We start from the raw sequence: 72,089 nt of genomic DNA, 5'->3' as shown, positions 1-72,089 counted from the left end.
GAGATGGAGGCTCCATCTGCCTGGGCCCCTGAGTACCTATGAAGAACAAGTGCTTTGCCCCCAAACCTTGTTGGACGTGAAGTGTGAGTGAGAAGTAAATCTTTGTTGTGTTACACTGCTGAGATTTGGGGATTATTTGTCACCACAATACATCTTGCTCTCTCCTGATATTATACCATGGGTGATCTTGGGCAATTTATTAACTTCCCTGTGCCTTAGTTTCTTCCTATAAATGAGGATAATAATACCTACCTCTCTGGGTTATGAAGAAAATAAGTGAGCTACACATTGTATTACTTTGCTAGAGCTGCCATAACAAAGTACCACAGTCTGAGTAAACTTACACAACACAAATTTCTTTTCTCACACTTCTGAAGGCTGGAAGTCCAAGATCAAGGTGTGGGCAGGATTAGTTCCTTCCAAGGCCTGTCTCCTTGGCTTGTGATGGCTGTCTGCTCCCTCTGTCTTCACAAGGTCTTCCCTCTATGCATGTCTATGTCCTAATCTCTTCTTCTTACAAGGACATCAGTCATATTGGATTAGAGCCAACCCTAATGACCTCATTTTAACTTAATTATCCCTTAAGGAACCTATCTCCAAATACAGTAACATTCTGAGGTCTTAGGACTTCAAGAAGTGAATTTGGGGGGAACACAATTCAGCCCATAATACAGATGGAAACATTTACAGTGGAGCAATACATAGCACATAGTTAATATTCAATAAACAGCTATTATTGTTACTACTATCATTACCTTTTATATACACTGATAATAAAATATATTGAAGGCACAGTGTTACCTGAAGAAAGTTGCTAAATGATATACAATATGTTATTATCCTTATTTATTTAATTAATTAATAAGTAAGCAAGCAAATAATATTGTGTACTTAGGGAGAACAATCTAAAAAAATATGTCAATTTGAAAAGGCTACATACTGTATGATTACAGCTATCTGACATTCTGAAAAGAAGACAGTAAAAAGATTAGTAGTTGCCATGGGTTAGGGGGGAAGGAGGGATGAATAGGTGGAGAACAGAGGATTTTTAGAGCAGTGAAACTATTCAGTATGATGATGTCATTATACATTTGTGTGAATACATAAAATTTACACCATCAAGAGTGAACCTAATGTAAACTATGGACTTTGGGTGATAATGATGTGTCAATGTAGGTTCACTGATTCATAGACTACATTTTGTGCACTGCATTTATAGTGTAACAAATAAAACACTCTAATGGGGGATCTTGACAGTAGTGGAGGTTGTGCCTGGTAGGGGGTGGGAGTATATGGGAAATCTCTGTACCTTCTGCTCAATTTTGCTGTCAATCTAAAATTGCTATAAAAAATTGTCTACTGAGATGGCAGACAGCAGAATCAAGAAGAACTACAATCCTGCAGCCTGTGAAACAAAAACCACATTCACAGAAATATAGACAAGATGAAAAGGCAGAGGGCTATGTACCAGATGAAGTAACAAGATAAAACCCCAGAAAAACAATTAAATGAAGGTGAGATAGGCAACCTTCCAGAAAAAGAATTCAGAATAATGATAGTGAAGATGATCCAGGACCTCGGAAAAAGAATGGAGGCAAAGATCGAGAAGATGCAAGAAATGTTTAACAAAACCTAGAAGAATTAAAGAACAAACACCCAGAAGAATTAAAGAACAAACAAACGGAGGTGAACAATACAATAACTGAAATGAAAAATACACTAGAAGGAATCAATAGCAGAATAACTGAGGCAGAAGAAAGGATAAGTGACCTGGAAGACAGAATGGTGGAATTCAATGCCATGGAAAAGAATAAAGAAAAAGAAATGAAAAGAAATGAAGACAGCCTAAGAGACTTCTGGGACAACATTAAATGCAACAAAATTCGCATTATAGGGGTCCCAGAAGGAGAAGAGAGAGAGAAAGGACCTGAGAAAATATTTGAAGAGATTATAGTCAAAAACTTCCCTAACATGGGAAAGGAAATAGCCACCCAAGTCCAGGAATCACAGAGAGTCCCAGGCAGGATAAACCCAAGGAGAAACATGCTGAGACACATAGTAATCAAATTGACAAAAATTAAAGACAAAGAAAAATTATTGAAAGCAACAAGGGAAAAACGCCAAATAACATATAAGGGGGACTTCCGGGTAAGATGGCGGAAGAGTAAGACGCGGAGATCACCTTCCTCCCCACAGATACACCAGAAATACAGCTACACGTGGAACAACTCCTACAGAACACCTACTGAACGCTGGCAGAAGACCCCAGACCTCCCAAAAGGCAAGAAACTCCCCACATACCTGGGTAGGGCAAAGCGGAGAGATTCCCGCACAGAGGAGCGGTGCCGAGCGGCACTCACCAGCCCGAGAGGCTTGTCTGCTCCCCCGCCGGGGAGGGCGGCGCTGGAGCTGAGGCTCGGGCTTCGGTCAGAGCACAGTGAGAGGACTGGGGCTGGCGGCGAGAACTCAGCCTGAAGGGGGCTAATGTGCCACAGCTAGCCGGGAGGGAGTCCGGGAAAACTCTGGAGCTGCCGAAGAGGCAGGAGACTTTTTCTTCCCTCTTGGTTTCCTGGTGCGCGAGGAGAGGGGATTAAGAGCGCCGCGTAAAGGAGCTCCAGAGACGGGCGCGAGTCGCGGCTGAAAGCGCGGAGCCCAGAGACGGGCGTGGGACGCTGGGGCTGCTGCTGCCGCCGCCAAGAAGCCTGTGTGCAAGCGCAGGTCACTGTCCACACCGCCCTTCCGGGAGCCTGTGCAGCCTGCCACTGCCGGGGTCCCGGGATCCAGGGGCAGCTTCCCTGAGAGAACGCACGGCGCGCCTCGGGCTGGTGCAACGTCACGCCGACCTCTGCCGCTGCAGGCTCGCCCCGCACTCCGTGCCCCTCCCTCCCGCCCGGCCTGAGTGAGCCAGAGTCCCCGAAGAGGCTGCTCCTTTAACCCTGTCCTGTCTGAGCGAAGAACAGACGCCCTCCGGCGACCTACACGCAGAGGCGGGGCCAAATCCAAAGCTGAGACCCAGGAGCTGTGAGAACAAAGAAGAGAAAGGGAAACCTCTCCCAGCAGCCTCAGAAGAAGCGGATTAAAGCTCCACAATCAACTTCATGTACCCTGCATCTGTGGAATACATGAATAGACAACAAATCATCCCAAATTGAGGAGCCAGGAGTCAGTGCTGTGCCTCTGAGGTGGGAGAGCGAACTTCAGGACACTGGTCCACAAGAGACCTCCCAGCTCCACATAATATCAAACGGTGAAAATCTTCCAGAGATCTCCATCTCAACACCAGCACCCAGCTTCACTCAACGACCAGCAAGCTACAGTGCTGGACACCCTATGCCAAACAACTAGCAAGACAGGAACACAACGCCACCCATTAGCAGAGAGGTGGCCTAAAATCATAAAAAGTCCGCAGACACCCCAAAACACACCACCAGACGTGGACCTGCCCACCAGAAAGACAAGATCCAGCCTCATCCACCAGAACACAGGCAGTAGTCCCCTCCACCAAGAAGCCTACACAACCCACTAAACCAACCGTAGCCACTGGGGACAGACACCAAAAACAACGGGAACTACGAACCTGCAGCCTGCAAAAAGGAGACCCCAAACACAGTAACATAAGCAAAATGAGAAGACAGAAAAACACACAGCAGGAGAAGGAGCAAGATAAAAACCCACCAGACCTAACAAATGAAGAGGTAATAGGCAGTCTACCTGAAAAAGAATTCAGAATAATGATGGTAAAGATGATCCAAAATCTTGGAAATAGAATAGACAAAGTGCAAGAAACAGTTAACAAGGACCTAGAAGAACTAAAGATAAATCAAGCATCGATTAAAAACACAATAAATGAAATTAAAAATACTCTAGATGGGATCAATAGCAGAATAACTGAGGCAGAAGAACGGATAAGCGAGGTGGAAGATAAAATAGTGGAAATAACTGCTGCACAGCAAAATAAAGAAAAAAGAATGAAAAGAACAGAGGACAGTCTCAGAGACCTCTGGGACAACATTAAACGCACCAACATTCGAATTATAGGGGTTCCAGAAGAAGAAGAGAAAAAGAAAGGGACTGAGAAAATATTTGAAGAGATTATAGTTGAAAACTTCCCTAATATGGGAAAGGAAATAGTTAATCAAGTCCAGGAGGCACAGAGAGTCCCATACAGAATAAATCCAAGGAGAAATACACCAAGACACATATTAATCAAACTGTCAAAAATTAAACACAAAGAAATCATATTAAAAGCAGCAAGGCAAAAACAACAAATAACACACAAGGGAATCCCCATCAGGATAACAGCTGATCTCTCAGCAGAAACTCTACAAGCCAGAAGGGAGTGGCAGGACATAATTAAAGTGATGAAGGAGAAAAACCTGCAACCAAGATTACTCTACCCAGCAAGGATCTCATTCAGATTTGATGGAGAAATTAAAACCTTTACAGACAAGCAAAAGCTGAGAGAGTTCAGCACCACCAAACCAGCTTTACAACAAACGCTAAAGGAAATTCTCTAGGCAAGAAACACAACAGAAGGAAAAGAACTACAATAACGAACCCAAAACAATTAAGAAAATGGGAATAGGAACATACATATCAATAATTACCTTAAATGTAAATGGACTAAATGCTCCCACCAAAAGACACAGACTGGCTGAATGGATCCAAAAACAAGACCCATATATATGCTGTCTACAAGAGACCCACTTCAGACCTAGAGACACATACAGACTGAAAGTAAGGGGATGGAAAAAGATATTCCATGCAAATGGAAACCAAAAGAAAGCTGGAGTAGCAATTCTCATATCAGACAAAATAGACTTTAAAATAAAGACTACTAGAAGAGACAAAGAAGGACACTACATAATGATCAAGGGATCAATCCAAGAAGAAGATATAACAATTGTAAATATTTATGCACCAAACATAGGAGCACCCCAATACATAAGGGAAATATTAACAGCCATAAAAGGAGAAATCGACAGTAACACAATCATAGTAGGGGACTTTAACACCCCACTTTCACCAATGGACAGATCATCCAAAATGAAAATAAATAAGGAAACACAAGCTTTAAATGATACATTAAACAAGATGGACTTAATTGATATTTATAGGACATTCCATCCAAAAACAACAGAATACACATTTTTCTCAAGTGCTCATGGAACATTCTCCAGGATAGATCATATCTTGGGTCACAAATCAAGCCTTGGTAAATTTAAGAAAATTGAAATTGTATCAAGTATCTTTTCCGACCACAATGCTATGAGACTAGATATCAATTACAGGAAAAGAGCTGTAAAACATACAAACACATGGAGGCTAAACAATACACTACTCAATAACGAAGTGATCACTGAAGAAATCAAAGAGGAAATTAAAAAATACCTAGAAACAAATGACAATGGAGACACGACGACCCAAAACCTATGGGATGCAGCAAAAGCAGTTCTAAGAGGGAAGTTTATGGCAATACAATCCCACCTTAAGAAACAGGAAATATCTCGAATAAACAACCTAACCTTGCACCTAAAGCAATTAGAGAAAGAAGAACAAAAACATCCCAAAGTTAGCAGAAGGAAAGAAATCATAAAAATCAGATCAGAAATAAATGAAAAAGAAATGAAGGAAACGATAGCAAAGATCAATAAAACTAAAAGTTGGTTCTTTGAGAAGATAAACAAAATTGATAAACCATTAACCAGACTCATCAAGAAAAAAAGGGAGAAGACTCAAATCAATAGAATTAGAAATGAAAAAGGAGAAGTAACAACTGACACTGCAGAAATACAAAAGATCATGAGAGATTACTATAAGCAACTCTATGCCAATAAAATGGACAACCTGGAAGAAATGGACAAATTCTTAGAAATGCACAACCTGCCAAGACTGACTCAGGAAGAAATAGAAAATATGAATAGACCAATCACAAGCACTGAAATTGAAACTGTGATTAAAAATCTTCCAACAAACAAAAGCCCAGGACCAGATGGCTTCACAGGCAAATTCTATCAAGCATTTAGAGAAGAGCTAACACCTATCCTTCTGAAACTCTTCCAAAATATAGCAGAGGGAGGAACACTCCCAAACTCATTCTATGAGGCCACCATCACCTTGATACCAAAACCAGACAAGGATGTCACAAAGAAAGAAAACTACAGGCCAATATCACTGATGAACATAGATGCAAAAATCCTCAACAAAATACTAGCAAACAGAATCCAACAGCACATTAAAAGGATCATACACCATGATCAAGTGGGGTTTATTCCAGGAATGCAAGGATTCTTCAATATATGCAAATCAATCAACGTGATACACCATATTAACAAACTGAAGGAGAAAAACCATATGATCATCTCAATAGATGCAGAGAAAGCTTTTGACAAAATTCTACACCCATTTATGATAAAAACCATGCAGAAAGTAGGCATAGAGGGAACTTTCCTCAACATAATAAAGGCCATATATGACAAACCCACAGCCAGCATCGTCCTCAATGGTGAAAAACTGAAAGCATTTCCACTAAGATCAGGAACAAGACAAGGTTGCCCACTCTCACCACTCTTATTCAACATAGTTTTGGAAGTTTTAGCCACAGCAATCAGAGAAGAAAAGGAAATAAAAGGAATCCAAATGGGAAAAGAAGAAGTAAAGCTGTCACTGTTTGCAGATGACATGATACTATACATAGAGAATCCTAAAGATGCTACCAGAAAACTACTAGAGCTAATCAATGAATTTGGTAAAGTTGCAGGATACAAAATTAATGCACAGAAATCTCTGGCATTCCTATATACTAATGATGAAAAATCTGAAAGTGAAATCAAGGAAGCACTCCCATTTACCATTGCAACAAAAAGAATAAAATATCTAGGAATAAACCTACCTAAGGAGACAAAAGACCTGTATGCAGAAAATTATAAGACACTGCTGAAAGAAATTAAAGATGATACAAATAGATGGAGAGATGTACCATGTTCTTGGATTGGAAGAATCAACATTGTGAAAATGACTCTACTACCCAAAGCAATCTACAGATTCAATGCAATCCCTATCAAACTACCAATGGCATTTTTCACAGAACTAGAACAAAAAATTTCACAATTTGTATGGAAACACAAAAGACCCCGAATAGCCAAAGCAATCTTGAGAACGAAAAATGGAGCTGGAGGAATCAGGCTCCCTGACTTCAGACTATACTACAAAGCTACAGTAATCAAGACAGTATGGTACTGGCACAAAAACAGAAATATAGATCAATGGAACAGGATAGAAAGCCCAGAGATAAACCCACGGACATATGGTCACCTTATCTTTGATAAAGGAGGCAGGAATGTACAGTGGAGAAAGGACAGTCTCTTCAATAAGTGGTGCTGGGAAAACTGGACAGGGACATGTAAAAGTATGAGATTAGATCACTCCCTAACACCATACACAAAAATAAGCTCAAAATGGATTAAAGACCTAAATGTAAGGCCAGACACTATCAAACTCCTAGAGGAAAACATAGGCAGAACACTCTATGACATAAATCACAGCAAGATCTTTTTTGACCCACCTCCTAGAGAAATGGAAATAAAGACAAAAATAAACACATGGGACCTAATGAAACTTCAAAGCTTTTGCCCAGCAAAGGAAACCATAAACAAGACGAAAAGACAACCCTCAGAATGGGAGAAAATATTTGCAAATGAAGCAACTGACAAAGGATTAATCTCCAAAATTTATAAACAGCTCATGCAGCTCAATAGCAAAAAAACAAACAACCCAATCCAAAAATGGGCAGAAGTCCTAAATAGACATTTCTCCACAGAAGATATACAGACTGCCAACAAACACATGAAAGGATGCTCAACATCTTTACTCATTAGAGAAATGCAAATCAAAACTACAATGAGATATCATCTCACACCAGTCAGAATGGCCATCATCAAAAAATCTAGAAACAATAAATGCTGGAGAGGGTGTGGAAAAAAGGGAACACTCTTGCACTGCTGGTGGGAATGTGAATTGGTACAGCCACTATGGAGAACGGTATGGAGGTTCCTTAAAAAACTAAAAATAGAACTACCATATGACCCAGCAATCCCACTACTGGGCATATACCCTGAGAAAACCATAATTCAAAAAGAGACATGTACCAAAATGTTCATAGCAGCCCTATTTACAATAGCCCGGAGATGGAAACAACCTAAGTGTCCATCATCGGATGAATGGATAAAGAAGATGTGGCACATATATACGATGGAATATTACTCAGCCATAAAAAGAAATGAAATTGAGCTATTTGTAATGAGGTGGATGGACCTAGAGTCTGTCATACAGAGTGAAGTAAGTCAGAAAGAGAAAGACAAATACTGTATGCTGACACATATATATGGAATTTAAGAAAAAAATGTCATCAAGAACATAGGGGTAAGACAGGAATAAAGACACAGACCTACTAGAGCATGGACTTGAGGATATGGGGAGGGGGAAGGGTAAGCTGTGACAAAGTGAAAGAGCGGCATGGACATATATACACTACCAAACGTAAGGTAGATAGCTAGTGGGAAGCAGCCGCATAGCACAGGGAGATCAGCTCGGTTCTTTGTGACCGCCTGGAGGGGTGGGATAGGGAGGGTGGGAGGGAGACGCAAAAGGGAGGGGATATGGGAACATATGTATATGTATAACTGATTAAATTTGTAAAATAAAATTAAAAAAAAAAACATATAAGGGAACTCCCATAGCCTAACAGCTGATTTCTCAGCAGAAACTCTACGAGCCAGAAGGGAGTGGCAGAATATATTTAAAGTGATGAAAGGGAAGAACCTACAGCCAAGATTACTTTACCCAGCAAGGATCTCATTCAGATTCGACAGAGAAATCAAAAGCTTTACAGACAAACCAGCTCTACAACAAATGCTAAAGGAACTTCTGTAAGTCGGAAACACAAGAGAAGAAAAGGACCTACAAAAACAAACCTATAACAATTAAGAAAATGTTAACAGGAACATACATATCGATAATTACCTTAAACGTGAATGAATTAAATGCTCCAACCAAAAGACACAGGCTCGCTGAATGGATACAAAAACAAGACCCATATATATGCTGTGTACAAGAGACCCACTTCAGACCTAGGGACACATACAGACTGAAAGTGAGGGGATGGAAAAAGATATTCCATGCAAATGGAAATCAAAAGGAAGCGGGAGTAGCAATACTCAGATAAAATAGACTTTAAAATAAAGAATGTTACAAGAGACAAGGAAGGACACTACATAATGATCAAGGGATCAATCCAAGAAGAAGATATAAGAATTATAAATATATATGCACCCAACGTAGGAGCACCTCAATACATAAGGCAACTGCTAACAGCTCTAAAAGAGGAAATCGACAGTAACACAATAATAGTGGGGGACTTTAACACCTCACTTACACCAATGGACAGATCATCCAAACAGAAAATTAATAAGGAAACACAAGATTTAAATGACACAATAGACCAGATAGATTTAATTGATATTTATAGGACATTCCATCCAAACAGAAGATTACACTTTCTACTCAAGTACACACAGAACATTCTCCAGGATAAATCACATATTGGGTCACAAATCAAGCCTCAGTAAATTTAAGAAAATTGAAATCATATCAAACATCTCTTCTGACCACAACGCTATGAGATTAGAAATCAATTACAGGGGAAAAAAAGGAAAAAACACAAACACATGGAGGTTCAACAATACGTTACTAAATAACCAAGAGATCCCTGAAGAAATCAAAGAGGAAATCAAAAAATACCTAGAGAGGCTTCCCTGCTGGCGCAGTGGTTAAGGATCCGCCTGCCAATGCAGGGAACATGGGTTCGAGCCCTGGTCCAGAAAGATCCCACATGCTGCAGAGCAACTAAGCCGGTGCGCCACAACTACTGAGCCTGCGCTCTAGAGCCTGTGAGCCACAACTACTGAAGCCTGCATGCCTGGAGCCCATGCTCCGCAACAAGAGGAGCCACAGCAATGAGAAGTCTGCACACTACAACAAAGAGTAGCCCCCACTCACTGCAACTAGAGAAAGCAGCAACAAAGATCCAACTCAACCAAAAAAAAAAAAAAAAAACCTTGAGACAAATTACAATGAAAACACGACATTCCAAAACCTATGGGATGCAACAAAAGCAGTTCTAAGAGGGAAGTTTATAGCAAAACAAGCCTACCTCAAGAAATAAGAAAAATCTCAAATAAACAATCTAATCTTACATCTAAAGGAACTAGAGAAAGAAGAACATACAAAACCCAAAGTTAGTAGAAGGAAAGAAATCATAAAGATCAGAGCAGAAATAAATATAATAGAAACAAAGAAAACAATAGCAAAGATCAATAAAACTAAAAGGTGGTTCTTTGAGAAGATAAACAAAATTGATAAACCATTAGCCAGACTCATCAAGGAAAAGCATGAGAGGACTCAAATCAATAAAATTAGAAATGAAAAAGGAGAAGTTACAACAGACACCGCAGAAATACAAAGCATCCTAAGAGACTACTACAAGCAACTCTATGCCAATAAAATGGACAACCTGGAAGAAATGGACAAATTCTTAGAAAGGTATAACCTTCCAACACTGAACCAGGAAGAAATAGAAAATATGAACATACCAATCACAAGTAATGAAATTGAAACTGTGATGAAAAATCTTCCAACAAACAAAAGTCCAGGACCAGATGGCTTCACAGGTGAATTCTATCAAACATTTAGAGAAGAGCTAACACCTATCCTTCTCAAACTCTTCCAAAATATATCAGAGGGAGGAACACACCCAAACTCATTCTATGAGGCCACCATCACCCTGATACCAAAACCAAACAAAGATACAACAAAAAAAGAAAATTACAGACCAATACCACTCATGAATACAGATGCAAAAATCCTCAACAAAATACTAGCAAACGGAATCCAACAGCACATTAAAAGGATCATACACCATGATCAAGTGGAATTTATCCCAGGGATGCAAGGATTCTTTAATATATGCAAATCAATTGATGTGATACACCATATTAACAAATTGAAGAATAAAAACCATATGAAAAAAACTGTCTACTAAAATTTTTTAAAGTACCAAAAAATGCTGAACTGTTAATAGTGATTTTTTCCACTCATTTTATTTCACTTGTTAAACCATTTTTTGAGGTACGATTGACATAGAAAAAGTTGTACAGATTTAATATAAAAATGTGATGAGTTCAGAGAGAAGTATACACCCATGACTCCATCACCACATTTATGCCATTAACATACCCATCACCTCCAAAAGTTTCTTCCTGCACTCTTTATTTATTACCATTAAAAAAAATTTATTTTTTTTGGCTGTGCTGCATGGCTCATGGGATCTCAGTTCCCCAGCCAGGCACTAAACCTGGGCCATGACAGTGAAACCCCAGAATCCTAACCATTAGACCAGGGAACTCCCTTTTCATGTTTTTGTTTTTGTTTTTAAATTTTTTCCAGTTTTATTGAGATATAATTGACATACAGCACTGTATAAGTTTAAGGTGTTCAGCACAATAATTTGACTTACATACATCTAATAACTAATTTTTTTGGAAAAGGGTGGGAGGTTGATGAACAAATTATGAGAATTTTTGTCACATATTTTGGTGATGTTTGAGTTTTATAAATTTTCTGTGTCCATCAATTTATAATCAGAAAAAAGTATGTATGAAAAACAAAAATAAAGGATGGCCAAAACCTTTGGGATGAATAATCAAAGACAAAGGTGGCAGAATCCACACCCTGCACTTCTGACTCATGGCAGGCCTGACACACAGCTGATGCTCAGTAAAAGCTGGTCAAATCTTCACTGCTTGTTAATAGTCTCAGGCAGCATAAAGTCTCTGGGAAATACTCTACAAGGGAAGTGCCCATCCTCTCAGAAGGAACCACTGCCCCTTTGCCAGTAACCTCTGGCTAGGACTGAGAACTCCAAAAGAGAGGACGGTGACTTTGAGAAGCAAAGACCTCTGTGGGTGTATAGAAAGGTGTTCAGATATCCACAGGAAGAGTCCCTGCAGGAGAGCCAGCCACCAGGGCCAGAACAGGCAGGGCAGGGACTTCTGTTAGAGTCTTGGGAAACCATGGGGTAGGGTGAGCCTTTTTGAGCCAATATAGAAGACAGCAAACCTACTGGGCTTTTTCCCTTTGGGGTAATTATATTTTTTCTAAAATATGAAAGCAGCTTGGACTTGCACTTGAGGGCTGGTTTCAAATTCCAGCTTTACGACTTGTTACCTCTGTGACATCAGACAGACCTTTTAGTTTTTTCACTATAATTTCCTCATGGTTAAAATAGGGATAATAACACCTATCTTTCAAGATCCTTCTAAGGATTCCCAGTCGTAATATGATTGCTCAGCTGATTAATGTATTGAAGTATGTCTACAAGAAGTGAACACCAATAGGGTGAATTTTAGGGATTTCTAAGTAGGAACTGGGGGGTACAGGGGGTGGGGGAAATTAGGACAAGCCTTCCATGTAGTAGACTGGGTCCTAGAGGGCTTTTAGTTCTATTTATAAACATCTATAAATGTGGAGTCTAATACAACAAATTTAAAAATATTCCCAAGGAGAATAAGCTAATCTCCTAAGAGGGAAAAATGGACTCCTCAGGTGCCAAGTAAAGAAGGAGCTGAGGGCTTCCCTGGTGGCGCAGTGGTTGAGAGTCCGCCTGCCGATGCAGGGGACATGGGTTCGTGCCCCGGTCCGGGAGGATCCCACATGCCGCGGAGCGGCTGGGCCCGTGAGCCATGGCCGCTGGGCCTGCACGTCCGGAGCCTGTGCTCCGCAACGGGAGAGGCCACAACAGTGAGAGGCCCGTGTACCGCAAAAAAAAAAAAAAAAAAGAAGGAGCTGAGGGCTTCCCTGGTGGTACAGTGGTTAAGAATCCGCCTGCCAAAGCAGGGGACACGGGTTCGAGCCCTGGACCAGGAAGATCCTATGTGCAGCGGAGCAACTAAGCCCAAGTGCCACAACTACTGAGCCTGCGCTCTAGAGCCCGGGAGTCACAACTACTGAGCCCACGTGCCACAACTGCTGAAGCACACACGACTAGAGTCCGTGCTCCACAGCAAGAGAAGCCACCGCAGTGAGAAGCCTGCTCACTGCAACAAAGAGTAACACCCGCTCGCCGCAACTAAAGAAAGCCTGCATGCAGCAACGAAGACCCAACACAGCCAAAAATAAATAAATAAATAAATAAACAAACAAAAAATCACTTCTTCAAAAAAAAATTAAAGAAAAAGAAGGAGCTGAAAGAGCTCTGGTGGTCCTAGGGGTGGCAGGACAGAGGTCTGTTACACTGGGAGAGGCCTGAATGGCTCAGAGCTTGGGCTTGGATGACAATTTACAGATGGGAGATGAGGCTTCGGTGTATGAAGCCTTCTTAAATAGTTCTCTGTGGTAGCTATAGTGATTCTTAGAAAAGTAGCTGTGCCAACTCTAGAGGAAGCCCCTCATCACCTCTGAGTGATCCAGGCAGCAGCTGATTTCCACAGCATTTCTATAAGCCAACTGTAGCTTTGATTGACTAATCCATGAACGGGATGTAAAGCTCATGTCCTCAGTTTAAAACTCTCTTCTAATAATTACTTGAGTGTGAGAATATGTGTATCTAGAGTCTTACATGCCAGCATTATTGAAAATGGTGAAGCATGGGAAACACCAAAATACCCATTAATAGAAAACTGGTTGGTTCAGTACACTGTAGTATGCTAGTTATTGATTTATTATCTCACATCTGCAAATTCATCCTTCATTGCCTGCTCCACAAAAATGGATCTAGGTCCTTTAAATCATTTTCCTTTGCCAGTGGAAGGTGTCAGACTCTGGTAGTAGCAGGTGCTGAAAGGACACTGGAAGAGAAAGAGCTTTTCTTTTCCTTGTTCTGGGGTACATTGTTACCAGGCTCCTACAGAGCATGCTTTTTTCTCCACTAACTCCAAGTGTTTTTTTCCTGTACTGTTTGCAGGGCTTCTGCTCTTTCCAGCTGTCAACATGGACAGTTAGCCAGGAGCCTCAGAATGCATGGGCCTGTGTCTCAGCCCAGGTGACTGCTCCTGGCACCCTCTTCTCTGCCTCCTGTGTGTACACACTAGAGCCCCATAAGGCTAGCCATCTAATGGGCCAGTCAATCAAACTTTGTTCCATGCAGTGTCCAGAGTCTCCTCAGCCCAAGCGATACACAGGAGTGTGCTGGGTTCCTACAGAGTGTGATTGCCCCAGCTTCTGGTTCCAGCAGTGTCAACAGTGGCACTTGACTCCCTTTATGCACCCCCCTACCCCATAAGCCTTTAGTCACCTAGGCCCTGGGGTGCTGCTCCTGCTTTCCCAGTGATTGTGGACCATCTATGACCCAGAAAACTTCTCAACCATCCAATGGGCTATAACCAACACCTTCCTCAGTGACGTCTGAACTCCCTTCCAACTTTGTCCTTCCTTGGATACCCTTCCTCAGTCCTAGGGTACCTTTTAGAATTCTTTTTCTAACCTTATAGTTACTCTCTTATCATAAGTTAATAATTCTTTATGTTAAGCTTCCCTGTTTAAATTACTGCGTGTTTCTGTCTTTTGATTGGACCCAGATCACATACAGTGTAATATCTTATGGCCATTAAAATGATGACATTGATGTATTTATTGACACAGAACTATGTCTATGACATTGTTGAGTGAAAAAAGCAGATATGTAAAATTATATGTATGTTTACATGAAGAAGACTAGAAGGATGCTTAGAAAATGTGAGCAGTGATAATTTGTGGGTGGTGGTATTTCAGATGAGTTTTACTTTCTTTGTGCTTTTCATAGTTTTAATTTCTTTCAGTGAGCATGTATAATTTCATGCAGGCAATAAAGTTTATTTCTCCCAACCCTCAGAAAACTCTGGTGATACACCCTAAATTTAAAAGATGAAGTCCAAACTCCTTACCACGGCACATAAAGTAATTCAAGGTATGGCCCCTTCTTGTTGGTATAGCCCCATATTTTACCATTCTACACAGAAATTCTAGTTAATCCAAAGCTCCCAATTTTATACCTATGGGTCTTTGCACATGTAATTCTCCCTGGAATGGCTTAATCATTCATCAAAGCCCTCCTTTCTAGAGACTTTCCCAATTCATTCCCCTTAACCTTGTGTTAAGGCATTAAGTTTATCAAAGGACATGTAGCTAGAGGACTTTGCAGTGGAAGAGGTGGTCCAAGCCTCTGCTGGTGCAGGATCTCTGTCCTTCCTTGGTGGTCAGACTCTTTTTCATTGTGTGCCTGGGTCCCAGGCTGAGCACCTCAAACTCACCAGCTGCCAGATAAGACTAAACTAGTCAACAACAAATGATGACAAGGCTTCCATCAGGTGGTACTAACAGATCCCATTGCTGACTTTGTATTTTTACTTTAGCTTAGTGCTTCCCAAATTCTACTGTGCACAGACATTTCTTAGGGATACTGTAAAATGCAGATTCAGATTCAGTAGCTCTGTGGTGGGCCTGAGATTGTGCATTTCTAAAAAGCTCCTGGGTGATTTGCAGTTTCTGGCCCACAGATCATCCTTAGAGAGTTAGATGTGAGCTTATTTTTAATACATTTCTGAAATATAATCTAAGCAGAAGAGCAGCCCTATTTCAACAGCATGAACACACTATAGCTTTCATTCCGCAAATTATATTTTTAGGGATCTAAGTATACCACTTCCCCCACTAGGGTCTCAGTGAGCACTCCCTAACATAATTCTATTGGTGATATAATTACAGACCCTTAGGTCTCTTCTGAGAACTGTGCCTTATGTGCACAATGTCTGCCCCCACCTTGCATAGCTCTTTAAGGAGAGAAGCCATGTCCTGCTCACACCAAAGCTGTTAGCTCAATACTTAGCAGGAAAGCATTATGGTTAGGAGTGTAGACTCAAGTTCATGATCCCAGCTCTACCACTTACTGAGGCACTCATCTCATGGTACTGTAACACGGGGACAGTAGAAGCATCTACCTCTTCAGGTTGTTGTAAGGACTAAACAAACAGAAAATGCTTAGAATGATGGCTAGCAGCTAGTAAGCCCTATATAAAATTCAGCTATGATTATTAGCAAATGTGTAGAATAATGAATCTTTCAGAAAAAAGAAACAGTATCACATCCATTTAATCATGTAAATGTATTAATTAACTTACACACATTAATTCGTTTGTTGCATTTTTTTTTTTCCTGCAGTACGCGGGCCCCTCACTGCTTCGGCCCCTCCCGCCACGGAGCACAGGCTCCGGACGCGCAGGCTCAGTGGCCATGGCTCACGGACCCAGCCGCTCCGCAGCACGTGGGATCCTCCCGGACCGGGGCAAGAACCCGCGCCCCCTGCATCGGCAGGCGGACTCTCAACCACTGCGCCACCAGGGAATCCCCGTTTGTTGCATTTTTACTTTGTAATGCATGCAAAATTGTCAGGAGCACATGCATACAAAGAAGAAACTCATTTATTCACACAACAGATACCTCCTGGATGAAAAGCACTTTTGCAGGCAGTGAAGATGAAGCCCAAAAGAAGGGAAGGAGGGGACAGAAAAACGAATTAGATATGATTTCTGGTCTTAGGGAGGAGAAGTAAGGAGAAAGAATTATAATGCAGGGCACAGCAATCCAATACTACAAGAGGGGTGCCAATAACATGTTCATGCTAATCATCACCTGTGGGGAATTCTGTTTGTTACCTACCCGGCCATCCATTCCTATCTGCTGGTATTGGAAACCTTATTTTCCTTGGGGACTTACTCCCTCCACTCAGCCCCGGTTGAAGGGGCTGACTCCAGCTTGACCTGGTGAACTAGGCCGGCTGATCAGAGAATCAAATGCCCTTCGCTATAGCAACTGGTTCAAAGGTGTACTCATGACCCAAGAAAGGCCAGTGATTCAATTCTGTGATTCCTATGCTAACGTTGCCAGAAAGGTCCTTTCTTTTCCTGCTGGGCTTACAACTATAAGGGCTTAAATATGGTACTACTGGGACCATCTACAAAGTGAAACTCATAAAAGGGAAGCCAATACAGAAGAAAATATAGCAAAGAGATGGCAAGGGGCAGAGAGAGAGATGAGGTCCTGGTATGGTTTATCCCTGACCCAGCTATGCCTGATTCAATCATGGACTTTTTTCTTGAGCCAACAAATCCTTTGTTTTAATTATAGGTTTTCTGTTGCTCACAACTGGAAGGATCCAGAATAAATGTAGAATTTAAAAGTTCTAAAATAAATTATTTTATTCAGGCGTGATTAAAGTTACAACCAAGACCAACATTTTAATAGTAGGAATTTTGAGAGAATAAAAAACTCTTCTATTGGCATGAGTGCCTTGAGGATATAAAGCATTGTGGTAGCCAGTAACATCTTGACATAAGAAAGCTGGAAAGAGGACTTCCCTGGTGGCGCAGTGGATAAGAATCCTCCTGCCAATGCAGGGGACATGGGTTCGATCCCTGGTCTGGGAAGATCCCACATGCTGCGGAGCAACTAAGCCTGCGCGCCACAACTGCTGAAGCCCGTGTGCCCTAGAGCCCATGCTCCAGAACAGGAGAAGCCACTGCAAGGAGAAGCCACCACAAGGAGAAGCCTGTGCACTGCAACAAAGAGTAGTCCCCGCTGGCTACAACTAGAGAAAGCCCGCGCGCAGAAACAAAGACTCAACGCAGCCAAAAATAAATAAATTAAAAAAAAAAAAAAAAGCTGAAAAGAACCTCAGTGACAACAAGAATACAAATATTAGTAGGCTGGGCACAGGTCCTTTCCTGGTTTAAATATTCTGTTTCTGGTCGTCATAAATGGAATTTGGCTTGCTGGAAGTTCTCCTGCAGCATCCTGATTGTTAATGATTTATGGTTCTATAACCCCTAACTTTGAGACTGTGTACTTGCTTTATTCATTTGCTGTGGGAAACTGAATTTAAATTCACTTCCACCTGGTAACAACTAAACCAGGACCTATAATTTCACTGATCTTATCACAATTGACTCAACTGGCACAAAAGACAGACGAGATCCTCTTAGAGTTAGGAAAAATATTTTTGTTCTTGCATATATTATTCAAGTAAAAACAACTGTAAAATAATGTAAAATTTTTTAACCTTTTGAAATTTACTTCTTTCGTTTTATCTTCCCATCAACAATATGTGGAACACAGGACCAATTTTAATCATCCTAGCTTTATAGAGGAGAAAGGTAAGCAAAGAGGGAGTAATAATCCAGTGGCAAAACAGAGTATATAGAATGATGATTCACAAAAACTCACACCCTTTATAGCCTGACTGGTCCCTCTGCCTTAGCCCTCACCCAGGTGTTGCTCTTTGCATGTAATCAAAGGTGACAAAGCTACATGCTTGTAAATTCTCTAACTTTCTGTGAATTTTAAGTCAATCTGGAAGATTTTAGTATATTTTATTTTATTATTCCTAGTGGAATTTGCCTATTAATTAACTCAAGGCAATTTACATTTTGTATGTAGTTAAACTTCACTGCATTTCCACTGGTGCCAATAAGTAACTGCTATGGAAGGGCTGGTGGTATCGTTCAACATCCACACTTCACTGCTTTTTTGGTATGCTTTATTTTCTGGGTTGTATGGTTGTGTGCATGTATTGTTTTTTTTCTCTTTGGTATCATAATTACTATCAGATAACTTTTACTGAGGATCTACTCTGTGCCAGGTATGGTGATGAACACTTCATATGCATTATTGGACCCAGTTCTTACAATAACCCTCTGAAGTAGGTACCATTATTTTCTCTGTTTTACAGATGAGAAAACTGAGGCACAAGAATAAGGAATATGTACAAGGTTACAAAGTCAGTTAGTGGCATAGCCAGGATTCAAATCATGGTCTAACTCCAAAATATAAGCTTTAAAAAAATTGTGGCAAAATACACATAAAATTTACTATTTTAGCCATTTTACAATTCAGTGGTATTTAACCATCACCACTATTTAGTTCCAGAAAAATTTCATCACTCTAAAAGGCAACCTCATGCCCTTTAAGCAGTCAATCCCCATTCTTTTTCCCCTGAGCCCTTGGCAACCACTAATCTGCTTTCTATCTCTATGGATTTGCCAATTCTGGACATTTCATATAAATGAAATCATACAATTTGTAACCTTTTGTGTCTGGTTTCTTCCACTTTGCATAATGTTTTCAAGGTTCATCCATGTTGTAGCAGGTATTAGTACTTCTTTTCCTTTTCTGACCAAATATTAATCCATTGCACCATATTTTGTTTATCCATTCATCAGCTGATGTGCATTTGGTGGTTTCTACCTTTTGGCTATTGCGAGTAGTGCTGCTATGAACACTCAGGTACAAGTTTTTGTCTGAACACCTGCTCTCAATTCTTTTGGATAAAAAGTATAGGCTTTTGATCATAAGCCTCTGTTGACTCCAAGAAGGAGAAGACCAGATATCTTAAAATCTTCATTCAACAAATACTTACTGAGAACCTATGGTACAGCTACCTAAAATGCTAAGCACTGGTAATATGTTGTAATAATGAATAAGATAGACATTATCCCTGTTCTCTTCCTCAGGAATGACAGAAAGTTGAATAAGTGAGTAAAACACAGACCTGGCAGCAGTTAAGATTAAGGGTTCCTTTTCCATTTGCTATTAAAGGAAAGTAAAAGCTGGTACTGATGTATCTGAGCAAGATGCTGTAACAGAATGCTTTTGATGCAAGAAACAAGTACAACTAAGACTAGTTTAAACAATAATGACATTTATTGTCTTACATAATAATAAGTCTGAGGCAGGAAGTTTCCCGATTGTGGCAAGTCAGCAGCTCCACATCATCAAGGAATTAGGTTTTCTCCATCCTTCTTCTCTGCCGCCCTCATAGTCACAATAAGGGCCAGCACTCTAGGCATCATGTCCTCCTCACATAACAAGGACCAAAGTACAGAAGTGGAAAGTTAGCAGATCCTGTTGCAATCCCTTTTTAGGTACAAGAAGAATGATCCCTCCAAGAAATCCTGCAGAATACTCTCCCTCAGGTCTATTCTGCCAGATTTGCACCAGAAGCCTATTCCTACACCAATCATTGGTAGGGGAATGAAATTACAATGTGTGATTTAAGGTTAATCAAGTTTGAGGCTGGAAAAGGGCCCAGTTCCCCCCTGGGGCAAACAGCTCCCTGATGCCCTAACAAAATACAGATTTTGGGAAAGTGTAAGAGGGAAAGAACGGGCTGTAGTATAGGCAGCCAAGAGTGTCTCTACCAGTGCCTAGGCAAGAATTCCTGGAGAAAGTCCAATTCACAGTTCTTCTCTGAACTTCAAGCTCTCAGTTGAATAAAACAACCAAAGAACCAACCAAACAAACAAAACAAACACCCAAACCCTAAACTTCAACATGTCCAAGACTGAACTTAACGATTCTCATCAAAGTGGTCTATGAATGCTGTTTCCTTGTGAATAGCATCACCATTCCAGTTGCAAGAGCCAGAAGAATAGGAGTCATCATACTCTCCTCCTTTTTCCTCACCACCCATATCTAGTGCATCACTGAGTCCTGTTGATATAACCTCCAAAATAGCTCTTGGATCTACTACTCTCTTCACCTCCACCGACAGTATCCACTATCCAAGGATAGTGATCACCACCTTTTCCCTGGAGCTCTGCAGCAATCTTCAGCTTGGTCTCCCTGCATCCATTTTGACCTCCCTCCAACCTAGTCCTTCACATTACAGCTAGAGTGGCCTTTTCAAACACATGCTCATGCTTAAAATTTGTTTGCCGCTGCTCCCAGAATAAAGACCAAAATAAGGCCTTCCTCCAACTCTTAGCAATCCATTTCCTTGAGCTTGAATGGGCTGTGCTCCACCCCAACTCAAGACTTGTGCACTTGCCGTTACTCATGGCCCTTGTCATCCTTCAGATCTGAGCTTAACCGTCATTCCCTGGGAAAGCCTCTCCAAACTTCCTAATTAGGTCAAGTCCCTCTGCTATAGGATCATAGAGAAGTCTGTGCCTTTTCTTCAGGGCACTTTTCTGCCTATAGGCTGTAAGATCTACTAAAACAGAGAGCTAGTGACTCCTACAACATAACGCCAGGCACATAATAAGTGTACACTATACAGTTGTTGAATGGCTCAATCAATGTATAAACTTCAAAGAAGTATGGCCAATGATGAATGTGGGCCCAGTCCCAGAGAGAACATAAATTATGGCCGTGACCCACCTGCATGGTCCAGCAGCCTGGACCGCAAGGCTCCTTGCTCCTCCCAGTAGCTCCGCCCCTTGGGTCCAGCCCCTCCCTGCTGAATCGTGGGGAGGGGCATAGAGGTCGCATGACGTGACAGCAGCCGGTCGCTGATTGGGTTTCCAGGCGTGCTGGCTAGGAAAGAGGCCGAGTCCGCGTGCGCTGATTGGCTGGCGGGAAGCGGCTGGACGGGCGGCGGCGGCGGCGCGGGGGCGGGCGCTGGTAGGGATGGGACTGGGCTGGGGCGGGAGGGCGGTAGCTGCGGGTAGGATGGGTCCTCGCTGCCGGCTTCGCTGAGACTCGCTCGCGTGGACTGCCTGCGGCGGGCCCGCAGTGGCCGCGGCGGCATGAAGGGCGCTCTGGGGAGTCCTGTGGCCGCGGCCGCTGCAGGCGCCGCGATGCAGGAGACTTTCGGCTGCGTCGTGGCCAACCGCTTCCACCAGCTGCTAGACGACGAGTCAGACCCGTTCGACATCCTGCGCGAGGCCGAGCGCCGACGCCAGCAGCAGCTGCAGCGCAAGCGGCGCGACGAAGCGGCGGGGGCGGCGGCTGGAGCCGGCAACCGCGTCGGCAGGAGCCCGGCTGGGGCCTCGGGCCACAGACCCGGCGCGGGCGGCGGCCGGAGGGAGTCTCAGAAGGAGCGCAAGAGCCTCCCGGCCCCCGGCGCGCAGCAGCCAGACAGCCCAGGGGGCGGCCCTCAGCCGCCTGGTACGCGCGCTCCGCCCGGCACCTAGATGCCCCGGGGTGGGCGCGGTGGGCGGGAGGGGAAGGAGAATGGGGTCATGGAGGTCACCTCTCCTCAGCAGCCCCACGACCTCCTACTACGGGACTGGGATCACTGGAATCTGTTCCAGAAAGGGGAGGGGGCTCTGGGAAGAGTTGGCTGGAGTTGAGGGTCCCTGTGGCCGAGGAGGGTGGGAAAAGAGGACGGGGCGTGGGGTGTCACTCCCCTTCTGGCCTTTCCCAGTCCCTTCTGGGGGCGAAGGAGAGTGCAGGCTTGGAGTAGGGGGTTTCAGAACGCTGAAACTGAGCCTTTACAAGTTGGGCAAAGTTGAGAGATATTTCTGGGTTGGTGTGTGGGGGCGAACACTGAGGTCGCTGACCCGGGGCTCTCAGATCTAGAACTAGCAGGGACCTTCTCCATCCTCCAGCCCAACCTCTGCAAGATTCGCGTCGGGGGGCAAAAAGTATTGTGGTGGGAAGGAGGGAGGGGAGCGCCTTTTAGGGAGAATGGAGGAGGGCGCACCCGGACCCTGGGGATGGCGGCGGGAGCCCGGGGTGTGTGAAGGATCGCCGGGGTGAGGGGCTGGGGCATCTGTGATGGAGGGAAGTCCTGGGTGACCTCGGGGGCGGGCTGTGACGTCAGGGCCGCGAGCAGAATGCGGCGGGGGTGGACGCGGGGTCCCCGGCGCCTTCCAAGCTCTGGTACCTTCACCCATCCATCCGCCTTACGGAGCTTCCAGCAGTCATCCCGCACGGGTTTTCAATATAGCAGGCAGCATTGATGGGTTGTGTAACTTGTCATTAACTCAATCTGCTTTAAGAAAAGCGTTTTAAATTAACCTTTTCAACAAGAATATTCAAAGTTCCCCACTCCCTGCTTAGCCAGAACGGCAAGTGCAAAGCTTGTTGTACTACTGTCCGCATCTAGGGACGGAGGGTGCTTAAGAGTCGTTTCTCACCTGAACTGCATCAGTGGCAAAGCCTCCAAGTTTCCACCTGTGTTTCCTCTGTTTTTCAAAGATAAGACAGTGATCCTAAGGTTTCCGTAAAAAATGTTAAGATGTATAATTTGACCACTCCAGCCAATGTTTGGCAGTGTATTCAATTTGGCTTTACTGGCTTGGTCCTTGCTTGATAAAAATTGTGCAGCCCAGCCCTGAGAGAATAACACCTGATTTGAGTGTTGGGGCTTTGACTCCTGCAACTAGGTAATGTTTACCTTTATCTGTGGAAAGTTCAACCCAGCATTATCTCTTGAAAATCAGAAAATTAAGTCACTATAATAAAAATATTGAAAATTATTTTAAATGCTATTGGATATCCCAAGACTCCTTGGTAGGCCAGTACAGTTATCAGCCTATTTAAACAGTGAGTGAGACTTGAGATATTTTGTACATTTTGCATTATGTTCTATCTTTTCTTTTAAATTTAGATAAATATAGTAATAATAGAATTGGGAAAGGCTAAGCTTTGTTTTTTAACAAGTGAAAATATGTACTTTAGTGTGAAACTGAATTTAGTTTTCTATGTCAATGTATTGCTTTTTAACCTTTTTACTATTAAAAATGCATTTTTGTTATAAAAATTTTAAACAATTCAAAAGTGTATGAAGTATAGTGAAAATCCTGTATTTTTCTTACTTTTAACACCTTGCATTTACATACATAAATGCACAGAGCTACTTCTTTTTTTCTAAATTTACATGATATAAACTGGGTTGCAACCTGCATTTAGCGTTATGATCTAGTACAGTTATAACTTGCTAAACTAATAAACTTAGCACTGTAGTCTAGTACATTTATAACTTTTTTTCTGTCAATTGTTTATGATCCAAGTGATCTGGCTTTTGAGATCTATATTAAAGAATTTAGTTAGTTTTGTAGTTAAAATGGAAATTTTATAATTCTAGTTCTTTTTCAAGTATGTTATTTCAGGAGCAAACAGCTCATTAATTTCCGTTTATGTAGTTACTGTGCTAAATTTATCTGTAATGGGTGTTAGAGAGCTACTCTCTCAAGGTTTTGTAGCCCTAATTGATATGGACTGTACTTAGAATTCTAACACTCAAAAATTTTAATTTAGTTAGAATATTATAAATGAATGCTTAGTGTAGACAAGAATCAAAGCCAAAACAAGTTTGACATATAACGGAAACATTAATCTCAAAAGGATGTGGAAAGCATAAGATTTTCCCATAGAAATAAGGTTTTAATGGCCTTCACTATTTAACAATATACATAGACCCTTGGATGAGCCTTGCTCAAAAAAATTCGTTCTTGAAGTCTTCAGAGGCTGTTTCAGCTTTGCTTTTCCTGGCCTTTCAGAACTAATCTCTGAGTCAAAGCTCAAATTTATTTGGGGGAAATCTCACTGTAAATTTTATTGTATTCTGTCCTTTCATGTGGGCTTGGGGTTACATCAGTGATGAGACTGCATATGCCAGCCTTTTATTGGAAAGGGCTAGTAAAATTCAGTGTTTGCATATCCACTTGGAGCCGCTAATCTAGCACAGAAAAACTAGGTTCAGTTGCATTCTTGATCCCTTAGTAGTAAATTGTGGGAAAAACTGGACCCGTATTACCTTGTTTTTTGGATTTTGGGAGGAAAAGGAAATGTTTGCAGGGTATTGATAATTATTCTAATAAGTTGCCAGTTATATTTAATGGTTTTCAACTTATACACAGAAGCTTTGGAAGAAGCTTTAGTATAAAGTATGCAGCAAATGTCATTTAAAATTTTGAATGATGAATTCCAAATTTAATTGATACAATTTTAAAAATAACCTTGAAAGCAGAAAGAAGGTGGGAATAAGCTAAGTAATTCTGTAGTTGAGTGGAGATATTTAGTTTTTTTTTTAAATTACAGGTTATGAATAGGAAATTTGAAACTATTAAAATAACTTTTTACATTGAGGGAAAAGTATTGTTACTGTTGATGTTCTTGCTGTTATGTCATGGTCTATTATAGTTTTCAACTTGTTAGATAGTTAACTTTCACAATAACATTTTCTACCTTGCATATTAAATGCCTCTTCCAAATTTGATCTCTCTTAATAACGTGTGTGTGCTCGGATCTGGCATTGCATACTCCTGGGCAATTGGGCACCAGTGTCAGTCTCTGTTTCTGCAATAAAAGCATAATGCTCTGTTTATGATAACATCTTTCCTATATCCTAAACATGTCACAAGCTCAGACTGTGGCTTCAGGAAGCAAATCAGACTTAAGCATTTCCTAGGTTATGGGACATTAACTTAAGATTGAACTTAGATCTGTTGTGCAATATTTCACATTTCAAAAAAATACTTTGTTAGCTAACAAGTAATAAATTGCACAGTTTTGTGTTAGTGGTGTCACGACATGATTTTTGCTTTAAAATGATATTAGTAATGTATTGGAACTATGTTAATATTTACATGTGCCTAGTTTATAAATATTAGAAAATATTAAGTGGGAAAATAGGAGAATACATGTAAACATATTTCTTAAGAGTCACAAGTATCTGCCTAAGTAGAAGAGGAACCCAGTAGTTTAAAAAAATACCCATTAATTCAAGTACATTTAATATTTTTATAGCCATACAATAAATGTGGAGGGTGACGTACCAAGAAAAATCTAAAATTTTCTACTAAAATGAAAATTGTACATAATGTTTGAGATGGAGACCTATTAAATGTATACAAAGAAAAGATAAACACATTTTGGAAGATAATTTAAGAAGTAACAAAGTTCTTCACAATATATTCACCAAATATTAGTTGCCTTAAGACATAGACCCTGCTGAAAATTTTTAAAGCGTCAAAACCGAGAGGAGTAAAAAGAGAACAGAGAAGGCTCCTCAGTGCTGGCCTCTCCATGGACGGGAGATGCCCCTTTAAGTGCTGGCCAGCCCTTGCATGAGTTGGCAAATACCAGCTTGGCCTCATATTTGAGAAGTGTGATCATAAATGTATAAATCCCATCAAAGAGCAGGAAAATCTGTTTTCAAATGAGAAAGATACAATGGTACAAGCTATTTAAAAATGAAAACTTTATTAGCCAATGAATGATAAACTATAGATGGGATTCTAAAAATATGTTCTGAAATACAGGGTATTTATCTTTTAATTTTCTGGAAGGAACTTAGCTACCATGTTTTGATGAAGCTGCTCTTGTGAAATGTAGTTGATAATATATCTCAGTTGCTGTCACAGAGTCATTGTAAAATATCTGTAAGTTAGTTGGTATAGTTTATCTTATCATACTTTCTAGGACATAAGGGATTCAATGGTAATGTCAAAGTTTTATTAAAAGACTCTGGGCAGTAGTAGTATCAGCAACCTTTTTTCTTCTCTGAACTTTTCCAAACTTCCCAAATTTTCCTATGACATTGATTTCTAGAAAAGTAAAATTTAAAAGTACCTGTAATAACGTGCTGCTGCAGACCTTGTGTTCTAGCTCTCCCCTTTGATTTCTCCCTGTCAGGCCAGAAACGAACTTCCAGAAGAGGGGAGCAGCAAGGATGGAGTGAGATCCGGGGGACGGAGGTGACGCTTGATAGAGCAGAGCGGAGATCCTACAGGGAATATCGACCCTATGAGACGGAGAGGCAGGCAGACTTTACACCTGAGAAGTTTACAGATGAAAAGTAAGTACTGCAGACCTCGGCCTGAAGGGTTGGGGGAACCAGAAGGATTTTCAGAGGACTACTAGCCTTTGCAACCTTTTTGTGGTGCCAGTCCTGGGAATATTTTGCCAATTTCAGTACCAAATTTAAGTACCAAATCATACTACCTTAGGTAACACGTGAAGCACCTTCCATTTATCTCATAGATGGCCTTAAGTCTTGGTTCAGGAAATCATTACACAATGAAAAATGGATTACTTATTGGTAACTATGAAAAGCATTCTTATAACAAACTATATAGGAGTATGCTAAACTGATTAAATTTTCTTTTGAAATTGAGGCCAGAGATATAATTATGTTCTTGATTTAGCAGTACTAATTTGGGCTACTAATGAATTTAAACAAATTCCTAGCCCCATGTCAGGTCAATAGGTTATCATGATGAAATTGGACAAAAAAACTGATAAAATATGTGACACCAGTTTAAGGCTCCCATGCCTTCTCTAGAAAGTGCTCTGACCTGGAAGATGATCTCAGGCTGGTGCAGCATGACACCCTTCTGAGTAATGTGGCAGCATGTGGGGTATCATGCCCACCTATACACAGGAAGCAGTTCTTAGTGTCTTATGCTTGGCACTAACAAGATGGATGCTTGCTGCCTCAAGTTTTTAATTATTAAACCTGCATAGCACTGGGTTTAGATTAAAACAAAATAACTTGTGAATCACATTTAAAGGAAAAGAAAGTTAAAAAGGCTAAAAGAGACTAGAATAGTGTACAGTTTAATGTCAAGGGAGCCGTTATTCCCAAAGTCTTTCAACTTCTTGACTACCTATTCCACTACACATTCAAAACAGAGGTGGTATATCTGCCACCATGTTAGAGGATGAGGGCTAGAGAAAGGCTTGATTCTGCTTTTTTGGGTGATTAGTTCAAATTTGCTATGTAACAGTCGCAGTCTGCTTGCTTACAGAAAGCCTTCTGGATCAGAGCTGCTTATTTTGGGAAGCATTTGTATATTTTTTTCCTTCACTGCAGGGATTTATTCTGTGGAAATACGGAAATTATAACTCATGTTTCCAGCTTTTTTAGTAGCAAAATTATGAGTTTTTTTAGAAAGGATAAGTCTTTATATGTTACCATGAAAAAAACTGCCTATTAAGGGATGCCTATTTTGGATACAGGAAGTTTTAAGAATTATATAAGGAATTCTCATATACCCTCATCCAGATTCTCCAATAACATTTTACCATATTTGCTTTATCATACCCCTCCCTCACTCTCTCCTTCTCTTTCTCCTCTCTCTCTCTCTCTCTCTCTCTCTCACTCTCCCTCTCTCTCTCTCTCTCTCTCTCTCTCTCACACACACACACACACACACACCTCTTTTTTCCTTGGCATTTGAGAGTAAGGTGCAGGAATGTCTCTTTATCCCTAAATACTTTAAATATATTTCCTAAAAACATGGTACAATTATCAAACTCATTAGCATTGATAAAATACTATTATCTAATTCTCTAAATTATGTAATCTACAGACTACTCAAATTGCACCAATTGTCCTAATAGTATCCTTCTAGCAGAAGAAAAACAATTTTGGTTCAGGATCCAGTCCAGGAATGTGCATTGCATTTAGTCTTCTTTAATTTAAAACAGCTCTTTAGGGCTTCCCTGGTGGCGCAGTGGTTGAGAGTCCGCCTGCCAATGCAGGGGACACGGGTTCGTGCCCTGGTCAGGGAAGATCCCACATGCCGCGGGGCGGCTGGGCCCGTGAGCCATGGCCGCTGAGCCTGCGCGTCCGGAGCCTGTGCTCCGCAATGGGAGAGGCCACAGCAGTGAGAAGTCCGCATATTGCAAAAGTAAAATACAATAAAAAAATAATAATAATAAAATAAAACAGCTCTTTAGTCTTTCATTTATTTATGGATTTGACCTTTTTTAAGAGAGTATGGACCAGTTATTTTGTAGAACAGCCCAGAATTTGAGTTTGCCTGCTCAAATTCTTAATGTTCACCAACCTGTTAAAAAAGAGGGTAAGCTACATGTAAAAGAATGAAATTAGAACACTACCTAACACCATACACAAAAATAAACTCCAAATGGATTAAAGACCTAAATGTAAGACCAGACGCTATAAAACTCTTAGAGGAAAACAGAGGAAAAACACTCTTTGACATAAACCACAGCAAGGAAAACAGAGGAAAAACACTCTTTGACATAAACCACAGCAAGATCTTTTTTGACCCACCTCCTAGAGTAATGGAAATAAAAACAAAAATAAACAAATGGGACTTAGTTAAACTTCAAAGCTTTTGCACAGCCAAGGAAACCATAAACAAGATGAAAAGACAACCCTCAGAATGGGAGAAAATATTTGCAAATGAAACAACAAAGGATTAATCTCCAAAATATACAAACAGCTCATGGAGCTCAATATCAAAAAAACAAACAATCCAATTAAAAAATGGCCGGAAGACCTAAATAGACATTTCATCAAGGAAGACATACAGATGGCCAAGAGGCACATGAAAAGATGCTCAACATAACTAATTACTAGAGAAATGCAGATCAAAACTACAATGAAGTATCACCTCATGTGGTCAGAATGGCTATTATCAAAAAATCTAGAAACAATAAATACTGCAAAAGGTGTGGTGAAAAGGGAACCCTCCTGCACTGTTGGCGGGAATGTAAATTGATACCACCACTATGGAAAACAGTATGGAGGATCCTTAAAAAACTAAAAATAGAACTACCGTATGACCCAGCAATCCCACTACTCGGCATATACCCTGAGAAAACCATAATTCAAAAAGAGACATGGGGCTTCCCTGGTGGCGCAGTGGTTGAGAGTCCGCCTGCCAATGCAGGGTACATGGGTTCGTGCCCCGGTCCGGGAAGATCCCACATGCCGCGGAGCGGCTGGGCCCGTGAGCCATGGCCACTGAGCCTGTGCATCTGGAGCCTGTGCTCCGCAACGGGAGAGACCACAACAGTGAGAGGCCCACGTACCGCAAAAAAAAAAAAAAAAAAGTAGACGTACCACAATGTTCATTGCAGCACTATTTACAATAGCCAGGACATAGAGGCAACCTTCAACAGATGAATGGATAAAGATATGGCACACATATAAATGGAATATTACTCAGCCATACAAAGAAACGAAATTGAGTTATTTGTAGTGAGGTGGATGGACCTAGAGTCTGTCATACAGAGTGAAGTAAGTCAGAAAGAGAAAAACAAATACCATATTCTAACGCATATATATGGAATCTAAAAAAAAAAATGGTACTGACAAACCTAGTTGCAGGGCAGGAATAAAGATATAGACATAGAGAACAGACTTGAGGACATGGGGTGGGAGGGGGAAGCTGGGCGAAGTGAGAGTAGCATCGACATATGTACACTACCGAATGTGAAATAGTTAACTAGTGGGAAGCAGCAGCATAGCACAGGGAGATCAGCTCGGTGCTTTGTGATGACCTAGAGGGGTGGAATAGGGAGGGTGGGAGGGAGGCCCAAGCGGGAGGGGATACGGGGCCATATGTATACATATGGCTGATTCACTTTGTTGTACAACAGAAACTAACACAGTACTGTGAATCAATTATACTCCAATAAAGATCTATTAAAAAATAATATATTTTATAAGAAGGGGATTATAAAGAAGCAATTGAGCATATATTTAATTGGGGGTGGGGTAAACCTGTGGGATAAAGAAAAATGATTTAAGGGATTAAAATAGACTAGAGCACACAGGGTTATTTTTAGGGTCATTTTCAGTTACTATTATATTATTAATGAATTTGTTATTTTATCAGTATCTGATCTAGATTTCATGTAAATTTAGACCCGATTTTGACTATTGGCATTATTTTCCATACAGAGTTTTATGCTTCATTTCTTCTCAGTTTTTAGGTAGACTTCTTTTATGGCCCTGTCCAACTTCCTGGTTAAGAACTTACTGTTACTTTTCATTTGTCATTGTTTTAGAACTCTGCTTTAGATATTTACTGTAATGTGGAATCAGATTCTATAACAGTCTCTATTTAAAATTTTGGTTTTGGTCCGGGGAGGTGGGAGACAGAAAAGCCAGCTTGGAGAACTGATTTAGGATGATGTTTCTTGAAGGACACTGGCATAAAGTTAATGACTGGCGCTTCTGTATTTCTTTATCTTTTTGAGTAAGGAGAATTGTGATTTTTGTATCTTTTTATCGGTGATTGTATAGTAGCTTTTTTTTTTTTTTTTTCTGTTCGCGGGCCTCTCACTCTTGTGGCCTCTCCTGTTGCGGAGAGCAGGCTCCGGACACGCAGGCTCAGCGGCCATGGCTCACGGGCCCAGCCACTCCGCGGCATGTGAGATCTTCCCGGATGGGGGCACGAACCTGCGTCCCCTGCATCGGCAGGTGGACTCCCAACCACTGCGCCACCAGGGAAGCCCTGTATAGTAGCTTTTTAATGTAACATTTTAAGCCTGTTTCAGTAGACTGGAACACACCTCTAGTTCTGGTGTTTGAGCCACTAATGTCACTAGATTTCAATAAGTAATTTGTTGCTTTAAATGTTTTTAAAAGCCTTGACAAATTAAAAAATATAATTTCTTATTAAACTAGGATTTAACAATGAAAAAGATGAGGCCCTTCCTGCAGAAGCTTTGAGTCTGGTGGAGGAGAGACAAGTCCTCATAAAAAGTGACAGTGACCAGATGTTAGCAGAGAATGGATGTGAGGAGAAGCGGGCGGTCAGGCCCTGGATCCAGTGGGTGTGGCAGGGAAAGAGTGAGAAAAGGTAGATTCTTGGCTTGGACACTTCCATGTTGTGAGTTAGGGACTGTAGTAGGAGCAAGGGGTCAGTGTTGGTCATGTATCTTCAGGGCCATGGGGTAACACAGGGGGATGTCCAGGAAGTAACTGGCTTTGTGGCCTGAAATCAGAGAGACCCCCAAATGAGAGACACAGGGTCACATGAAGGGGCCATGTAGCATTAGCATAGGGACGAGGACGATGTGTACAGGAGGTAGGGAGTCAGAAATGTTGGTGCTCTTAAGGACAAATGGGTAGGTATCCAGAAGATGGGATATCCAAGACATGTTCCATGAAAAAGGCAAGGTGTAGAACCTTTCCCTATATGTGACTCTGCAGTGTCTGCCTCTGAGAAGTGGAATTGTGTGGCCAAGAAGCAAGAGGAGTACCTTGTGAATGTTTGGGTATTACCTATTTCAAAAATCATTTTATAAGGATGAGCAGGGAAAGAGAAGCCAGAAAGGGCAGAGGAAAATTAATGGTTGGTAGTGTCAAATGATGCATAAGGGTCAGATGACCTAGAGACAAAAGTTGCTATTGGATTTAACAACAAAGACGTCATCTTCAGCTATCTTCCTCATCTGTGGGCACTAGTTGTAATTAAATGACTGTACGTGAAGGGCTCAGAACAGTGTTAGAGATAGTATGTGCTCAGTAAATTTAACTATTATTTTTTTTATTCAAGATACACGATTCTTTCCAATATACTGTAGCCATAATGTCCTTCTAGAATTTTTTTTTAATCAAAAAAAGCCTTAGCTCTTTAATCCAATTCACCGCTTTTTATTATACTCATCTCTTCCAAGACCGGTTGACAGGTTTGATCGAGAAAGACCACTGAGAGGACGTGGATGCCCAAGAGGGGGCATGCGAAGCAGAGGCAGAGGTGGTCCTGGGAACAGAGCTTTTGACGGTTTTGACCAGAGAGGGAAACGAGAATTTGAGAGATACAGTGGGAATGATAAAATGTAAGTTTCATTGTAAATGCTATTTTCCCTTTAAGATCTTGGTGTGAATCTGTTGTGTGTTAATATTTAGTTGACTTTATATTAGTATGCAGTTATTCCTAAGGGAGCTGATCCTGGGACAGTTTTTATAATCAGCTTTTCTGATTTGGAGATTGACTGGACACCAGCTTCCAGTTTAAGGGAATATTCTTTCTTTTTCTAGAGCAATCAGAACTGAAGACAACATGGGTGGATATGGAGTTCGCACCTGGGGATCAGGTAAAGATACCAGGTATGGTGCAAATGTGTACCTTCTGTGAACCTACAATTAAGTGGAAATATCTGGATCTTTATTTGCCTATCTTGAAAATTATGTCCTCTATGTTATGCTTGCCATGTCTTTATAGTTGTGTGCTTTACGTAGCGATTGTTTTGTTCATTTTGTTTCATGAGATAACTTTTTAAAACAGTTTTGCTATGTTGCAGTTAGATTTGAAACTGCTTTCAAAATTCTTTTATTTTATCTTATTTTAGCCAAGCAAATTGTATATTTGCTGACACCCCAAGCACATGGCACTGTGTATTTGCATATGCCTCAGAATGCTTTTTAAATTCCTAGATATTCTGTACTTTATTTTTCTGTGACCTCCCAAAGTTTTTGTATACATTGCATCTTTTTTTTTTTTAATAAGTTTATTTATTTATTTTTGGCTGCTTTGGGTCTTTGTTGCTGCGCGCAGGCTTTTTCCTAGTTGTGGTGAGCGGGGGCTACTCTTTGTTGCAGTGCACGGGCTTTTCATTGTGGCTTCTCTTGTTGCGAAGCATGGGCTCTAGACGCACGGGCTTCAGTAGTTATGGCACACAGGCTCAGTAGTTATGGTTCGTGGGCTCTAGAGCACAGGCTCAGTAGTTGTGGCACACGGGCTTTGTTGCTTCGCAGCATGTGGGATCTTCCTGGACCAGGGATCGAACCCGTGTCCCCTGCATTGGCAGGCGGATTCTTAACCACTGCACCACCAAGGAAGTCCCTGCATCTTGATTTTATAAAATCATTTGCAGATCAAAACTCAATGACAAGTTTCACCTGAGGTTCAAATTTGACATTTCTCAGGCTTTATGATATCTCAGATCTGTGCCAGTTTTGCTACTTAGGGGAGGTACTTGGTTCTGCTATTTCTGTCATTTCAGGGCGGCAGGGAAGTACGAGGAATGGGTTGCTCCAGGATGTGTTGCAGGGAAGGCTTTACACAAGTTTGAAGGCTTGAGGGGATCCAGACTTCCACTTTTTTTCTTTTGAAGAATATAAGCTCTTTACATAAACTTATTTTTCTTTTTATCCTTTAAAACAAATGTACAAAATAAGGTCAAATGTAAGATTAAATTTACTACCATTGCACATCTGTGTTGTCCTTGAAAAGAAACTTGTTGAATTGTTTGTCAATCTAGGGTTCTATAGAATCTCAAATACAGACCTTTTCATTTTGTTTTATTTTACTGTAATAGTATATTTTTAAAAAGTAATATAGGCACTTTCTGCATCATCTGATTTACTAGCTTATTTAATACTACCACCCCATTTCAGTTTGCATTTGAGTTTAAAATCATTTTGGCTCCAAGTGATTACTTACTCTAAGAGGTAATTATTGACCTTGGAACATGAAGAAGTGACCACATGTGCTCCTGGCAGATGGTATGTCCCAATGTTAAAATGAAACGTGCCCTATGGCACTCATTTTGGATTGGTTTGTGAGTTATAAAGTCAAAGCTCTTAGGTGGTAATAATGTGTAATTGAAAGTTTTTTTGTAGAATAAGACTTTAATTTCTTATTTAATACATTGAGATTTTGATTTGCCACCATGGTGTAGTGCAGCTGAGTTATGATTAATGAGAAAACAGCAGAGGTGAGCCTAACAATAAGTGATGTGTTCGTGGCTGACAAGGGCAAGTGCTGCACCGTGCATTGGAGGTGTGAGGGTTTTGCTGTAGTTTAGTATTCCTGTTTGAAGACATTGACAGTATAATTAGATCTAAGGACAAAATACTTTCAAAATGGTGTGACTGAGCCATTTCCATTGTTACTGGTTTTCTTCAAGAGTTTGACTGTTAGTACCTGTGCTGAAAGTAGAATTTTCTCCATTTGTAATAATTTTAAAAGTGTAATATCAGGTATTATTTTCTTGTTACTAACTGGAATAGACACCCACAAATGCAGTTTTTAATAATACTGCCTTCCAACTTTTATTGTGAAGAGCCAAGACAGTTTTATGTAGTAATCAAGCAACACTGGGTTAAATCTGTTCACTGTCATAAATTTGGTTAAGATGAAGTCTGATTGAATTTGAACTAGTTTAAACACCTTGAGGTGTTTAAAATTTTTTGTAACCATACTTGTGCAAACAGGCATTTTCTATATTAGTATAACTGAAGTCAAAATATAGACATGGGTCCTGGAGCTTTATCTTTCTTCTAATAAATCCAACATTTGTGATTTACTTTCAACAAAATAATAAAATTTGCCAAAATAAATTGTTGCTAATCTTGAGACTTACTTGTTTTGTAGTTTTCATCATATAGTTCTATAAGCTATGGTTCTATTGAGCTATAAGCACAAAATTAGTTTTATGTTTATTCATAAAATAATTTAGGTCAATACAGGAGGGAGGTCTGTGATTTTTCTTATAAGTTGATTGACAGGTTTAAGAATTGCTGGTCTCTTTGTTTTGTATTCTGCTTCTTTTTTCTTCCCCTATATCGTTATAGCCCTTTTATGATTTTTAATTGTTGAAAGCTATGAACTGTCAGTGAATCCATATTTTTATCCCCTTGATTTATGACATGGCCAAGGGAATAAAGAGAAAGTTGGAGTAATACAGCACTGCCACTGCTGCTAGACTCCTGGATGCTAAAAACTCCCACGACCCACGAGGGTCACACTGATGTGTAGAGGCTGCTTTTGTTAAAGGACTTCTGCCAGGCAGAGCAGCAGGGATGTCCTTCCAAACAGGGAGAACATTTGATTTAGGACCTTTTTAAAAGTAAAAATTATTTATTTAAATTTTGTGTTGGAAAACTGAGTTTTTTTTAAAGTTGATAACAATGGCTTTGAGTTGAGAATTAAAATACTTTTAATGTAAAAACTCTGTCCTTTTATTATAGTTCAATTTATGTTTATTAAAAAAACACCTGATTTTATGAAGATTTTTCCTGAACTGGGAATGAAAAAGTGCTGGGTTCTGAACGTACAATGTAAAATATTTCTATTATATTGACCAATCTTAGCGTTTTCCTGAGAATGAAATTTCTTTTGCTGGTACTTTTTTAAAAGTAATGTTCAGATAGGATTAATATCAACATAAAAAAATTAAGCTTATGTATTTAAAATTCAAAGTGTTTTTCACTGTGCTGTAATTTCTAATCTGTAGATTATGTATTTAGATGTGATGGTATGTAAATTGATGTTTCAAAGCCTTATTTTTCTGGTATGGTTATCACCAGCTTGTTTGTAATCCTACACATTCCTTTTTGTGGAATGTTTCCACTTTCTTGCCATTTTCTAAAGTTTGAAATGGCATATTCTTATCTATTTTAAGTCATTTAACACTTACAGGTTGAAAATGTTTATGGCCCCTGTTAATATTTGGAATTTCCTAGGATAATAAGAGTTTTGAATAATTGTTCTTGTCCTTTACAATCTGTTTTTAATTTTAGACCATTCATGGAAACTTGTATTTCTCAAAGTACTTTTCACACTTTTGGAAATAATTTATATGGATTAGCAATTAAGAGCATTTTTCTTCCTCTTTTTTATTTTGATGTGGATTACCTGTATGTACATATTAATTCCTTGAGGGATGTTTACTTAAGAAAAAGGGCATTGAAATGTGTTTTTTTCTGTCTTGAATATGTAAGGGCATTGATGTAAACAAATTTGTGTGACTAGAGTGGTTCTTGCTGCTTTGCAGTGACATGGACCCGACTGCCCCCATGGAAGAGACCACAGTGGTGGAGGAGTCCCTGGGCCCCCTGGAGGAGGAATCTCCAGCCAAGTGGGTATTTCATTCATTTTCCCCATTGGGTTGTTGGTCTTTTTCTTAAAGATTTATAAGACGTCTTCATAGAATAGGAAGCTCAGCCTTTCGTCATATCACAGAGGGTTATCTTCTTAATGTGTTAATGAATAATCAAACTAATTAATAGTTCAGATCATCTAATGCATGATTATTAATGATAATTAATGGGTTGAATTCAAGTATTCTGTCCTGTGCCTACAACTTATTTTCTATCAGCAGCCTGTACTGTGACTAGTCTCTCTCTCCTCAGGACCCCTATCTTTTGTCCCTTCATTCTCTCCCGGTCCCTCCTTCCTCTTTTCTTCATGGAGCTTAGTTCCCTGGTCCATCTGTAGCACCCTTGCCAAGGCTTTAAACTCCCTTGCCCCTTGGGTCTATGAGTACCTTGCTAGCAAATGCACCCACCTCCCCACAACCAGTAGCCATCTGCCTTCTTTCTGCCTGCATCCATAGGCTGAGCACTGCAAGATACTCAACAGGGCTGATGGGAACCCCTGTAAATTCCCGATCACCACATTCTGAAATGAGCCCTCAACACTGCCCAGCAATGCCCATTTCTTGGATTTGCTCTTTCCCCCACCCACTACAATGACTGGTTCAGTCCTTCTTGTCCCCTCAAGAGCCCTGACATTGCCCCCCACTTTCCCCTTCTTCCATCCTTCTGACACCCACACCTCCTCTTTCATTTTCTGGGTACAACTTGGCCTCCTTTGTCACAGAGAAATTACACCACTCTCAAAGGTGCAAACCTGCCTGCACCTGCCTCCTGTGCTTCCCTTGTGGTAAAATAGAGGCACCATCCCTCCACCAGCCTCTCCAGCGTTTGGATCCCATTTCCTACTGACTTCAGAGAAATCTCACTATCAGTTAGCTCCTTCATTTTTAGGCATACTCACTTCCTTCCTCCCAACTCTGGTCTTCTTATCAACATTTTATCTGCACTCAGTCCCTCCTGTTTTAAGCCTCTAGTTGCCCCTACATTCACATTCAGCTGCCTTTTTCGGGGTTATGTGCATTCTTTCTTCATTTCCTCCCCTTCACTTCATCCTCACTTCACTCCAGGTCTGGCTTTGACCTCATTGCCCTTCTGAAACAGTCACCACATGTCTCCAGACCTAACAGATGTTTCGGTCTGCATCTTTCTTGACCTCTCAGGACATTTGACTTTACAGGCATACCTCAGAGATATTGTGGGTTTGATTCCAGACCACCTCAATAAAGCGAATATCACAATAAAGTGAGTCACATGATTTTTTTGGTTTCCCAGTGCATATAAAAGTTATGTTTAGACTATACTGTAGTCTATTAAGTGTGCAATAGCATTATGTCTAAAAAAAACAGTATACATACCTTAATTTAAAAATACTTTATGGCTAAAAGATACTAACCTTTTTAACATATTTATCATCTCAGCCTTCAATGAGTCATAATCTTTTTGCTGGTGGTGGATCTTGCCTTGATGATGGCTGCTGACTGATGAGGGTGGTGGTTGCTAAAGGTTGGGGTGACTGTGCAGTTTCTTAAAATAAGACAGCAATGAAGTTTGCCATATTGACTGACTCTTCCTTTCATTTGAACACTTAGAGGCCATTATAGGGTTATTAATTGGCCTAATGTCAATACTGTTGTGTCTCAGGGAATAGGGAGGCCCCAGAAGAGGGACAGAGATGGGAAGGCCAGTTAGTGGAGCAGTCAGAACACATACAACACTTATTGATTATGTTCACTGTCTTATGTGGGTGCAGTTTGTGGCACCCCAAAACAATTACAATAGTAACATCTTTGTATCATTGGTCACAGATCACCATGACAAATATAATAATAATGAAAAAGTTTGAAATATTTCGAGAATTACCAAAATGTGACACAGAGACGTCAAGTGAGCAAATGCTGTTGGGAAAATGGTGCTGCTAGACTTGCCCAACACAGGGCTGCCACAGATATTCAATATGTTAAAAAGGCAGAATCTGTGAAGTGCAATACAACAAGGTATGCCTGTGTTGATTTCCTCTTAACCACAACCTCCCATTGGTTTCTGCATTCTTCTGGCTTGCTTTCTGCTGCTCAGTTCCTCCTTTGCAGACTCATCCTTGTCTTTCCGCTCTTTTAAAATGTTGAGCTCTTCAGGGCTCTGCCTTAGGCCCTCTTCTCTGTGTCTAGTGTCTCTTTATAGGGTCTCACGCACTCCTGCAGCTTGAATTGTCATTTATCCCCTGACTCCAGAATATATACCTCTGGCTCCAACCTTCAACATGGACTCCATGCCCATGTGTCCATCTGCCTCCTAGACACCTCCCCGTGGGCATCCCAAATGCACCTCATGCTCAGTGTGGCCAGGACTGAGGTCCACAAGCCCCCAACCTCATTAGGTGTTTCTGTTTTGCGGAACGGCATTGCCATTCATCCAGTTGCACAAACCAGAAACCTAGGAGTCCTTCTTGAGATTTCCTTCTTCTTGACCCACTGTCTCCCCAAAATCCAATCTGTCACCATGCCCTGAGGATTTATACCCGTTTATATATACCATCTCCACTCACCATCATAGTCTCTGCTACTGCTATCTGCTCTCTCACCAGAGCTCCTAATGGGGCTCCTTGCATTCTCACATTCTACCAACGCACCCGTTTCACACCAAAGTGGCTTTCACGCTGCCATTCTGATCATCATGCCCCCACCCCTCGAGTAAGACCCCCCCCCCGGTGGCGTCCTGTCCTTTTTCTGTCCCTTGCCCTGACCTGCACAGTCCTGCATGGTCTGGCCCATGAAGAGCCCTCAAGTTCAACCACTCCTGTGCCTTCTCCAGGTTCACCATGTGGCCCTTATTTCATGTTCCCAAGCTCCTTTCTCCAGCTCCTATGCCACACCTGCCAAAGAGCTTTTGCAAGTGCTGTTTTCTTGTTTTTCTGTACCTCTCCTCCACACTCCCTTCACCCTTCACCTATCTATTTAACTCTTACTCATCCTTCAGCTGCGAAGAGGCAATGCTTAAGAGCAGAGACTCTGAGCCAGTGTTCTGGGTTCAAATCCCAGCTCTGCCATTTACTAGTTTGGCTAAGTTATTTAATCTTTCTGTGCCTCAGTTCTCTTCATCTGTAAAATGGGAATAATAATAACACCTACGTCAGAAGGCTGTTATAAGGATTGGTTGGATGTGCATGTGTTTCATGTAGAGTGGGGCCTGGCATGTAGTCAGTGCTGTATAAATACCTACTATTATTATTGTTACTTATTACAAGAGTAAAGTGCTACGACTGATGATTGTGAAAGCTGTTACTTTACTATTCAAAACAACTAAGTAATGTATTTAATTAAAGAAATAGATTAATAGTTAATATGAATATTTAGACAGTAAGTTAACTAAGAAAATAGATCAACAGTGTATATGGATGTTAAGAAGTGAGTTAACTAGATACCTTCAGGAAAAATTGGACCCTTTTTGAGCCAGTAAACCATTTATACAAATTCAGGTAATATAAAGCAGAATAATAGGGGGCAAATTATAGCATAATTGTAACCTTTAGAATTGATTGAGGTACTCTAGCATTCATAATATTAGACAAAATAATTCTTTCAATTAATCAGTTATTTTGAAAGACAAAATAATACTTAATGATTTTGTTGGCAGTCTCATTGTCTGCAGTATCCTAGTGGAGCTAGTCAGCAAATCTCTCTCCCTCTGCTGAACATGCTGGACAGTGAGCATCCAGTTAAAATTGCAGGAGCTGCAGTGCACCGCAGTCTAGTGACCGACCACACTGAGAAATTCTTGTTTCTGCACTGCCTTGTCAAATTTTAAAATTATTACTAACATTTCTAGTAATACAATTATAGTTTTTTATAATTTCAAAATTAGGCTTGTATATGCATTCTAGGATGGAGATGCTCTCTGATCTTGGCTTTGTCGGGATATTGATCTAACACCCAAGCTTTCAGCATTCAGCCAGAATGTATATTTAGTGCAACTCTTGGTTTAGAACTTCTTGGTAGGTGAATTTAATGTACCCTTGCTTATTTTCAAAACTGCAACCCAAAGTACATACATTTTCCTCAAATTGGACACATTTTGTCGACAGTTATATGTGCTATGCCCTTCCTTCCTTCTTCGTTTCATTACAGAAGTATTACATGTTTCTTGTCATGTGGTGTTCTAATGTCCAAGAATACCTGTTTTGCTTTAAGAGTAAGTCTAACATTTACTGAGCATTTCTTGTGTGCCAGGAACTGTTCTAAATGAGTCTATGGCTTAACTCATTTAACACTTTGCTGCCTGTGAAGGAGAAGGTACTGTTCCTATACTAATGCTGAGACATACAGGTTAAACAACTTGTAGTAAGTGTCAGAGCCAGAATTTGAACCAGGTATTGTGGCACAAACATTCATGTTCTTAACTGTACTGAGTGGTAGGAATGGTTAAAAGTGCCATTTAGACTAACTTGCTATTAAGAACTGCAAATGGGAGAAGGTGGTTCTGTAAGCAGGGGAAGGGCTGCCAGGATCACTGAGGATTTCCCTATTAAGTAACATGGATCAACAACTCCCTTGCATCCTTAAAAATTTAAAACTCTATGAAAAGAGAATGGTGAGGAAACATTATTAAAAAATATCTGCAATGAATTATTTTGTACTTTGTTTCCAAGGGTATTTGCTTAGATAATGAAGATTGTTATGTACTGAGTCTTCTTAAAGCAGGACCACAGCTCTTTAAAATTCTTATTGCAAATTTATGAGGAGCTCAAAGTTTATCATGAAATTCACTTCCCTTTCAGTACTTTATTTTTATCTTTTATTACTTTTTTGGCTGCGTAGGGTCTTAGTTGCGGCACGCGGGATCTTTCATTGCGGCACGTGGTCTCTTCGTTGCAGCGCTCAGACTTCTCTCTAGTTGAGGCACTCGGGTTTTCTCTCTAGTTGTGGCACACGGGCTTCAGGGCGCATGGGCTCTGTAGTTGTGGCGCACGGGTTCCAGAGTGTGTGGGCTCTGTAGTTTGTGGCACACAGGCTCTCTCCTTGAGGTGCACGAGCTTAGTAGTTGTGGTGCACGGGCTTAGTTGCCCTGTGGCATGTGGGATCTTAGTTCCCTGACCAGGGATCAAACCCACATCCCCTGCATTGGAAGGTGGATTCTTTACCATTGGACCACCAGGGAAGTCACCCTTTCAGTACTTTGGAAGGAAGTAGGAGATATTATTTACATGTTAGGTTAGATCCACTTGCCACAGTTAAGTATTCAGTGAGTAAAGTTTTATTTCTAGAACCCACTTTCCTTGATTCACTGCACATTTTCATTCAGGTGAAAAAGTATTGCCTGAATGGAAGTTTGGACATTTGAATTGATGATTTGTATGCTTCCTCTGTCCATATCTTAACTATCTTCCATCTAAGCATTTTTTCTGCCATCTTATTCCCTAAATAGCACAGAGGTTAAATGCGGGCTTTGGAGGTAGAATGAATGGATATGAAATTTGGCTCTTTCATTTATTTGTTAGTTGTATAACCTGTCTCCTTGATTTTCTTACCTGTAAAATGGAGCTGTTAATTTTAACTAACTTGTGGTATTAATTATCATGAGCAAATTAATGTAAAGCACTTTGAATAGCATCTGGCACCTAGTAAACATACAGTAAATATTAGCATTATTATCCCGTTTATTTCTACATAAGGATAACTGTTGTTAAAACAGTTCTATTTCTTCTGTAATTTTACCCATTTAGAAACAAAATGTATAATTATCAAATCTGCATACAGCATTGTTCACATTACAAGTCATAGATTTGATGACTTATACCTATAAGCAGTTTTGATGAAAAATTCTCTCCAAAAGTTTTTTTATCATATTGGGTGGACCAAAAGTTCCATTTGGGTTCTTCTGTAAGATGGCTCTAGTAGTACTTAGTTGTCTTTAACTTCATTGGAAACAATTTGGTTACATTGTATGTGACAGCTGTCATATCAGCATGCATTTAAAAAAGACATAAAAATTGGTAAATTTTTGTGTAGCCATTTTAATATTGAAGATGGAAGAAAAAAAGCAACATTTTTGGCATATTATGCTTTATTATTTCAAGAAAGGTAAAAATGGAACTGAAATGCACAAAAAGGTTTGTGCAGTGTATGGAGAAGGTGCTGTGACTGATCAAATGTGTCAAAAGTGGTTTGCAAAGTTTCGTGCTGGAGATTTCTCACTGGACGAAGCTCCACAGTTCGGTAGACCAGTTGAAGTTGATAACGATCAAATCAAAACAATAATTGAGAGCAATCAATGTCATGCCACGTGGGAGATAGCCGACATACTTAAAGTATCCAAATCAAACATTGAAAATCATTTGCACCAGCTTGGTTATGTGAATCACTTTGATGTTTGGATTCCACATAAGTGAGAAAAACCTTCTTGACCCTATTTCTGCATGCGATTCTCTACTGAAATGTAATGAAAACACTGTTTTTAAAACAAATTGTTGGGGACTTCCCTGGTGGCACAGTGGTTAAGAACCCACCTGCCAATGTAGGGGACGTGGGTTCAAGCCCTGGTCTGGGAAGATCCCACATGCCATGGAGCAACCAAGCCAGTGCGCCACAACTACTGAGCCTGTGCTCTAGAGCCCGCGAGCCACAACTACTGCAGCCCGCGCGCCTAGAGCCTGTGCTCCGCAGCAAGAGAAGCCACCGTAATGAGAAGCCCGCACACTGCAATGAAGAGTAGCCCCCGCTCGCTGCAACTAGAGAAAGCCTGCACCCAGCAGCAACGAAGACCCAACGCAGCCAAAAATTAATTAATTAATTAAAAAAAAATTGTGACAGGCAATGAAAAATGAATACTGTACAGCAATGTGGAATGGAAGAGATCATGGGGCATGCAAAATGAACTACCACCAACCACCAATGGCTGGTCTTCATCGAAAGAAGGTGATGTTGTGTATATGGTGGGGTCGGGAGTCCTCTATTATGAACTCCTTCCAGAAAACCAAACGATTAATTCCAACAAATACTGCTCCCAGTTAGACCAACTGAAAGCTGCACTCAGTGAAAAGCATCCAGAATTAGTCAACAGAAAATGCATAATCTTCCCATCAGGATAACGCAAGACCACATGTTTCTTTGATGACCAGGCAAAAACTGTTACAGCTTGTCTGGGAAGTTCTGATTCATCTGCTGTATTCACCAGACATTGCACCTTCGCATTTCCATTTATTTTGGTCTTTACAAAATTCTCTTAATGGAAAAAAATTCAATTCCCTGGAAGACTATAAAAGGCACCTGAACAGTTCTTTGTGCAAAAAGATAAAAAGTTTTGGAATTATGAAGTTGCCTGGAAAATGGCAGAAAGTAGTGGAACAAAAGCATGAATACGTTGTTCAATAAAGTTCTTGGGGAAAATGAAAAATGTGTCTTATTTTTACTTAAAATACCAAAGGCACTCTTTGGCCCACCTGATAAACTAAGAACTGTAAAGGTCTTTGAATTACTCAAAAGGGAATTGTTAAATTTAGAGTGATAGCAGTTATGTTGCTTTTATAACTGTTAGAAATATACTTGCATTAGTCCTTCCTGGAACTGAGAATTAGCTATATCTCTTCCTGTTGAATATCCAGTCTTTGCTAAAACGGCAGTAAAAACTACATTCAGAGCCGATTCAAATGGGAAATGGAATCTGCCTTACAGAACTGTCATAGAATGTGTTTTGTTTGTTTAGAGTGTGTTTTTTATAATTATTTTTGGTCAATAGGCAATGAAGTTAAGGAGCCTGTCCTTGGTGATTTTATACTGCTCCCAAAATGGCTTGTTGAAATGGCAGGTGATAAAGGAGAATGCATGGGGGCATCTGTAAGAACACCTTCGAATGAAGCGCATCTGAGTGAAGGGTGTCAGGCTGATCACTTTCATGGATGGAATCACTTGTGGCAGATGCTCTATTCTGAACTGCACTATTTGCTTTATTTTGGGTGTCTGTGTCACTTCAGGGCTGCATTTCTCACACGCCTTCTACTTTTTCTAGTTGTTTATGTTTAGATGTATTTTTTAGACAAGCAAACAAAAAGTACTTCTTTTGTGGTCTTAACACAAAATCTGTTCTTATTGAACTTTTTGGAATTTATTAACTTCTATTAGGTTATCTTAGTTATGAAAGAATCCTCAAATTCATAACATCCGGTTCCACAGATTTCTTTTTTTTTTTGCGGTATGCGGGCCTCTCACTGTTGTGGCCTCTCCCATTGCGGAGCACAGGCTCCGGACGCGGCATATGGGATCCTCCCAGACCGGGGCACGAACCCGTATCCCCTGCATCGGCAGGCAGACTCTCAACCACTGCGCCACCAGGGAGGCCCACACAGATTTCTTAATTCTATCACAAGTAGGCTACAGAAACCCTCATGATTCCTTAATATTTCTTTATTTTTAGCTCTTTTTGTTAAAAGATAGAAAAAATGTATATAAAATAAGAATAGTATATTGAAACTCCAAGTAAGTTATTCAGCTAAACTGTTAGCAAATCATGGTCATTCTTGTTTCATATATTTCTCTACCCATTTCCTCTACCTCCAGGATATATATTATCCAAAAATGTTTCAGAATGTTATATCTAAAAGACTTCCTTTAAAAAAACCATAACTGGGGGCTTCCCTGGTGGCGCAGTTGTTGAGAGTCCACCTGCCAATGCAGGGGACACGGGTTCGTGCCCCGGTCCAGGAAGATCCCACATGCTGCAGAGCGGCTGGGCATGTGAGCCATGGCCGCTGAGCCTGCGCGTCCAGAGCCTGTGCTTTGCAACGGGAGAGGCCACAACAGTGAGAGGCCCGTGTACCGAAAAAAAAAAAAAAACAAACCATAACTGGAATATCATTATCCCATCTAAAATTTTTTAACAATTCCTTAATATCATTAAATATCTAGGCAGTTTGTCAGTTTCCCTGATTATCTCAAAATCTTTTTTTAAAACAACTTATTTGTTTGAATTAATATTGAAATATACATTTTAATTTTTATGTTTCTTACATCTCTTTTAAAAACAGCTTTATTGAGATACAATACAAATCCAATAAACAGCACATATTTAGAATGTACAGTTTTACAAGTTGGAAATCCATAAACAATCAAAATAATGAGCACATCTATCAACCCAAAAAGTTTCCTTGTGTCCCTTTGTAATCCCTCCATCCCGCCCCTTTCCCCCAGGCAACCAGTGATCTACATTTTTGTCATTAAAGATTAGTTTGCAATTGCTATAATTTTATATAAATGGAAGCATACAGCATGTATTCTTTTTGTATTCTTTTTTTGTCTATATTCTTTCACTGAGCATGCATATTTTAAGATTCATTCAGGTTGTTGAATGTATCAGTAGTTCCTTCCTATTTATTGTTGAGCAATATTCCATTTTAGATAGACCACTATTTTTTTATCCATCTGCCTGATGATGATCATTTGGGTTGTTTCTAGTTTTTGCTATTATACATAAAGCTACTATGAACATTTCTGTGTGTGCCTTTCTGTGGATATACATTTTCATTTCTCCTGAGTGAAATGGCAGGTGTTTATGTAACTTTTTTAGAAACTGCCAAACTCATTTTCAAAGTGGTTGTTCCAGTTTTTATAATTTTTAGGCCTTATAATAGGTGTATACCTCATTGTGGTTTTAATTTGCATTTCCCTAATGACTAATGATGTTGAGCCTGTCTTCACGGGTTATTTGCCATCTGTATGTCTTCTTTAATAGTCTGTTGAAATCATTTGCTCATTTTATAATTGGTTTGTTTTCTTATTACTGAGTTTTGAGAGTTCTTCATATATTCTGGATTCAAGTCCTCTATCAGATACAAGATTTGCAAATATTTTCTCCAAATCCGTGGCCTGATTTTTTATTCTCTTGACAGTGTCATTTTTTAAAAAATGATGACCACACATTTTCTTTTTATTTTTTTAAAAATATTTATTTATTTATTTTGGCTGTGCCAGGTCTTAGTTGCGGCACATGGGATCTTCGTTGCAGCATGTGGGATCTTTAGTTGCGACCTGCGGGCTTCTTAATTGTAGCTTGCATGCTGGATCTAGTTCCCCGACCAGGGATCAAACCTGTGCCCCCTCCACTGGGAGCATGGAGTCTTACCCTCTGGACTACCCAGGAAGTCCCCTCTTGACAGTGTCTTTTGAAGAGCAGAAGTTTTTAATTTTGAGGAAGTTCAATTTATCAATTCTTTCATTGATCATGATTTTGGTATGAAATCTTTTCCTAACTTAATACCACAAATGTTTTCTCCTATAAGTTTTATAATTTGGGGTTTTATATTTAGGTCTATGATCCATTTTTAAAAATTAACATTTGGTCCATTTTGAGTTGACTTTTATATACAATGTGAGGTATGGTTCCCTCCTTTTTTTTTGCATGTGCATATCTAGTTATTCCAGCATACTGAAAACCATTATTTGAAAATCAATCGCCCATGTATGTGTGGGCCTATTTCTTTATAGTCTGTTCCATTAGTCTGCCAGTATCAAACTATCTTGATTACCCTTAAGTTGCTTTTAATCTATGTGTCTTCTCTTTTTTTTTCCTTTGCAATTTATTTGTTGAAAAAGCTGGGTCATTTGTCCAAATAGTTTCTCAGAGTCAGAATTGTATTGATTGCATCCCTGTAATCAGTGATGTGCTGGTAAATATTTAACATCTGGTTCTCTGGGATGAAAAAGCCTGGATCTATTGCACTTGCTAGTTTCTGTGGTGTAAATATTCCTACCATGGCCGATTTAAAACTACCAAGGCAACATCACTGAACACAGAGTGGGGAAAAGATGTGCGGTAGTACATCGTTGTGTAGTATATCCACTCTACACATAAAATGGAGACAAATATCTTCCAGTGCATAGGAAAAGGCAAAATGTAGTGAAGTAATTAGGGAACAATGAGTTGTGAGGATTTATTACCTTTGTTTTAACATTGTTAATTATGCGTTTCTATAATTTAATTTTTAATGACTGCATTTCACAGCCAACTCGCAAAATTCCTGAAAATTTAAGTTGGCTGTTATGACTTGGTGAAAGCCAGTCCCAGCATGGCATTGTAGAGTAGTCCAACATGTTTCTCTGTTCTTCATATTTAAAAAAAATGTCCTGAATATTAATAATGAGAGGCAGAGGTTTGATTAAATTCAGGTTCAACTTTTTGGCAAGATTGTTTCATAGGTTATGGAAGGCTGCTGATTATCATTGCCTTTATCCATTAATTCATTAGGGCTGCAAATTAGTGATAGTCTAATTCTATCATTCTTTCTTCAGTTAAGTAGCTGGGATGATCTGTAAAGAAAAGCTTACCTAGAACTAGTTGATTACACTGAGTGTAAGTTTGTTTAGGAAATGAAGGATGCATAAAAGGCATGTTTTACTTTTAATTTACTCATTTTCAGAATAATGAGTTGGTTCCCTCATATCCATCAAAGGTGCCAGTGACTTTTTTTAAGTGTCATTGTGAACTTAGAGATTTAAACATATCTGATGTGTTTCAATCCACTGAGTTTTTATGCTTATTGGTGCTTAAACTGGTCCATTTTTTGACTGAAGGGAGCCTCTTCAAGTTGATTCTTGATCCTTTTGACACACATTCAGTGGTCTTTGATAGCTTCCTTGCTTTCTGGTAAGACATGTTTCAGACTCATCATCTATACTTCACACCTCATACTGAGTCATTTTTCCAGGGAGCCAGAGTCCTTTAATAGAATATGGTATTTAGAACCATATGATATCACTTATATGTGGAATCTAAAATATGACATAAATAAACTTATCTACGAAACAGAAACAGACTCACAGACATAGAGAACAGACTTGTGTTTGCCAAGGTGGAGTGGATGTCAGGGAAGGATGGATTGGGAGTTTGGGATTACCAAGTGCAAACTATTACATATAGAATGGATAAACAACAAGGTCCTACTGTTGTATAGCACAGGGAACTCTACTCAATATCCTGTAATAAACCATAATGGAAAAGAATATGAAAAAGAATGTATATCTATGTATAACTGAATCACTTTGCTGTACAGTATAAATCAACTGTACTTCAGTAAAATAAATTTTAAAAAAATAGAATATGGTATTTAGAGACCATAGTCTAGGCACTAGGGTTACTTACTGCTACTAAGTTCTTAACTGTTTCTAGGACATTTAAGTGGACAGAGCTGAGGAATACACACACACACACACACACATTTTTAAGCTAAAGTATATTATGAGTTCATTCATTATTTCCATTTGAAATTTAGGAGTACAAAATTTTTAGCTAAACTTTCTTAAGTTTGTTTCTCTTTTTCTTCCATGCTGAAAATCCCAGTTGTCAATAATGTCATACTATTACTCATTTGCTGCACACACGACAGTAACAAATAACATTACCAACACTACCTCCAATAATATGATTATTAAAAAGTTATATACAGAGAGATGAATAATTATAAATTTATATTTAAAGGCACTTTAAATAGCTTTTTTCTGATGCTTTTATCACCAACTTGATAAACAATTAGGCTAATTTGATTAATTTTGCTTCTAAATTTTAGAGGTTGAATTTTAATTTAAATCTGTTTTATAGATTTATTTATTTATGTAAAATATTTAAATGTTTCCAAAGTACAATCTGTTAAAACATATTTTCCAAATAGCTGCTATCCCTGTTCTTTCCCTGGTTTATATTATGATTTTTTTTAAAAAAACCTATATGTATATATATTTGTATGTCTCCTTATTCCTTAGGTGAATGGTAACAGACATTCCACCTTGCTTTTTCATCAGTATATCCAGGAGGTGCTCCATAGCAATTTATGTATTTCTCATTCCTTTTTAGCTGCTTAATATTCATGTTTGATATCCATAATTTTTCCACCAAATTCTTCTCCAGATGATTTCAGGTTGTTTCCAGTATTTGGCATTACAAAATTTGCTGTCTTTTTATATTTTTGCCAATGTATGTTTGGGATATGTTTTAATATTAGTATTTTTCCAACATTTTATTATGAAAAATTTCAAACACAGCAAAGTTTAAAGAATTTTACAATGAACACCTATACCCACCACCTAAACTGATATAAAATTTATTTATTGTGAAATGTACAAAAATAAGTGTACATTCATTGTTTTGACAAAGGCACATTTTTTAGTTGCATCATTTATTTTTTTGAGTTATGAGTCCTTTATGTATTCTAGTTCTAAGTCTCTTATTAGATATATATATGATTTGCAAATATTTTCTCCCATTCTATGAGTTGTCTTTTCACTTTCTTGATGATGTCCTTGTGCAGCACAAAAATTTTCAATTTAGGTGATGTCCAGTTTATTTACTTTTTCTTTTGTTGCTTGTGCTTTTTATTTATTTATTTATTTATTTTTTGTGGTATGCGGGCCTCTCACTGTTGTGGCCTCCCCCGTTGCGGAGCACAGGCTCCGGACGCGCAGGCTCCGGACGCGCAGGCTCAGCGGCCATGGCTCACGGGCCCAGCCGCTCCGCGGCATATGGGATCCTCCCAGACCGGGGCACGAACCCGTATCCCCTGCATCGGCAGGCGGACTCTCAACCACTTGCGCCACCAGGGAGGCCCTGTTGCTTGTGCTTTTGATGTCATATGTAAGATACCATTGCTTAATCCAAGGTTTATGCCTCTGTTTTCGTCTAAGAGTTTTATACTTTTAGCTCTTATATTTATGGTGTGAGAAGTCCAACTTAATTCAAAGGAGAAAGAACAGTCTTTTCAACAAACGGGGCTGGGAAAACTAAATATCCAAGTGCATAAGAATGGTCTTTGGCACCCTGATCAAAAAATAATTAATTGCTCATAAATGTGATGGCTTATTTCTGGACTTTGAATTCTATTCCATTGTTCTATATGTCTGTCTTCTGTTTTAAGAATTCATGAATTTAAGGAGGATATTTACAAAAGTATGTATTTGTGACCCATTCTTTATAACCTCTATTCATGGTTTCATTATATGTGTTTTGTCTCAGTTACTTCTCCCATTTGTTTCTACAATTGCCTATCTCATTTAGTGTGTAATGTCATAGGGGAAGGGAGTGCCTGGTGGTGAAGTGTAATATTAATATCATTGGGATGGTGATGCTCCCATTTTTCTTTTTCTTTTTCTTTTCTATTTTTTTTCTTTTACATCTTTACTGGAGTATAATTCCTTTACAATGGTGTGTTAATTTCTGCTTTATAACAAAGTGAATCAGTTATACATATACATATGTTCCCATATCCCTTCCCTCTTGCGTCTCCCTCCCACCCTCCCTATCCCACCCCTCTAGGTGGTCACAAAGCACCGAGCTGATCTCCCTGTGCTATGCGGCTGCTTCCCACTAGCTATCTATTTTACGTTTGGTAGTGTATATATGTCCATGCCACTCTCTCGCTTTGTCACACCTTACCCTTCCCCCTCTCCATATCCTCAAGTCCATTCTCTAGTAGGTCTGTGTCTTTCTTCCTGTCTTACCCCTAGGTTCTTCATAACATTTTTTTTCTTAAATTCCATATATATGTGTCAGCATACAGTATTTGTCTTTCTCTTTCTGACTTACTTCACTCTGTATGACAGACTCTAGGTCCATCCACCTCATTACAAATAGCTCAATTTCATTTCTTTTTATGGCTGAGTAATATTCCATTGTATATATGTGCCACATTTTCTACATCCATTCATCCGATGATGGACACTTAGGTTGTTTCCATCTCCTGGCTACTGTAAATAGGGCTGCAATGAACATTTTGGTGCATGACTCCTTTTTTTTTTTTTTTGCGGTATGAGGGCCTCTCACTGTTGTGGCCTCCCCCATTGCGGAGCACAGGCTCCGGACGCGCAGGCTCCGGACGCGCAGGCTCAGCGGCCATGGCTCACGGGCCCAGCCGCTCCGCGGCATATGGGATCCTCCCAGACCGGGGCACGAACCCGTATCCCCTGCATCGGCAGGCGGACTCTCAACCACTTGCGCCACCAGGGAGGCCCCTCCTTTTGAATTATGGTTTTCTCAGGGTATATGCCCAGTAGTGGGATTGCAGGGTCATATGGTAGTTCTATTTGTAGTTTTTTAAGGAACCTCCATACCGTTCTCCATAGTGGCTGTACCAATTCACATTCCCACCAGCAGGGCAAGAGTGTTCCCCTTTCTCCACACCCTCTCCAGCATTTATTGTTTCTAGATTTTTTGATGATGGCCATTCTGACTGGTGTGAGATGATATCTGATTTTAGTTTTGATTTGCATTTCTCTAATGATTAATGATGTTGAGCATTCTTTCATGTGTTTGTTGGCAGTCTGTATATCTTCTTGGGAGAAATGTCTATTTAGGTCTTCTGCCCATTTTTGGATTGGGTTGTTTGTTTTTTTGTTATTGAGCTGCATGAGCTGCTTGTAAATTTCAGAGATTAATCCTTTGTCAGTTGCTTCATTTGCAAATATTTTCTCCCATTCTGAGGGTTGTCTTTTGGTCTTGTTTATGGTTTCCTTTGCTGTGCAAAAGCTTTGAAGTTTCATTAGGTCCCATTTGTTTATCTTTGTTTTTATTTCCATTTCTCTAGGAGGTGGGTCCAAAAGGATCTTGCTATGATTTATGTCATAGAGTGTTCTGCCTATGTTTTCCTCTAAGAGTTTGATAGTTTCTGGCCTTACATTTAAGTCTTTAATCCATTTTGAGCTTATTTTTGTGTATGGTGTTAGGGAATGATCTAACCTCATACTTTTACATGTCCCTGTCCAGTTTTCCCAGCACCACTTATTGAAGAGGCTGTCCTTTCCCCACTGTACATTCCTGCCTCCTTTATCAAAGATAAGTTGACCATATGTGCGTGGGTTTATCTCTGGGCTTTCTATCCTGTTCCATTGATCTATCTTTCTGTTTTTGTGCCAGTACCACACTGTCTTGATTACTGTAGCTTTGTAGTATAGTCTGAAGTCAGGGAGCCTGATTCATCCAGCTCCGTTTTTCGTTCTCAAGATTGCTTTGGCTATTCGGGGTCTTTTGATTCTCCAAACAAATTTTGAAATTTTTTGTTCTAGTTCTGTGAAAAATGCCAGTGGTAGTTTGATAGGGATTGCATTGAATCTGTAGATTGCTTTGGGTAGTAGAGTCATTTTCACAATATTGATTCTTCCAATCCAGGAGCATGGTATATCTCTCCATCTATTTGTATCACCTTTAATTTCTTTCATCAGTGACTTATAATTTTCTGCATACAGGTCTTTTGTCTCCTTAGGTAGGTTTATTCCTAGATATTTTATTCTTTTTGTTGCAGTGGTAAATGGGAGTGTTTTCTTGATTTCATTTTCAGATTTTTCATCATTAGTGTACAGGAATGCCAGAGATTTCTGTGCATTAATTTTGTATCCTGCTACTTCACCAAATTCATTGATTAGCTCTAGTAGTTTTCTGGTAGCATCTTTAGGATTCTCTATGTATAGTATCATGTCATCTGCAAACAGTGACAGCTTTACTTCTTCTTTTCCGATTTGGATTCTTTTTTTTTCCTTTTCTTCTCTGATTGCTGTGGCTAAAACTTCCAAAACTATGTTGAATAAGAGTGGTGAGAGTGGGCAACCTTGTCTTGTTCCTGATCCCAGTGGAAATGTTTTCAGTTTTTCACCATTGAGGACGATGTTGGTTGTGGGTTTGTCATATATGGCGTTTATTATGTTGAGGTAAGTTCCCTCTATGCCTACTTTCTGGAGGGTTTTTATCATAAATGGGTGTTGAATTTTGTTGACAGCTTTGTCTACATTTATTGAGATGACCATATGGTTTTTCTCCTTCAATTTGTTAATATGGTGTATCACATTGATTGATATGTGTATATTGAAGAATCCTTGCATTCCTGGAATAAACCCCACTTGATCATGGTGTATGATCCTTTTAATGTGCTGTTGGATTCTGTTTGCTAGTATTTTGTTGAGGATTTTTGCATCTATGTTCATCAGTGATATTGGCCTGTAGTTTTCTTTCTTTGTGACATCCTTGTCTGGTTTTGGTATGAGTGTGATGGTGGCCTCGTAGAATGAGTTTGGGAGTGTTACTTCCTCTGGTATATTTTGGAAGAGTTTGAGAAAGATAGGTGTTAGCTCTTCTCTAAATGTTTGATAGAATTCGCCTGTGAAGCCATCTGTCCTGGGCTTTTGTTTGATGGAAGATTTTTAATCACAGTTTCAGTTTCAGTGCTTGTGATTGGTCTGTTCACATTTTCTGTTTCTTCCTGATTCAGACTTGGCAGGTTGTGCATTTGTAAAAATTTGTCTATTTCTTCCAGGTTGTCCATTTTATTGGCATAGAGTTGCTTGTAGTAATTTCTCATGATCTTTTGTATTTCTGCAGTGTCAGTTTTTACTTCTCCTTTTTCATTTCTAATTCTATTGATTTGAGTCTTCTCCCTTTTTTTCTTGATGAGTCTGGCTAATGGTTTATCGATTTTGTTTATCTTCTCAAAGAACCAACTTTTAGTTTTATTGATCTTTGCTATCGTTTCCTTCATTTATTTTTCATTTATTTCTGCTCTGATCGTTATGATTTCTTTCCTTCTGCTAACTTTGGGGTTTTTTTGTTCTTGTTTCTCTAATTGCTTTATGTGCAAGTTTAGGTTGTTTATTCGAGATGTTTCCTGTTTCTTAAGGTAGGATTGTATTGCTATAAACTTCCCTCTTAGAACTGCTTTTGCTGCATCCCATAGGTTTTGGGTTGTCGTGTCTCCATTGTCATTTGTTTCTAGGTATATTTTGATTTCCTCTTTGATTTCTTCAGTGATCACTTCGTTATTAAGTAGTATATTTTTTAGCTTCCATGTGTTTGTATTTTTTACAGATCTTTTCCTGTAATCTATATCTTGTCTCATAGAGTTGTGGTCAGAAAAGATAATTGATACAATTTCAATTTTCTTAAATTTACCGAGGCTTGATTTGTGACCCAAGGTATGATCTATCCTGGAGAATGTTCCATGAGCATTTGAGAAGAATGTGTATTCTGTTATTTTTGGATGGAATGTCCTATAAATATCAATTAAGTCCATCTTGTTTAATGTATCATTTAAAGCTTGTGTTTCCTTATTTATTTTCACTTTGGATGATCTGTCCATTTGTGAAAGTGGGGTGTTAAAGTCCCCTACTATGAATGTGTTACTGTCAATTTCCCCTTTTATGGATGTTAGTATTTCCCTTATGTATTGAGGTGTTCCTATGTTGGGTGCATAAATATTTACAATTGTTATATCTTCTTCTTGGATCGATCCCTTTATCATTATGTAGTGTCCTTCTTTGTCTCTTCTAATAGTCTTTATTTTAAAGTCTATTTTGTCTGATATAAGAATTGCTACTCCAGCTTTCTTTTGATTTCCATTTGCATGGAATATCTTTTTCCATCCCCTTACTTTCAATCTGTATGTGTCTCTAGGTCTGAAGTGGGTCTCTTGTAGACAGCATATATATGGGTCTTGTTTTTGTATCCATTCAGCAAATCCGTGTCTTTTGGTGGGAGCATTTAGTCCATTTACATTTAAGGTAATTATTGATATGTATGTTCCTATTCCCATTTCCTTAATTGCTTTGGGTTCATTATTGTAGGTATATTCGTTCTGTTGTGTTTCTTGCCTAGAGAAGTTCCTTTAGCATTTGTTGTAAAGCTGGTTTGGTGGTGCTGAACTCTCTCAGCTTTTGCTTGTCTGTAAAGGTTTTAATTTCTCCATCAAACCTGAATGAGATCCTTGCTGGGTAGAGTAATCTTGGTTGCAGGTTTCTCTCCTTCATCACTTTAATTATGTCCTGCCACTCCCTTCTGGCTTGTAGAGTTTCTGCTGAGAGATCAGTTGTTAACATGATGGGGATTCCCTTGTGTGTTATTTGTTGTTTTTGCCTTGCTGCTTTTAATATGATTTCTTTGTGTTTAATTTTTGACAGTTTGATTAATATGTGTCTTGGTGTATTTCTCCTTGGATTTATTCTGTATGGGACTCTCTGTGCCTCCTGGACTTGATTAACTATTTCCGTTCCCATATTGGGGAAGTTTTCAACTATAATCTCTTCAAATATTTTCTCAGTCCCTTTCTTTTTCTCTTCTTCTTCTGGGACCCCTATAATTCGAATGTTGGTGCGTTTAATGTTTTCCCAGAGGTCTCTGAGACTGTCCTCAGTTCTTTTCATTCTTTTTTCTTTATTTTGCTCTGCATCAGTTTCTTCCACTATTTTATCTTCCAGGTCACTTATCCCTTCTTCTGCCTCAGTTATTCTGCTATTGATCCCTTCTAGAATATTTTTAATTTCATTTATTGTGTTGTTCATCGTTGCTTGTTTCATCTTTAGTTCTTCTAGGTCCTTGTTAAATATTTCTTGCATTTTCTGTATTCTATTTCCAAGATTTTGGATCAACTTTACTATCATTATTCTGAATTCTTTTTCAGGTAGACTGCCTGTTTTGTCTTCATTTGTTAGGTCTCCTGGGTTTTTACCTTACTCCTTCGTCTGCTGTGTGTTTTTCTGTCTTCTCATTTTGCTTATCTTACTGTGTTTGGAGTCTCCTTTTTGCAGGCTGCAGGTTCGTAGTTCCTGTTGTTTTTGGTGTCTGTCCCCAGTGGCTAAGGTTGGTTCAGTGGGTTCTGTAGGCTTCCTGGTGGAGGGGACTAGTGCTTGTGTTCTGGTGGATGAGGCTAAATCTTGTCATTCTGGTGGGCAGGTCCACGTCTGGTGGTGTGTTTTGGGGTGTCTGTGGACTTATTATGATTTTAGGCAGCCTCTCTGCTAATGGGTCTTGCTAGTTGTTTGGCATAGGGTGTCCAGCAATGTAGCTTGCTGGTCGTTGAGTGAAGCTGGGTGTTGGTGTTGAGATGGAGATCTCTGGGAGATTTTCGCCGTTTGATATTACGTGGAGCTGGAAGTTCCCTTGTGGACCAGTGTCCTGAAGTTGGCTCTCCCACCTCAGAGGCACAGCACTGACTCCTGGCTGTAGCACCAAGAGCCTTTCATCCGCACGGCTCAGAATAAAAGGGAGAAAAAGGAGAAAGAAAGAAAGAAGATAAAGAAAGAAAGAAAAGAAAGAAAGGGAAAGAAGATAAAATAAAATAAAATAAAGTAAGGTAAAATAAAATCAAGTTATAAAATAAAAAAATTATTAAGAAAAAAATTTTTTTTTTCTATTTTTTTTATTAGTTTCTGCTTTATATCAAAGTGAATCAGTCATACATATACATCTGTTCCCACATCCCTTCCCTCATGCATCTCCCTCCCTCCCACCCTCCCCATCCCACCCCTCCAGGCGGTCACAAAGCACCGAGCTGATCTCCCTGTGCTCTGCGGCTACTTCCCACTTTCTATGTACCTTACGTTTGGTAGTGTATATATGTCCATGCCTCTCTTTCGCTTTGTCACAGCTTACCCTTCCCCCTCCCCATATCCTCAAGTCCATTCTCAAGTAGGTCTGTGTCTTTATTCCCGTTTTACCCCTAGGTTCTTCATGACATTTTTTTCTTATATTCCATATATATGTGTCAGCATACGGTATTTGTCTTTCTCCTTCTGACTTACTTCACTCTGTATGACAGACTCTAGGTCTATCCACCTCATTACAAATAGCTCAGTTTCGTTTCTTTTTATGGCTGAGTAATATTCCATTGTATATATGTGCCACATCTTCTTTATCCATTCATCCGATGATGGACACTTAGGTTGTTTCCAACTCCGGGCTATTGTGAATAGAGCTGCAGTGAACATTTTGGTACATGTCTCTTTTTGAATTATGGTTTTCTCAGGGTATATGCCTAGTAGTGGGATTGCTGGGTCATATGGTAGTTCTATTTTTAGTTTTTTAAGGAACCTCCATACTGTTCTCCATAGTGGCTGTACCAATTCACATTCCCACCAGCAGTGCAAGAGGGTTCCCTTTTCTCCACACCCTCTCCAGCATTTATTTTTTCTAGATTTCTTGATGATGGCCATTCTGACTGGTGTGAGATGATATCTCATTGTGGTTTTCATTTGCATTTCTCTAATGATTAATGGTGTTGAGCATTCTTTCATTTGTTTGTTGGCAGTCTGTATATCTTCTTTGGAGAAATGCCTATTTAGGTCTTCTGCCCATTTTTGGATTGGGTTGTTTGTTTTTTTGCTATTGAGCTGCATGAGCTGCTTATAAATTTTGGAGATTAATCCTTTGTCAGTTGCTTCATTTGCAAATATTTTCTCCCATTCTGAGGGTTGTCTTTTGGTCTTGTTTATGGTTTCCTTTGCTGTGCAAAAGCTTTGAAGTTTCATTATGTCCCATTTGTTTATCTTTGTTTTTATTTCCATTTCTCTAGGAGGTGGGTCCAAAAGGATCTTGCTGTGATTTATGTCATAGAGTGTTCTGCCTATGTTTTCCTCTAAGAGTTTGATAGTTTCTGGCCTTACATTTAAGTCTTTAATCCATTTTGAGCTTATTTTTGTGTATGGTGTTAGGGAATGATCTAATCTCAAACTTTTACATGTACCTGTCCAGTTTTCCCAGCACCACTTATTGAAGAGGCTGTCCTTTCTCCACTGTACATTCCTGCCTCCTTTATCAAAGATAAGTTGGCCATATGTCGTGGGTTTATCTCTGGGCTTTCTATCCTGATCCATTGATCTATCTTTCTGTTTTTATGCCAGTACCACACTGTCTTAATTACTGTAGCTTTGTAGTATAGTCTGAAGTCAGGGAGCCTGATTCCTCCAGCTCCGTTTTTCGTTCTCAAGATTGCTTTGGCTATTCGGGGTCTTTTGTTGTTCCAAACAAATTGTGAAATTTTTTGTTCTAGTTCTGTGAAAAATGCCAGTGGTAGTTTGATAGGGATTGCATTGAATTTGTAGATTGCTTTGGGTAGTAGAGTCATTTTCACAATATTGATTCTTCCAATCCAGGAGCATGGTATATCTCTCCATCTATTTGTATCATCTTTAATTTCTTTCATCAGTGTCTTATAATTTTCTGCATAGAGGTCTTTTGTCTCCTTAGGTAGGTTTATTCCTAGATATTTTATTCTTTTTGTTGCAGTGGTAAATGGGAGTGTTTTCTTGATTTCATTTTCAGATTTTTCATCATTAGTGTACAGGAATGCCAGAGATTTCTGTACATTAATTTTGTAACCTGCTACTTTACCAAATTCATTGATTAGCTCTAGTAGTTTTTCGGTAGCATCTTTAGGATTCTCTATGTATAGTATCATGTCATCTGCAAACAGTGACAGCTTTACTTCTTCTTTTCCGATTTGGATTCCTTTTATTTCTTTTTCTTCTCTGATTGCTGTGGCTAAAACTTCCAAAACTAGGTTGAATAAGAGTGGTGAGAGTGGGCAGCCTTGTCTTGTTCCTGATCTTAGTGGAAATGGTTTCAGTTTTTCACCATTGAGGACAATGTTGGCTGTGCGTTTGTCATCTATGGCCTTTATTATGTTGAGGAAAGATCCCTCTATGCCTACTTTCTGCAGGGTTTTTATCATAAATGGGTGTTGAATTTTGTCGAAAGCTTTCTCTGCATCTATTGAGATGATCATATGGTTTTTCTACTTCAACTTGTTAATATGGTGTATCACATGGATTGATTTGCGTATATTGAAGAATCCTTGCATTCCTGGAATAAACCCCACTTGATCATGGTGTATGATCCTTTTAATGTGCTGTTGGATTCTGTTTGCTAGTATTTTGTTGAGGATTTTTGCATCTATGTTCATCAGTGATATTGGCCTGTAGTTTTCTTTCTTTGTGACATCCTTGCCTGGTTTTGGTATCAAGGTGATGGTGGCCTCGTAGAATGAGTTTGGGAGTGTTCCTTCCTCTGAAATTGTTTGGAAGAGTTTGAGAAGGATGGGTGTTAGCTCTTCTCTAAATGTTTGGTAGAATTCGCCTGTGAAGCCATCTGGTCCTGGGCTTTTGTTTGATGGAAGATTTTTAATCACAGTTTCAATTTCAGTGCTTGTGATTGGTCTATTCATATTTTCTATTTCTTCCTGAGTCAGTCTTGGCAGGTTGTGCATTTCTAAGAATTTGTCCATTTCTTCCAGGTTGTCCATTTTATTGGCATAGAGTTGCTTATAGTAATCTCTCATGATCTTTTGTATTTCTGCAGTGTCAGTTGTTACTTCTCCTTTTTCATTTCTAATTCTATTGATTTGAGTCTTCTCCCTTCTTTTCTTGATGAGTCTGGCTAATGGTTTGTCAAATTTGTTTATCTTCTCAAAGAACCAGCTTTTAGTTTGGTTGATCTTTGCTATTGTTTCCTTTATTTCTTTTTCATTTATTTCTGATCTGATCTTTATGATTTCTTTCCTTCTGCTAGCTTTGGGGTTTTTTTGTTCTTCTTTCTCTAATTGCTTTAGGTGCAGGGTCAGGTTGTTTACTCGAAATGTTTCCTGTTTCTTAAGGTGGGATTGTATTTCTATAAACTTCCCCCTTAGAACTGCTTTTGCTGCGTCCCATAGGTTTTGGGTCGTCGTGTCTCCATTGTCATTTGTTTCTAGGTATTTTTTAATTTCCTCTTTGATTTCTTCAGTGATCACTTCGTTATTGAGTAGTGTATTGTTTAGCCTCCATGTGTTTGTATTTTTTACAGATCTTTTCCTGTAATTGATGTCTAGTCTCATAGCATTGTGGTCGGAAAAGATACTTGATACAATTTCAATTTTCTTAAATTTACCAAGGCTTGATTTGTGACCCAAGATATGATCTATCCTGGAGAATGTTTCATGAGCACTTGAGAAAAATGTGTATTCTGTTGTTTTTGGGTGGAATGTCCTATAAATATCAACTAAGTCCATCTTGTTTAATGTATCATTTAAAGCTTGTGTTTCCTTATTTATTTTCATTTTCGATGATCTGTCCATTGGTGAAAGTGGGGTGTTAAAGTCCCCTACTATGATTGTGTTACTGTCGATTTCCCCTTTTATGGCTGTTAGTATTTGCCTTATGTATTGAGGTGCTCCTATGTTGGGTGCATAAATATTTGCAATTGTTATATCTTCTTCTTGGATCGATCCCGTTATCATTATGTAGTGTCCTTCTTTGTCTCTTCTAATAGTCTTTATTTTAAAGTCTATTTTGTCTGATATAAGAATTGCTACTCCAGCTTTCTTTTGATTTCCATTTGCATGGAATATCTTTTTCCATCCCCTTACTTTCAATCTGTATGTGTCTCTAGGTCTGAAGTGGGTCTCTTGTAGACAGCATATATATGGGTCTTGTTTTTGTATCCATTCAGCCACTCTGTGTCTTTTGGTGGGAGCATTTAGTCCATTTACATTTAAGGTAATTATTGATATGTATGTTCCTATTCCCATTTCCTTAATTGCTTTGGGTTCGTTATTGTAGGTATATTCCTTCTGTTGTGTTTCTTGCCTACAGAAGTTCCTTTAGCATTTGTTGTAAAGCTGGTTTGGTGGTGCTGAACTCTCTCAGCTTTTGCTTGTCTGTAAAGATTTTAATTTCTCCATCAAATCTGAATGAGATCCTTGCTGGGTAGAGTAATCTTGGTTGCAGGTTTCTGTCCTTCATCACTTTAAGTATGTCCTGCCACTCCCTTCTGGCTTGTAGAGTTTCTGCTGAGAGATCAGCTGTTAACCTGATGGGGATTCCCTTGTGTGTTATTTGTTGTTTTTCCCTTGCTGCTTTTAATATGATTTCTTTGTGTTTAATTTTTGACAGTTTGATTAATATGTGTCTTGGTGTATTTCTCCTTGGATTTATTCTGTATGGGACTCTCTGTGCCTCCTGGACTTGATTAACTATTTCCGTTCCCATATTGGGGAAGTTTTCAACTATAATCTCTTCAAATATTTTCTCAGTCCCTTTCTTTTTCTCTTCTTCTTCTGGAACCCCTATAATTCGAATGTTGGTGCGTTTAATGTTGTCCCAGAGGTCTCTGAGACTGTCCTCTGTTCTTTTCATTCTTTTTTCTTTATTTTGCTCTGCATCAGTTATTTCCACTATTTTATCTTCCACCTCACTTATCCGTTCTTCTGCCTCAGTTATTCTGCTATTGATCCCATCTAGAGTATTTTTCATTTCATTTATTGTGTTTTTAATCGATGTTTGATTCATCTTTAGTTCTTCTAGGTCCTTGTTAACTGTTTCTTGCATTTTGTCTATTCTATTTCCAAGATTATGGATCTTGGAAATAGAATCTTGGATCAGCTTTACTATCATTATTCTGAATTCTTTTTCAGGTAGACTGCCTATTACCTCTTCATTTGTTAGGTCTGGTAGGTTTTTATCTTGCTCCTTCACCTGCTGTGTGTTTTTCTGTCTTCTCATTTTGCTTATGTTACTGTGTTTGGGGTCTCCTTTTTGCAGGCTGCAGATTCGTAGTTCCCGTTGTTTTTGGTGTCTGACCCCAGTGGCTAAGGTTGTTTCAGTAGGTTGTGTAGGCTTCCTGGTGGGGGCGACTAATGCCTGTGTTCTGGTGGTTGAGGCTCAATCTTGTCTTTCTGGTGGACAGGTCCACGTCTGGTGGTGTGTTTTGGGGTGCCTATAGCCTTATTATGTTTTTAGGTAGCCTCTCTGCTAATGGGTGGGGTTGTGTTCCTGCCTTGCTAGTTGCTTGGCATAGGGTGACCAGCACTGTAGCTTGCTGGTCGTTGACTGAAGCTAGGTGCTGGTGTTGGGATGGAGATCTCTGGGAGATTTTCGCTGCTTGATATTATGTGGAGCTGGGAGGTCTCTTGTGGACCCGTGTCCTGAAATTGGTCTCCCACTTCAGAGGCACAGCACTGGCTCCTGGCTGCAGCACCAAGAGCCTTTCATCCACCCGGCTCAGAATAACAGGGAGAAAAAGCAGAAAGAAAGAATTAGTAGAAGAAAGAAAGAGAGAGGGAAAGAAAGGAAGAAGGGAAGAAAGGAAGGAAGGAAGAAAGAAAGAAAGGAGGGAGGGAGTGAGGAAGGATGGAAAGAAATAAGAAAGGAGGGAGGGAGGGAGGAATGAAAGCAAAAGGAAGAGTGAATGGAAGAAGGGAGGGAGGGAGGGAGGAAGGAAAGAAAAAGAAAGTGGAAAGAAGAAGGGTGGGAGGGAGGGAGGAAAGAAAAAGAAGGAAAGGAAGAGCGGAGGGAGGGAGGGAGGAAGGGAAGGTAGGAAAAAAAGAAAGAGCAGGTAAAGTAAAATAGAATAAAGTATGAAATATAGTAGCGTTATTAAAATTAGAAAGTAATTATTGAAAAAAAAAACGGACCGATAGAACCCTGGGACATATGGTGGAAGCAAAGCTATACAGAGAGAATCTTACACAGAAGATTACACATACACATTCACAAAAAGAGAGCAGGGGGAAAAATCAAAAATCTTGCTCTCCAAGTCCACCTCCTCAATTTGGGATAATTCGTTGTAAAAAGAGGAAAAGGGCGAGAAGTCTGAAATCTTGCTCTTTAAGTCCACCTCCTTAATTTGGAATAATTCGTTGTAAAAAGAGGAAAAGGGGGGAAAGTCTTAAATCTTGTCCTCAAAGTCCACTTCCTCAATTTGGGATGATTCGCTGTCCATTCATGCACTCCACAGACGCAGGGCACATCAAATGGACCGTGGAGCTTTAATCCGCTGCCTCCGAGGCTGCACAAAGAGATTTCCCTGACTCTGCTCTCACAGCTCCCGGGTCTCAGCCTTGGACCTGGCCCCGCCTCTGTGCATAGGTCGCCGGAGGGCGTCCGTTCTTCGCTCAGACAGGACGGGTTTAAAGGAGCCGCTGATTCGGGGGCTCTGGCTCACTCAGGCAGAGGGGAGGGAGGGGCGCGCAGTGTGGGGCGGGCCTGAGGCGGCAGAGGCCGGCGTGACGTTGCAGCAGCCCGTGGCTCTCCGTGCGCTTTCCCGGGAAAGCCGTCCCCGGGTCTCGGGACCCCGGCAGTGGCGGGGTGCCCAGGCCCCCCGGAAGGCGGGGCGGACAGTGACCCGCGCTCGCACACAGGGCCCGCGGCGGCGGCGGCGGCGGCGGGTCGCGGCGGGCGGCGGCGGGCCGCGGCGGCGGCGGGCGGTGGCGGCGGCGGCGGCGGCGGGCGGCGGCGGGCGGCCCACGCCCGTCTCCGAGGTCCGCGCCTTATCCGCGGCTCGCGCCTGTCTCCGGCGCTTCCCTAAGCAGCCCTCTTAATGCCCTCTCCTCGCACACCAGGAAACAAAAGGGAAAAAAGTCTCTTGCCTCTTCAGCAGCTCCAGACCCTTTCCCCGGACTCCCTCCGGGCTAGCCGTGGTGCACTAACCCCTTCAGGCTCTCTTCCTGCCGCCAGCCCCAGTCCTCTCCCTGCGCTCCGACTGAAAGCCGATACCCAAGCCTCAGCTCCCAGCCCCGCCCGCCACGGCAGACAAGCCTCTCGGGCTGGTGTGTGCCTGAGGGCACCGATCCTCTGTGCCGGAATCTCTTCGCTTTGCCCTCCACACCCCTGTTGCTGTGTTCTCCTCCGCTACTCCGAAGCTTTCCCCCTCCACCACCTGCAGTCTCCGCCCGCGAAGGGGCTTGTAGTGTGTAGAAACCTTCCCTCCTTCACGGCTCCCTCCCACTGGTGCAGGTCCCATCCCTATCCTATTGTCTCTGTTTATTCTTTTTTTTCTTTTGCCCTACCCAGGTATGTGGGGAGTTTCTTGCCTTTTGGGGGGTCTGAGGTCTTCTGTCAGCGTTCAGTAGGTGTTCTGTAGGAGTTGTTCCACGTGTAGATGAATTTCTTATGTATCTGTGGGGAGGAAGGTGATCTCCGCATCTTACTCTTCCGCCATCTTCCTCCGGGTCCCAAGGGGAAAAAAAAATTTTTTTAGGTAAAACAAACAAAAGGGACAGATAGAACCCTAGGACAAATGGTGAAAGCAAAGCTATGCAGACAAAATCTCACACAGAAGCATACACATACACACTCACGAAAAGAGGAAAATGGGAAAAAATAATAAATCTTGCTCTCAAAGTCCACCTCCTCAATTTGGGATGATTCGTTGTCTATTCAGGTATTCCACAGATGCAGGGTACATCAAGTTGATTTTGGAGATTTAATCCACTGCTCCTGAGGCTGCTGGGAGAGATTTCCCTTTCTCTTCTTTGTTCGCACAGCTCCTGGGGTTCAGCTTTGGATTTGGCCCCGCCTCTGCGTGTAGGTCGGCGAAGGGCGTCTGTTGTTCGCTCAGACAGGACGGGGTTAAAGGAGCCGCTGACTCGGAGACCCTGGGTCACGGTAGAGGCCGCTGTGACGGTGCATCAGCCTGAGGCGCACCGTGCGTTCTCCCCGGGAAGTTGTCCCTGGATCCCGGAACCCTGGCAGTGGTGGGCTGCACAGGCTCCCGGGAGGGGAGGTGTGTATAGTGACCTGTGCTTGCACACAGGCTTCTTGGTGGCTGCAGGAGCAGCCTTAGCGTCTCATGCCCGTCTCTGCGGTCCGCGCTTTTAGCCGCGGCTCGCGCCCGTCTCTGGAGCTCCTTTAAGCAGCGCTCTTAATCCCCTCTCCTCGAGCACCAGGCAACAAAGAGGGAAGAAAAAGTCTCTTGTGTCTTCGGCAGCTGCAGACTTTTCCTGGACTCCCTCTCGGCTAGCCGTGGTGCACTAACCCCTTCAGGCTGTGTTCACGCCGCCAACCCCAGTCCTCTCCCTGCGATCCGACCGAAGCCCGAGCCTCAGCTCTCAGCCCCCGCCCGCCCCAGCGGGTGAGCACACAAGCCTCTCAGGCTGGTGAGTGCCCGTCGGCACCGACCCTCTGTGCAGGAATCTCTCCGCTTTGCCCTCCGCACCCCTGTGGCTGCGCTCTCCTCTGTGGCTCCGAAACTCCTCCTCTCCGCCACCTGCAGTCTCCGCCCACGAAGGGGCTTCCTAGTGTGTGGAAAACTTTCCTCCTTCACGGCTCCCTCCCACTGGTACAAGTCCCATCCCTATCCTTTTGTCTCTGTTTATTCTTTTTTCTTTTGCCCTACCCAGGTACATGGGGAGTTTCTTGCCTTTTGGGAGGTCTGAGGTCTTCTGCCAGCGTTCAGTAGGTGTTCTGTAGGAGTCGTTCCACGTGTAGATGTATTTCTGATGTATCTGTGGGGAGGAAGGTGATCTCCGCGTCTTACTCTTCCGCCATCTTCCCCCTCTCCTATGCTCCCATTTTTCAAAGACTGCTTTGAACACAGACAGGAAGTACCTTCAGTTGGCAATGGTGCCATAAAATGATGAAAATAAAATAAGGAAACTTATGGTTCAAAGTTTTCCTTACGTTATTTAAATTTAAGATACAGAACCATGAAAGTACGTTAAACTAATGGTTATGACTTTCTCTTTGAGACAGTAGACATTTCAGACCTATCAGAAATTATTCTTTATGATTATACTTCTTTACAGAGTTCCTGAGTTGGAGGTAGAAGAAGAAACTCAAGTTCAAGAGATGACCCTAGATGAGTGGAAAAATCTTCAAGAACAGACCAGACCAAAGCCTGAATTTAACATCCGGAAACCTGAGTCTACTGTCCCTTCCAAAGCAGTGGTGATACACAAGTCTAAATATAGAGATGATGTAAGCATGATGTTTTGTATCTAGAGGTAATCTTCACTGTTACCTTGTTGGAAACGAAATGGGCTTTTCCACTTCTCTTTTAAAAATGGAACATTAGTAGTTGACATTATAGTTTCAACCTAAGAGTAATCAGAGATTATGTGTGCCTAATTTTACTGTATTTTTATTGTTTATTAAGAAAAAAAATTGAAAAAGAATTGACCCACTAATACTTAATCCAAAGCAGTTATAGTGGCAGTGCACTTTCTGCTCCCTCCAGAACTGTGCAAAAACTGTGCACATGCTGTATGTTTTAGTTGCATGTCAATTTTGTGTCAGAAGAGAGGTACAGAATGTTTCCTGAATCCATTTCAGAGGATAACTACTCTGCATTTTCGTGATTAGATTACCTTCAGTTCTAATTCCTTTTTTTTTAAGTTTAAGTATAGTTGATTTACAATATTTTGTTAGTTTCAGGTGTATAGCAAAGTGATTTCAGTGGTTTTTTTTCCCCACAGTTCTAATTCTTAATAAGAAGAGCATTTAGTTGGAACTAGTTGATCATTTTTAACTGGTCAGGGTTGGGTGAAGCCTTTTTTGTGTTATTATAGCAGCTTTGCTCCCTCTGCAGAAACTCACCAGAGGAGCCCTGAAGCACCTGGCAGCACCGTCAGGCACTGCTGCTGTGGCCAGCTATCCTGTTGGAACTGCTTGTGTGTTCCTCTGTCTTTTGTGGTCCTGATTTTACAAGGTTTATGTTCAGCTCTTCATTGGCGGCTTTAGCTTTGAAAATATCTTCCAGCAGATATTGATAAGGCTCGTCAGAGAGTTATTTAATCATATTCTATTTAAGCTGCTGAACTTAAGGAAGGGTACACTGAAGCATTCTAATTTTAAAATTTAGAGTTTGTATCATTCAGTCACAGCTATTTATCTTGATACCAGTCTCTGTGTCGATGACAGTAGTGAGCAACCCTTCCTCTCTGCTGGATATTCATTGATTTTCCATTTGAAACTCAGGAGTTTTGTACTATGTAGATTTGTCTGTGTTCCCATTTACACTTTGGTTAGTTATATTCTTTGAATGAATAGTTTCCCTAGGGGGTCATTTATGATACAGGATCCCCTCCTAACTCCTGTTTCAGTCAGTCCAAGCTCTTGGAGTCTAATAAGTTTTTAGCTGTTCCACTAGAAATGGCTTTTTGTACACATACGAGTGAGGCCTTTTTACAAGTCCATCAGCTAGTTGGGTTGTTTTTTTTTTCCTATCCATTTTCTTCTTTTTTGTTCTGGGGCACTGTAAATAAAGCTTTGCCTAAAACAATTGTGTTGTCAGGATTTGAAATGTGCAGCTGACATGTTAGGTAAAAATAGAAGCTGCTCTTCCTTAATCCACACCAGATTCATCCTCCCTGGCTCCAGAGAGAGGTCTCCTGGAATCTTTGAAGCAACTGCCTTAGCTGCTGAGTCATCGAGCTTGGTCTCAGTAAAGCACACATCTTTGGTACTTATTAATCTTGTGGCATTGACAATTTTAGCCAGGAATTTTTCTTAAAGCAACAGAAGCCAAATCACTAGTCCCGGAAGTGATTGGTGTCACTTACTTTGTTCTGAGTACCCTAAGAGACAAAAGCAGTAGATTAACACCTCTTGTTTGCATGGAGCTCTGTTCTTTGCAAAGTTCAGACCAAACAGTAGCCTATGAAGAGAGTTGGGACCTTAAAGCACCTTGGCCTGACTATTCGCTCACTTTGCTTCCATTGCAAGTTGTCCCTTCTTACTTGGAAGGCCGCCGTGTCTCTGCTGAGGCACACTGACAGCCAATTGTTTTCTAAACCAGGCCATAGTTATCATTTTGCCTCTTATATTTTTTGTGTTTATCTTTTGCCAGAGTGCCATTGTTCCTGAATTGTTCTTTCCTTCATCTTTTTAGCTTTGAGAGCCCATCTGTCTAAGGCCTTTGCTTTATTTTAATCTGAAGCTTTGAAGGGGACACAAGTGTTAAATGTGAAACCTGAAATGAACATATGGCCAAAAGGGATTGATGTGCTCAGGGAAATTTGATTCCATTTGCTGGACAAGCTGTAGGGACGTTTAACCTTACAGCACTTGGGAGATTCTCATCTACGATCACTGGCATATTTTCTGTAGGTTTATATTTTACTTAAAAGTGAGAGTTCTTCTTTGTTTCATTCATGGTTAGGAATTGAAGCCAAATCAAATTTGAAGGAGATTTATTTAATACAGTGTTCTTTTAACAAGAGGTAGAACTTATTTGACCTCTTACAATAAAATGTACTTTCTCAAAGAATTTGAACTAGAGCAGTTCTTCAAAAGCAGCTTGAGTTCTTTATGCAGCCTTGGTAGCAACCCTCAGTAAATCATACTGTGGTTCTATCCTTTCCATATATTTTGAGTCAGAGTTGTTTATTGTATATCATCCAGTTTTTAACATATGGTATTTGTACAGTCAGCACCCATGTTGAAAGAAGTTTCTCCATCAAGCTCTATTCTAGGAAGGTGATTTTCCTTATTTATCAAAGTAGCATTTGTGAAGAAATAAAACAAAAGGCAGAAACTAAAACTTTTCAATCTCAGCAAAATACACTTAGATATAAAACATTTAAATGATTACTGTTAGTCATTTCAAATCTTACATCTTAACCTACTAAACTGATAGAAATTTGGTCTCACTTGAAGTAACGGTAAGTTCAAAAATGTTTGAATTAAGACTGTGAGACACTACTATATATAAAATGGACAACTAATAAGAACCTACCTTGTAGCACAGGGAACTCTGTTTGATACTCTGTGGTGACCCATATGGGAATAGAGTCTAAAAAATAGTGGATATATGTATATGTATAGCTGACTGACTTTGCTGTTACAGCAGAAACTAACACAGCACTGTAAATCAACTATACTCCAATTCAAAAAAAAGGACTGTGAGTATGAGAACGTGTGCCTACAAAAATGTGCAGAACCCACCTGGCTGGAAGCAGAGCAGCAGCATCTTCCCCTGCCCAGAGAAGCCCAGCCCAGTGAGTGTCCATGGAGATGGCCGTGTGTATGTTCTGTGTTTGATGCTGTACCTGTGTTTCAGTTGGTAAAGGATGACTATGAGGATGATGCCCACGTTTTCCGGAAAGCAGCCAATGACATCACATCCCAGCTGGAGATTAATTTTGGTAACCTCCCTCGTCCCGGGCGCGGAGCCAGAGGTGGCACACGGGGAGGCCGGGGAAGGATCAGAAGGGCAGAAAACTATGGACCCAGAGCAGAAGTGGTGGTAAGTGTTTATATTCTAAACCCTGGATGGTTTTCTGAAGTGAGAGGATGAAGATGCCCTGGGCCTACATAGTTTAATTTTGGAAGATCATCAGGTTGTGCCTCATCTAGATAGAGGAGGTTCTTCCTCCTTTGTCTAGTGTGGGTCTGATGTTGGAGTGTCTGGAATGGTCATGTCAGCATGATGGACATCAGTTGGATACAGACCATTATGTAGCCCCGGCCTCCAGGGTCTCCAGGGAAGTCCGATGTCTGCCATGAATGCACGTTCAGAGCTGGAGAAAAATTCACACATCTGCATCAGATAAGATCCCCAGGCTTGGGATTGAATTAGATCAACTGACAGTTGCTTACCATGGTCTGATCGTCTGCCCTGTGCCCTGATGCTTTCAGGGTAGACAAAATCCTTCCTACAGCTTCAAGGCCACCTTTTCGCTTCAAACCATTCTTTCCCACTCTTCAGCCAACACTGCTCTACTTCTAGAACAGACAAGCATGTTCCTTACCCCACAGGGCCTTTGCACCTGCTGGCCCTTCTCCCACCCCTTTGCCTGTTTACCTAGAATAGATCCTCCAACCTCCTTTCCTCAGAGGAGTCTTCCAGCCTAGGTCAGAGTCCTTATTTTCTTTGAAGCACCGTCTGCATTTGTAATTGTATTCTCGCTGGTGCAGTTGTTGATCAGTGTCTGCTGTCTCCAGGGAACATGATGGTTTCCCCAGTGCCTAGCGCAATGTAAGCTGTAGTAGGTGCTTCGTAAATGTTTTTTGAACAAACACCTGTTTAGTGGGAGTTGGGCACAAGGCCTGATGGCCAGCACAGGCCGCCGTGCCGCCCTTGTGACGATGGAACAGGAGCAGCCCCTTCTCTGTGGCTGGTCTTGGAAATGTTCCTTTTGCTGCTTGATCCCTTACTCCAGGGAGCAGCCCCTGGGAGGAGAAACTAGTCTGTTATACTTAAACAAGAGCAAAAACACAACAGTGTTTTTTCTGGGTACATTTGAGGCCATGTTGGAAAAAGGAACTATTCTGGGGATAGAAAATATACATCCACTCCTTTCCCATAGCAGAGCTCTGCCGCCGCGGCACTTCGTGTGCAGTGTGGTGATCCGGTCCTCGAACCTGCCGCCCACCTGGGCTCTTCCAGCTTCTAACAGCCTTCACACTCGCATTGTTTCAGGATTCTGTTCTTTTTGCTCATTCATTGAGGCTTATCTCTGGGAGAACCTTCTCTTCTAGAAAACATTACTTGACTGTGATGTGTACTTGGCCAGCAAATTGCATTGGATTCCCTGACTGTGGGCCCCCATTCCCAGGCCATCTGTTACTGAACTTATCAACTTTGTGAGCTCCCCAAGGGCAGGACTGTCTTTAATCATCCTTATATCTCCATGTAGCAAACATTTTTGCTACATGGAGCAAATTTATCCAATAAATATCCTCCATATTTATTGGATGAAGGAAGTGCCAGATACAAAAAGGTCACTCAGTAAGGATCTGTGGGAGGGAGGGCCGGGGGTGGCCAGTAGGCACTGCCAGCCATTCTGCAACAGGGACGGGAGCAGGTCAGAGGAGGGAGAGGCACCCTTCCATGTCCCCTCTTCGGGGTCTGTGCAGCACTTGGCCGCAGCTCAGAGCAGGGCCTCACTTAGAGTGACCCTGCCACTTTTCTCTTCCCACTGGGACCCTCTCTCCCTCAATGTTTGGGCTGCTACCCCTACCCCATTAGCCCCTCCCCTGAGGGAGAGTGGGCACCGTGTTTCACACAGCTCTGCACCCAAGTGGGAATGGGTGAAGTGACAGTTGGTTTCAAAACTTTTCTTTTTCAGACACAAGATGTTGCTCCAAACCCAGATGACCCTGAAGATTTTCCTGCTCTGGCTTGAGAGAGCCCTATTTCCCTGGCAACTTAAAACAGCACTGGCATACCTATAAAGAGACTTTTCTTGCTGTGGGGAAGAGAGTCAGACTCTAAGAACAATAGATGTTGCTTTTTCCCATGTAGTTTGAATTCATTGCACTTTTTTGGCCTGGGGGTGGTGTGGGAATAAGGATTTCTCCAGATGCTAGAGAGCAGTAGTTCTGGTCAGGGGTTAGTCTGGCACTTTCCCAAGAAGGTAGAGAATGGTGATTATTTTTTTACTTAAGGAATTCCAAATGTAGTTCAGAAATAATGTTTAAAATATGTACATAGAGATTGTATTGAATCTTCCACAAAAGCATGGAGAGTAAAGCAAGTTGTAAAATAGAATCTATTGAGACTACTTAGTAAGTTGTATAGATACCGGAAGGCTACGTCCTTCGGTATTAAAGGAAATACATATAACTTGGACCATTAATTTAAAGCGGTCACAGCCTAGTTTTCCGAGACCAAGAAATTAAAATACAGTTGTATTTACTATTTACTTGTAAATGTTATATTCTCCTGGAATTTTTTGGTTTTCATTTAACGAATAATTTTAAGTAGCTATCATGCAGTTACTGGTTACCACTCTGTGGCAGAGAATTAGGGAAAGTATTGATTTTTTCATGGTGATCTAAACTACCTCGTGGTTTCTGCGTGTAGGTACACACACATACACACACACGCTTAGTATAAATGTGCATATTTAGTGTTTGGGTGGGTTTTAGGATGAGTATTAAGTAAATGATTTTTTAAATAATGTTGTTTAACCCACCAATCAAATGAAAAGGGGTCCAGGCAAAGAGTATTGCAACTTAACACCACATGCTTTTCTCCCTCAGAGCTAGTGTCAGAATTCAACACCTGTGACAAAGGCCCTCCGTCCCTGTCCTGGGCAAGACTTATAAATAACTAATATTTATTGAACACCTATGTTTAGTTTTTCTCACTTAGCCCTTGCACCAGTTCGAGTACCTATTTCTTGCCTTTGGAGAGTTTTGGGGTTAGGGGCTTCCTCAGAGGTTCAGTAACTCCCTGAGTCCCACCCTAACCAGCAGGG

At 40.6% G+C, this 72,089-nt stretch overlaps 1 protein-coding gene across 1 annotated transcript; it reads left to right on the top strand.

The window, feature by feature from the left end:
• Nucleotides 1-21,516: 21,516 nt before the first annotated feature.
• HABP4 (hyaluronan binding protein 4) lies at nt 21,517-71,130 on the top strand. Its single transcript, XM_060100903.1, has 8 exons — nt 21,517-21,972; nt 26,449-26,611; nt 32,200-32,361; nt 32,564-32,632; nt 36,304-36,387; nt 65,691-65,862; nt 68,945-69,130; nt 70,956-71,130. The coding sequence occupies exons 1-8, from the start codon at nt 21,612-21,614 to the stop codon at nt 71,010-71,012; spliced, it is 1,254 nt and encodes a 417-aa protein (XP_059956886.1). The 5' UTR covers nt 21,517-21,611; the 3' UTR covers nt 71,013-71,130.
• The last annotated feature ends 959 nt before the right edge of the window (nt 71,131-72,089 follow it).

Source organism: Mesoplodon densirostris, chromosome 6, assembly GCF_025265405.1.
Source record: "Mesoplodon densirostris isolate mMesDen1 chromosome 6, mMesDen1 primary haplotype, whole genome shotgun sequence".
Taxonomy (NCBI): Eukaryota; Metazoa; Chordata; class Mammalia; order Artiodactyla; family Ziphiidae; genus Mesoplodon; species Mesoplodon densirostris.
This window is presented reverse-complemented; position numbering and strand designations above follow the sequence as displayed.

Excerpts from the sequence above, each read along its gene's own strand:
- HABP4 (XM_060100903.1), top strand. The coding sequence starts at position 21,612 with ATGAAGGGCGCTCTGGGGAGTCCTGTGGCCGCGGCCGCTGCAGGCGCC. Across the intron at positions 26,612-32,199 it reads GAGAAGTTTACAGATGAAAA|ACCGGTTGACAGGTTTGATC; the intron begins GTAAGTACTGCA and ends ATCTCTTCCAAG. Across the intron at positions 65,863-68,944 it reads AGTCTAAATATAGAGATGAT|TTGGTAAAGGATGACTATGA; the intron begins GTAAGCATGATG and ends CCTGTGTTTCAG.